Source organism: Apteryx mantelli, chromosome 7 (genome assembly GCF_036417845.1).
Source record: "Apteryx mantelli isolate bAptMan1 chromosome 7, bAptMan1.hap1, whole genome shotgun sequence".
Taxonomy (NCBI): Eukaryota; Metazoa; Chordata; class Aves; order Apterygiformes; family Apterygidae; genus Apteryx; species Apteryx mantelli.
Window position 1 is genome coordinate 2,239,698 of NC_089984.1, and position 71,833 is coordinate 2,311,530.

Sequence of the window (71,833 nt, forward strand, 5' to 3'; positions counted from 1 at the left end):
GCTCCTGAGAGAGCTTCAATTAATTACGATGCATACAGGATGATAATTATGATGCATACAAGTTCTGGCCTGAACCTTTTTATAGGTTTTTATTCCCCTTGTTCAAGTCTTGCACAGGTTGCAGAACGTGGGCGAGGTACTGCCTTCACGAGGTATTGCATAATTACCCCTCTTCCTCAAGGCATGATCAGCTCAACTACTGCAACATCCTCTCCTGTCCTGAAGTACAGCCTTGCCCCACTCAAATCCATTCAGAAAGCTGCTCTAAAGGTCATCTTCTGAACTTATTCCCTTCATCACAAAGCGCATCCTCCTGAAACCCTTCAAGTTTCTTCTCTCTCAGCAAACAGAGTTGCTAAGGCCTTTCATGAATTACCCTCCTTCCTACATTAGTTCCCACTGAGTGCCCAGAAAACAGCTCCGAATTCTGAGCTGGCCCTGACAGCACCTCTCACTGACTAACCCCTCAATACAAAAATGCAGAAGCATGTTCTCTTCTCAGCTGCCACCTTCACGCTTGGGAGAAGGTTTTCATATGCACCTGGCAGTCTTCCTTACCTCCTGAAAATTCTTGCTGGGCTGCTCAAAACTCATGAAAACTGTCAGGCTACTGCTGCAGTGAGAGCAGTGCTCATCATTCAGAGTAGGACTGTGCATTTCCTTGTATTCCCACCTCTTGACAGCCATCTCTTGCCTTTTCTCTTGTGCTTGGTTATAAGCATTTGGGAAAAGGACTGGTTTTGTTTGCTGACTCTCTGTCTGGAGCTTACCGGCAGGGCCCTGGAGTCCCTGACTATGGCTTGTAAGCACTAAGGCTTCTAGTAGTTCAACTCATTTCAGCTGTTTCAGAGGAGGCTTTTGGCCAGAACACAGTAAAGAAAATTGAAAGCCAGAACTAACCTGCACTGCCAACTTGAGTGTCAGCGATTTCATCATCAGTTCTCCTCGGGAGGACATATCCAAGTTTTCCTAATGACAAGAAACAAGAAGGGTCAGTCACAAACATGCAGAAAATCTGACATATGCACACTTGGTGCCTACACAGTAACTTTATCAAGGCTCTGCATGGACACAAAAGATTAGCATGCAGTTCTACAATGTAGAAAGCAAGAAAGCATTGCTGGAATCCAACCAGCTAGTTTTACCTATTTTCACAAGAGGCACATTCTCTTTTAGGCCTATATCTGTCAGTCTAATAGAGATGAGAAAATGGATGCATATTTTAAGACAAGAAGAAAACCTGTACTTTTAAATTCAGTTCATGGCCTACTTTGTCTCTCTGTTAACATGTTGATTCATGGCCCAGGACAAGTTTAAAAACAACAACAACAACAACAACAAAAAAACACCCAAGACATCCACAAAGATTCCTGAAGTAAATGAATTTATCTTTGCTTTTTATCCTAGAGTTCACAGAATCACTGAATGGTTGAGGTTGGAAGGGACCTCTGGAGATCATCTAGTCCGACCCTCCTGCTCAGGAAGGGTCACTTAGCACATGTTGCCCAGGGTAGTGTCCAGATGGCTTGAATATCTCCAAGGAAGGAGCCAACCACAGCAGGCATTGCCCACACCAAGGCACCTAGGACAGGAGCCTGGAAGGTCTTGAAGGTGGTGAGCTTCAAAGGGAGCTGAGCTGACAACACAAGGGGAAACAGATGACAAAACAGATGACAACACGAATCAGGCAATCGGAACACCATGGTGTGCGTTCGACTGGCTGCAATGTGGCTGTTGGCATCCAAGTGTGCTTAAGTAAGGCAAAGTGTTAAGAGAAAAAGCACGAGTCAACTTTCAAGGACAATTAGATGTACGGGGCTGCCAGTTTATGGGGGACAGTGCAGACAGCTTCCTAACACTCACTGCTGAGCAGGAAGCCCGAACTCTGACAAAGAGGCCTTTCAAATATCATGTGAAAGTTCATGAGCACAGAAGCAAGGCAGCTGCTAGGGGTTTCATGTCGAGACTCCACACTGGACCAAATTAGGCCCCTAATTCCAGCACCTACTCAAAAATAATTACAAAACCCATATATCTGCATAATAACATCAGACACGTAAAAAGAAGTACTTGTGAACTATTATTTAAATAACAAACAGGATTAAAAAAAAAAAACCTCTTTGGGGCAATAGTAAATGCGTACACATGACATTCTTACAAACTGCAGGCTACAGAAGAAAATTGTTTGTCAGCAAACCAATTTAACCTGACCTCTCTGCAGGCCACCGTTCAGGACACCTTCACAAGTTACATACCTCCAATTTTCTAGAGAAGGTCCAGAAAAGAAACTACCTTGATATAAACAATGGAACGGGGCTTGTCCAGAAAAGATGTGATTTGCTTACTTGGTTTGGAAGCTCTGCCAGCATAAAACAAACAAACAAGAAAACAAACAATAAACCATACACACACACCAAAGAGTTACAAAGGGATTATTTAAGAGTCTTAAGTAAAGGGCTCCAAAGGGTGCACAAGGAATTTATCTTCCACCGTTACTGCAAACAGCAGGACACTACAAAGGTCACCCCTAGGAGAAGGGTGTTCAGACTACACCTAAAACAGCCACTGGCACACTGAAGGCTCTCATTCACTTTCTACATGCGTTTTCCCTTTCACAAAAACCTTACAAAGCCACTTCAGCCAGTAACTAGCCAGGAGGGTTGTTCCCCCCCCAACCCCCTTTTCTTTCTTTCTTTCTTCCCAGAGAGAACTTGCTGTATCCTACAGCTTCCAACAGAAGCTATATTAGCATAAATGCTCCAGCTGATTTAGACTTCCTCGACCAAAAGATCTTAGACTTTCAGCTGAAATGCTCTCGCTGCTGCCCATGGGGAGAGGCACAGAGCCAGAAAACAATGCCTGGAGTCCAGGGCACTCTGCTGACGTGGGCATCTCTCCTGCTGGCGCTAGAAATAGTGTATCCCGTCACATTCACTCCGCACAGATTATATCCTACCTAGGGCTAGCCCCCACGACACCTCCTCGGGCCCCTGGCTGCACAGCTGGTCACCAAGAGAAAAGAATGGGGGAAAAGCCTCACCATTTCAGCAACAATGGGTTAGTAGAAGAAGCAGAGTTTTCCAAGGCACCTGACACCTAAGAACAAGAACGCCCATTAATTACTTGAATAAGGTGTAACTCCTGATTTTCTCTTCCCTGCTCGAGTCTGGCCAGGGTCCTCCACACATGGCTCAATGCTGAGGAAAGAACAGGCACAACAGGGTTGGGCAGCCACAGGCAAGTCTCTCGAAGACCGAGTGCCCTGCACAGGGCCCTGACTCCCAACATTACCTTTTAGCTCCCAAAGTTCTCCCCTCCAAGCATCTTGCAGATCATCTCCAACAGAAACACAGGAAGGTCTCTTGAGGGGCAGCTACTGCCACTGCTGCAGCATCTCAGCAACCCCACACACCTCGCCCAGGCAACAGTGCGCTCACACACAGCTACTTCTCCCACCACAGCATCTTCGGCCTCTTTCTCACAGGCCTTCCAGTAACACCCCCTTCGAGCACCCAAGGTTTCTGGTGTTACTAGCAACAGCATACTACCCCGGCCTAGATGTAAAGCTTGCTGCCTTCCTCAAGGAAAGCAACACACTAAAGGTTACAAAGCCATCTCAGATCATAAGCAAACATGTAAATCACTACCTCTGTTAGCTCCAGAAAAAGAACAGAACACCTACGACAGGAAAGAAAAGATGGAAAAGCAACTCAGACACTCACTGAAATAACATCCTGCTAAAGCAGGGCTCAGGATCTAGGTCTTTCAGTAAGTCTCAGCTCCACACTTCCTCACCAGGCACAAGGCAATAGTCAGGTGAAAGATTTTGTCAGCTGATACAAAGATGGAGTCTTGCAAGTAGTTCTGCTTCATGAACAGAGACCGAAAGCGGTTTCTAAGTTTTCTTCTAGTTGCTTTCAAAAAGACGAGGCAACACTGTAAGGATTCTTCAATCTGGGTTCAACAAAAAATCACTTCTTTTCCTTTCTTTTGCTCCCAAACCCAGCTGCTACCATCACTACTGGACCATCTCCCTTTTGTGTCAGGTGCACAAAACTTCCTACAACAGAACTGAGAGCCTTAAGCACACCTTTCACTGAACACATGGAATAGTTGCTGTCAATTTACTACTAACGTCAAGCAGAAAATATTGGCGGCTGGATGGTAAATGCAGATCTGTTCCTACTAAAATAGATTCTCATTCAGCATACTTTGGTATTTCAGAAGGCAAAACTCAAGGTGGCAGAAGACTTCTGTGTCCTCCAGTTCAACTTTTAGCACGTGAGTTTCAGTCGAGTTGTCTTCAGTCACAGCTTGCACACATCAGCTCTCCTGCAGAGAGAAAGAACAAGTCAACATTCTCAAGGTGACATTCAGAGAGAACTACAGTTTAAATACCTGGCTGCAGTAACAATACCTGCTCTTAAACAGAAGCACATCCTGCTCCAGGTTTTGGAGAGCACTCACCATCCATGAGACTCTTGTTCTGTCCGTCTTTATCAAACACTTGGGGGCTCAGAAGTAGTTTAATCACACAGGAAGATCCATTTTCTCTTCACAGTTCAGAAATGAATGGGGAAAGCTTGGATTTGCTAAAGCACCCACAGCCAGGGCACACAAACGGACAAGAAGCAGAAGCAAGGAAAAATCAATCTATGCTCATCTACCTCTGTCCTCCACAGCAATGCACACCTCCATGAGAGGGTTACGCTCTGGCTTTACCATTTAGGTTTAACCAAGGGCCTGGGAGAAAGCAATAAGGACGCTTGTGTCGAGGAATATTGGAAACAAAATGACAAAATGGGCCCTAACCTGTAAATCCTTTGAAAATGCTCTCCATGCAGGGGTGTGTCCAGGTCTTTCTCCTTGGTCTAGTAAGGACACTGCCCACTTGTGGCATCCTTGTACTTTCCACCTTAGCAACTACAGGAAGAAAGGAAGCTATAAAAAGCACAAGAACTCTGCAAAGACATCTTAAGCTCAGGACCTGCTCTTCTCACAGTCCTTGTTGCTGCTCAGAACTGGCCTATTAGGCAGTGACGCACAAGTGACATCACAACCACAAACTGCACCCACAGGACCAGCGCTGGCCTATCAGGCACTGAGCCACAACTGACCTCACAACCACAAACTGCAGCCACATCACCACCACTGGCCTATCAGGAACTGAGCCACAAGTAACATCACAACCACAAACTGCACACACGTGACCAGCACTGGCCTATCAGGCACTGAGCCACAAGTGACATCACAACCACAAACTGCACCCATATCACCAGCACTGGCCTATCAGGCACTGAGCCACAAGTGACATCACAATCACAAACTGCAGCCACACGACCAGCACCAGCCTATCAGGCACTGAGCCACAACTGACCTCACAACCACAAACTGCAGCCACATCACCAGCACTGGCCTATCAGGCACTGAGCCACAAGTGACCTCGGAAGCACAGACAGCAATAATGTGTCTCATTGTTGCCTGTTATTTACAGATGCCCAAGTGCCCGAATTGTGTGGCAAAGGCAATTGCTTCCTTCTTGCCTATCTGGTTCTCAGGAAGCAGTGACTTCACAGGCTTCATCAAAGCCACGTGCCCTCTGACGGCCTATGTGTTCGTAAGGAAATAGCGACCTCACAAGCAAAAACAGCAGGCATGTGCCTACCCCTGGCCTCTCAATACTGAAACAAAATTAGCCTCACACTCTGCACTCAAACCATGTGTGTGCTGCTGGCCTAGCATGGACTGAGGCACACCATCCCCAGAAGCACAAACAGCACTAACCTCCATACTGCTGGTCTACCAGGTGCTCATGCAGAAGTGGGCTCAGAACCAGAAACAGCAGCAATGGCCCTGCTCCCCCTTTAGGAGGCATTGAGACACAAGGCACCTCACCATCATCACCAAAGCTACGTGCATGCTGTTGGCCTACCAGATTCAGACGCACGACTCACTTCACAAGCACAAATGGCATCGACGTGCCTGCTGCTGCCCTATCTGGGAGCGAGTCACAAGGGATCTCAAAACTGCAAACCTTCACAGAGGAGAAGCTCACCTGGGCCAATCGCACGTCCCTTGATTACGCTGTGATCACTCCATACAGAACAGTCTTCTGCAAACGGCTTTCATCTCCTGGCAAGACTCTCTCCAGATCATGCGACAGCTCCACTCTGGCACCCTGGCAACAAATCACAAAAGGGAACGATTGGTCTTGCTTTTCCTTTAGTACTATCAAGTCCGAGCTGGGAGCCTTTGCACTGCAGCACCTACACAATGACAGCAGGATGCCACTTCCATTTCTAGTGCATTTCTAGGGACAGAGATCAGCTGAGGGAGCAGCTGCACTGCAAAGGCTTTCTGACACTCTCAGATCAACTCGGCACTGCACCAGCCATCAGCCTGACGCCAGACCTCTGTTCTGCCACCTACTCTACAAACACACTGTCTCTGCCCCACACAGCTGCCTCTTCTGCTCGATACAACCAAGTGCCAGCAAGAACAGATGCCTGCAGGACACTCGCCACTTGCACACTCCACAGCCACTGCTCTGCTCGCTGCCTTCCCTTGGCTTCTCAATCCAGACACACAGGGAAGCTCTTGTGGTAACATCACAAGGTGGCCAAGGCACTCTAGGCTCACAAGGCCTCTGCAAATGAGCAGCACAAGATCAGGCACAGAGCTGCCTCCTTGGGCGATGCTGCTGTTTTCAGGGGGAAGGATCCTGCTTTCTTTGGGCACAGCAGGCTGTGGCTTTCCACCCCCATCCCCTCAGCAATCTCCAGCTAGGGATGGGGGAATGGGGATTTTCTTTAGTAATACAAAAGATACAGATAGAACGCAGAAACAGTTGAGAGTCCTGAAGGCCTCCGGAGCCCAAAGGAACCTCCGTTCCTTTCCTTTAGTTACTTGCACAAGGAGCCCCAGTGCAGGGAAAAAGGGTGCAGAGGCTTTGACATGAGGCCCAAGCAATGAGACAGACCCACACTGGACGGTTGCTGAAATGACAGCTGTCCTGGATGCGCAGCCTCTGCAGCAGCAGTCCAGGCTCCACAGCTGGCTTCACAGAGCACGGAGGGCTGACTGCCACAGGCAACCTGGCCCTGGGCACATCTTCACCCCTCGCAGAGCCAGCAGCCCAAGAGCTCTGAGACTTCCACAGGTCAAGCTATGGAGGCTTTGGGGCACTCGCACAAAGGCACTCAGGACATGCGGGCATTTAGTATAAGGGTCTTGGACTCATCCTGTATGGCACTGCAACCTTCGAGGAAAAAGGAGGGGGACAAGAGCATTTCCTGAGCGGGCTGGCAGGAACAGCACTTGTGGGACGTGGAACTGGCAGCACAGCAGAGGTACCAGGAGCTGAACCCACAACCCAAGTCACCCAGGGAAGAGAGGCGCATTTATGGAAGCCTTCGCATCCATACGTAGCCTCTTCTCAGTCACTTGCAGCTGCTTTCACAGAGGGCTCACGACGCTGGCCAAGATGTTGACAGGTACAGGGACACAGCCTGGCATCCTGCCTCCATCCTCAGTGGCTCTAGGACTGCACTGGGAACCTCATGAGTGGAGCAACCTAGAAAGAAAGAAAGAATCGGAGTGTAACTGTCAGTTCTGCTGGCCTTACAGATTCGCAACAGACAGGGGCAAATGTCTCCCCTCTGTGCTGAGCTCTATTGGTGAGAACACAGCCAGCAGGGCCACCAAGATGTTCTACCCCTCTTTTTGGCAAACGTGAGACCATGTCTGTATACCAGGTCCCATTTGGGCTCTCCAATTCTGCAAAGGCACTAACACACAGCAGGGAGTCCAGCACAGGGACACCAAGATGGTCAGGGGCTGCAGCGTGGGGCCTATAAGGAGAGGCTGCGAGAGCTGGGTTTGTTCAGCCTAGACAAGAGAAGGCCAAGGGAGATCTTCATGCTGTGCACGGCTACCTTATGGAGGGCACAGAAAAGATGGAGCTGGATTTTCTTGGAGGTGCACACTAGTAGCATGAGAGGCAACAGGGACAAATCGGACAATGGGAAATGCTTCTCAGATGTTAAGAACAAACCTTTTTCTCCATGAGGGTGGTCGAGCTGCGGCACAGGGATCCAGAGAGGATCCCAGGTCTCCATCCTTGGAGGTAATCAAAACTTCACTGGAAAAGGCCCCAAGATACCTCCTCTACTGGCACCTGCCTGGAGCAGGGCGTTGGAGACCTACCTCCAGATGTCTCCCCCATTGTGGCCTCAAGGAATCTGCTATTCTGAGATTCTTGCCAAAGGCACCAGCGGCTTTGCAGATGCTGCCTCCACCGCTCACCAAGGACAGGTGTCTCAGAGTCACCCATCGCCCTCAGACGCCTGACTTCTTGTGAGGGGGCATCTCCCCTCTCTGCAAGGCTCTGCGTAGGCACAACGTGCAGAAATGCCTCTGACTGCTTTCATTAACTACCCATCTCTCTGAGGGATCGGAATGGATTAGAGTCTGAGATGGGAAGATGCAATGACGGTCCAGATTCAACAGAAAGCCTTTAAGGAGGGAGAAGAGAACTCTCTCCAGCAGTCAGTAAAATCCCAAAGACTCACGGAAGCATCAAACCCTTCCGAAACTGCAAGCCTGAACCTCAGCTGACACAAACCACCAAACTGTGAGCAGCCCTGCCTCGCACCACAATGCTCCAAGGAGGCAACATGGTCACCAACAGTCCTCACCCACGTCTCCCAGAAGGACACCGTGATGGTGGGCTGGGCTCTGGGAGCAGGGCACTGCTCTCTCCAGACACCTCCTCCCACGCTGAGCACCAAAACACTGGGGCCACCACCCAGCTCCACCACAGGGCACGCCGCACTGTGACACGCCGCTACCCCCACACTTCACAGAGCGTTGCCAGCCAACATGCGCCTCTGCATCAGCAACACACAGGCCACAGCACCACACATGGCAGCACACAGGCCACCCCCAAGCACCCCACAACACACAAAGCCCAACTCTCCAGACCTTCCATTCACTTCTAGGCCTCCAAAGGCCTTGCAACAGGCACTGCCTCTGAACAGCCACTCACAGCCTGGGGCCTGCTCACTTCCCACCTCCAGGAAGCAGAGATCAAGCGCTCTCACAGGGGCTGATCAGGCCAGCTCTTGCCTCTCACTTGTGCCTCAGCTTCTCTGAAAAAGAAATCTCTTTCAAAATGTGGCCCAAAGCTTTTCTGGGGGGGGGTGACATTCCTTCTGTCTCCTCCAACAGCCTTTGCACCCGTTCTCCAGTGACTGCATATGTGGACAAAAAATCAGAGACCCCTAAAGTGTTACAGTTCCAAAGGTGTCACCACAGCAGCTGGACACCTCAAAGAGACAGCATTCAGACCTTGCAATAAAATCTCACAAGCTCCCTGCTCGTTTGACAGGGGCAACTTCTAAAGCACACACACACACCCTGGCAAGAAGCGATTATTCACACCACTGCTCACACCAGCACTACATTCACTTAGCAGCCTCAAAAGTCTAGCTGAACTCCCTAGCTGACCGGGAGGAGGCTGCAAGCTTCTACTTAGCAACAAGTGGAAGGGCAAACTCCATGTCCATGCTCACCACAGAACATCATCTGCATTTGAAATGTAGCAGTATTAACTCATGATGACGGAGTGGAATAAAATTTGTGTCAGATAATGTGGAACATCCACTTCTGCTTGATTAATGAGTTGCACTTCTGTATTGCTGTAGAACTCTGCAGGGGTCAGTCCCTCCTCTGAGCACACGCAACAAACCCAGAAGTGACCTCACCACCACCATCCAAGCCATATGTCTTCTCCTGACCTGTCTGCTGCTCACATAGAGGTGACCTCACAAGTGCATACCCCCACCACATGACTGCTGCTGGCCTATGCCCTTCAGAGACAGAAGTTCCCTCCAAATAACTTCCCCAGCCATCAACTACTGCTGGCCTAGCAGGTACTCTGACAAAAGAGACCTCACAAGCAACTCCCATGCCTAACTGCCTGCTGCCAGCCTAGCAGGGACTCAGAAAGACAGGACCTCACACTCACCTTCACAGCCATGTCTCTGTCACTGGCCTAGAAGCCTCTAAGACAGAAATTACCTCACTATAACTTCCTCAGCCATGAGACAAATCCTGCCTTATCAGCTGCTCAGGCAGAAATGACCTCAAAAACACAGATCGCAGCCGTGGACCTGTTGCTGCCCTATCAACCGCTCAGGTAGAAATGACCTCAGAAACACCTTTCCAGCCACATCTCTACTGCTATCCCATCAGTTCATCACTCAGAAGTGACCTCACAAGCAACAGACAAGCCTTCTTCCTCCAGATGACCTATCAGGTACTCAGGCAGAAATGTCCTCATCATCAACAGCCAAGCCTTGGGCCTCCTGCTGCCCTATCAGCTACTTACAAAGACTTGACTTGGCACTGGTGATTTTCTGGCATAGCTCTCATCGACACTGGTGACCTCTCTACCCACACCCTGACCATGTGGCCGTTGCCACCTACAGCTCCCCCTGCCTTCCCCCAAGGCTGAGCCAGCTCCTCAACGGCCTCCCTGATTCACCTCGTGGCTCCACAATGCTCATAGTGCAGCAAAACACCCAGTACATACCAGGTACTACCCCCAAGAAAAGATTCGCTTTTGCCTAGGTAGTCTCTACACATAGCCCATAAAAATTAGGAATTGGAAAAAGGCCTGCAAGTAATTCTTGGCAATATTTTCTAACAGGAGGATTGTGTGGGAACTGAAGACAGCAGGGCCTCATGTCCCAGGCACAGGGAGAAGCCTTCCCGCTACTCAGAAGTCTGGTTCCTTCCCCAATGCTGAACAAAACCAGCAAATCCTCCACACATCCAGGACAACAAGCATTCTCCGATTTTATACCCTGACAACTGGAGACACGCGGAAGGACTCAGGCCAGGGCATTTCAATTGGTGAAACCAGCAGAGACACAATTCGGCAACTCTTCACCCTGACCTAGGAGCATGGAAAGAACAACGGCAACTGCAAGCACTGGCCACTCATCAACTTTCAGGGCCCCTGACAAGCAAAACAGCTCCCACTTACAGAGCTGCTCTGGAAACACCCTTCACCCTGCTAACAGGGTCACAGGTCTCGGCGCAAAGCAAGAGGCAGGGAGCAAAAACAACGGCTAAGGCACGGCGTGACACTCAGGGACAGCCTCTCTCGGAGCCACTTGGAAATGCAGTTTTCAGAACAAAAGAGACCACTGGGAAGGGCCCCTCACGAGGACACCAGCAGCCTGCTCACACTTTGCCCAGCACCTCCCAAACGCAGCTCCGAGCAGCACCTGGGGGCTGCGCTGGCAGCAGCAGCTCAGGGAAACGCTTCCAAATGGGTCTCCGACCCCCGGCAGGGGCAAAGCTTCCTGCCCCCAAACCCCAGCAGCCGCCCTGGCCCAGGTGCTCGGGGCAGGCCGCCACGTCTGCCTGCAGGGCAGCTCCCGCCTCTGGCCCACATCGCTCTGTCCCCTGCTCACGGCCCCACCAGCCCCTGCTGCAGCTCCTGCAGCAAAGCAGCCCCGGCGCCAGCACCGCTGCCCCCGCCCCGGCGGGAGGGCACCCGCCGCCATTTGAACGCGCCCGCTCTCCCTCCCCCTCACTTCTCGCCTGCTTTGCTCCCGCTCCTCTTCCACTTCTCTCACGTCTTTTTCCTTCCACATGTTGGACTGCAATTGGCTGGCAGAGCCATCAGTGAAATCGATGCCCGCCCTCCTCCTCCTGCCAGCCAATAGTAGGGCTGCACTGGGCGATGCAATGGCAATGTTGGGCCCTCCTGCCCTGGCGGCCAGCTCCACCCTCTCCTCCCGCGGTGGGCGCCATGTTGTGGGTGGCAGCGCGGGGCGCGCTGGGGCTCTGCGCCCTGGGGGCCGTGTGGGGCGCAGGGGGCAGCACTGGGGCTTGTGCTGGTGGCAGCCCTGGTGCCGGCGTGGGGGCCCTGGGGCTGGCCGGGGCACCGGAGCCCAAGGGCAGTGTCCTGTTGCCCCCAGGGCAGGGCAGGGCAGTGTCCTCTCGCCCCTCCTGCCCCATCAGGACCCTCAGGCAGGGCTCTCATGGCAGCCCCCAGCCCTGTCCAGCCACCCCCACAGCCCAGCATCCACAGCAGTTTTTGCAGTTAACAGTCTCTGTGTGACACCTCGGGAAGGGTCTCCAGAAGCCCTTACCATCGGTGGAGAGCCTCAGGAGCGTTGGGAACATGGAACAGCAGTGCGGGCTGATAGTATCGGTCCAGCAGTCGTCCATCTTGCTTGCCTCCTTGCCCTCGTTTCACCTCTCCAGCCGGGGAGGAAGGACACTCTTCCCATCTCATCACCCAAAACACCTCTCCAATGTGCCCCTACTCCTCTGCCTGTCGGTGAAGGTCCCAAGGTGGCTCCCGTCCCTCCTCCTTACCATGGCGTGGCTCCAAAGGGCAGCAGTGAGGAGCGCATCAGCAGTGCCCAGCAGCAACCGGGCCTCACAGGGATGTGAGGGCACCGCTGCGGCACCAGGGAGACCTCCCTGTGATGCAGCACATCCCACTGTGACCTCGGCTTGTGTCATCTGAGGGCTCAGTAGGTCACTGCCATTGAGATGGCCCAGCCAGGGAGAGAGCAGAGAGATTTCTCCTGACATCCTGGAAGCAGTCACCTCCCTTCACCGCAGTTATTTTCCAAAACTTGCTGATAAATCCTTCAGGAACGTCTGCAGACACTGTCAAAGACTGTGAAATATCTCAAATGGGGCACTGGAGAAGTCACTTCTGTGCCCCTGCACTGACAGGTCTCTGCTCTGGGCGGACCTGTGCGGGCAGCCAGGGCTTTGGGATTAGTCTGGGGTTTGGCATTTTTCAAAGCTGAGATCAAAGTCATGTGGGATGAAACAGCACAAAGCGTGGCCACGGGCTGAGATGCTTTGGTGAGCCTCAAAACTAGTTTCTCCTACCGTTTTTGTAGAAGTAGGATGTAGGACAGTGTGGGACAGGATGTAGCCTTCCTCTTTTAGGCACTAAAGCAGGCTCTTTGCTTTTAAAAGTCCTCAACAAAGTTTCTCGGTCTGCAGTGCTTCAGATAGAGATGATATGCCAGAAAAAAGCAAACATGCCCTTAAGATACATCATCCAGAGGGCTTTATCCAGGACCCTGGTCGCTGCCAGGCTCCAAAGCCATGGGTCAGGCCAGGGAGGAAATCTGGGGAAGTTTTCTCATTTCCCATGAATTTTTCCCAGCTTTCCTTCTGGCTGAGTTTGCGGAAAGACAATTCTCATCTCTGAGCTAGAGTTGGTGTCGCGGGACGACCGACTAGCTTACAATCCCGGCCCGTGTGGGTTTCGTGTGGCGCGAGGGAGGGGAGGAGGGGGAGAGGAGATTTACTGCATGACTCCACAACTTGTTTCAAAGACCAAAATTTACTACAGAAGCTGCAATGGTACAAAGCAAGAATTCGTGTTAACAGAAACTCAGCTCAACTAGAATAGTTATTTCTAATTACACTAAAAGTTATGCTAACAGTAACTACTTAGTGAACAGAAAAGGATAGCTAATTTATACTAACTGTGAATACCCAAATGAATGAACTAGGCAAACCAATTCTGATCGATCTTACCCATGTCTCGCCTCAGCGGCCAACGTACACTCAGTCCCAGGGAAGTAACTGTGGGAGGGCGTCCCCGTCCCGAGGGGTTCCGCAAGTTGGCAGACCCGCTGTCACCCGCGAAGAGCCAAAGACGGCCTCCGGGGCCAACTTATTTATACCCTTCAAGGGAAGGTGGAGGTGGAGTCTCTAGACCAGTTGCAGTTCTCTTGACGCAGCCACAGTCCGTAGCTCTTGGCTGCTGCAGGGTTTAACTCTCCTCCATCCTTGTTATGAGGATCGCACCCACAGTCATGGGTTGGGGGGGGTGGCTGAACACCCCAATGGTAGGCTATCTGCCTTGTGCACTCTTCAGCACTGAAGAAAGGAGTTTGAGTGACTGTGAATGACCGCTTGACTCTTGCAGTGGTGGTGCCAAGGAGAGATGCCATAGCTGGGGTAAGAAGGAGTTAATTCCAGTCCGCAATGGGGTCCCAGCCATGAAAGCAGGTGTTATGTCTCAGGGTCCTAATGAGGAGGAGACAGTCCTGACCACAGCAATTAACACTGCCCCAGCAGTGAGAGGAGGCTTTTGTTTCTCAAGGTCCAGGTGCCAAAGCAGGCCTTATCTCAAAGTCTTGACATCCCCCCTTTTGGAGAGTAAAAAACAGGAATTCAGGCTACTTGTAACTGGCACCAAATGTGTATGGGTGGGGGGGAGGGGGGAGCTGGGAGTATCCCCCCACAAAGGCTCTGTGTTCTGGTCTTTCTTTCCTACTTTTCTCTTTTACATCATTGTTAAAAGAACAATTGTTTTGGTTCATGCCACCTCTCCTCAGGAAACTCTCATCTGAATCTGACGCAGAGACCGTGTTGAAGCAGGAAGCCAGGCTTCCCCCTTCATCAGCAGAGATGGGGGAACCTCGGAGCCCGCTAGTCTGAGCTCCCTCAGATGCCCCCAGTGCAATGAGGGGAGTTTCCCTTTGCAGTGTTGCTTTTGGCACTGACACCAAGGGAGTTCAGGGGAACAGAGTCAGGCTCGGATGAGCACAGGTGGGCTGAGACCATGGGTCCCGTGTCCATTAGGAGAGCAACACTCAAAGCAGAGCAGGAGCGGAGAGGAGGGGAGGGGAGGAGAGTCCGGACACAGCTTGTGGGGACAGAGCCTGTGCTCCTCAGGACCATCCCCCCACTGCCACAGCAGGAATTTCTGGGTTGCAGCCTTTGCATGGGGCCTGCATCTGTCCTGGAGACACATCCAGCAAAGCCAGCAGGACTTTCTCCTTTCAGGGCTATTCTCCCTATTTCCACCTGATCCTGCTGTGCTCTAGTGTGGCTATATGGGCTAAGCGCTCTCCTAACATGGTGGTGGTAGTGTTGTGCTTCCCTGTACATTCCTGTGAAGACAGGCAGGAGCAGGCTTTGGGCACCTTTATGCCAGACCTGGCCTCCAGAACAACATTTCTATAATAAAAGGGGATCTCCTTTGTGATGTGCCTGAAGTCTGGCCTTTCTTCAGAAGCGGGAGTCAAGAATACTCCCAAGGGACTGCACGACAAAAGGGCTTGCTGTTCTGCTTGTGAACTCCATGGGCTCTGGAGGACAAGCTCAGAGTTTCCAAGTGATCTGTTAGGGACCACGGATGGGATTTGGGGCTCATTCCTCAGTGACCAGTGCCAGTGGAGATGGAGAATGGTCTCTGAGTTGCCTACCCAGGGCTATCGCACAGGTGACAGTGCTGACGGCAGATGGCCATTCTTCTGGAGGGGAATCTGAGCCCCCAGGAGAGCTCAGGGGATCTCCAGGGACAATGTGTGCCTGGAGGTGGGCAGTGAGTGGAGCCTCACAAAGTGAGAGACAGTCCATGGTGGAATAACCAGAATGTACAGCACTAAATCCAGGTATGCACAGGGAAAGGAAGGCTCTGCAACCTGCGGAGAGGCAGTGGGGAGCCAGGAGGCAGCGGGAAGGGGGCCTGGAGAGGGATTCGTGCACCCTCCGTGAAACACCACAGGCTGGAGTTAGTGCCCACCCAAACACATCTCCTACCATTGCAAACACCTTGGGGTCACTCTGAGCACTGTCCATGAGCACAGGCACGTGCCAGCAGTGTCAGTGGTGGTGATGCCTGTGTGGCTGGGCCTGCTTGCCACCTGACCAGCATGGCCAGTGCCAAGTCAGGAGTCCCCCCAGTTCGCTCACGCTGCAGAGCAGCAGTGTCAGCGTGGGGCCCTGTGGGGAGCACCAGGGAAGGGTGCAGGCATGGCTGGACAGGCCAGCGTGGACATTCGCACGTGGGGAAAGGCTCTGTGGGGAGCAGGGATGTCCCAGGAGAAAAGCAGGGCAGCATTCAGCGATGGAAAATGAGAACGAGAAACAGGTTTCTCTGTGGCGCAGCTCGGGGCAGGCTGCTCTGTCCCTGCGGCAGCAGGAGCTGCTGGAGGGGCTGCAGGGCCGGGGCTCTCATGCTGTGCTGGTCAGCAGGGTGGGCATGGAGGATCTGCAGGCAGACAGGGAGGGGGATCTGCTGGACACAAGAGCAGGGGAGACAGAGTGACGGGTGTCATTGCAGGGCCTCCTCCCCCTTGCCGGGGAGCTGCTGCCCTTGTCCTTGGGCCTGGCCTGAGTTACGCTGTGGACATGCCTGTGCCTGGCCCTGCACCTCTCAGGCCCTCACCTGACCCAGTCCCCGTCCTGCTGGCCTGACTCCCCATCTCTGCCTCGCACATACCTGTGCACTACAGTCAAAAAAGCATTGGCAAAGAAAGCTGGATCCAAGCAGATCCCAGAGGAGGTTGTGGACACAAAAGGTGCCCATACAGCCCCACAGCAACTCTTGCCTGACAGCCAGATTAAATATGGAAGGAGTGATTTGGAGTTGGACCCGCTACGCAGCAACCACTGCACAGAGTGTTATCTGGATGAAAAAGTGAAGGCAGCCCCTTGGGTCTGATTTTACGATGGGCAGTTAGGAGAGCAGGGCTTTCTGTATCACAGCTCAAGTGTTTATGCACCATTTGTGACTGGGTTGCTGCTACAAAGAGTATGCTGTCAGGAGCAGCAAGAGCGGAGCTGCTGTGTATGGAAAGGGGATCTGGGAGCCGAGTGTGGCGGCAAGGCAGGCAGGGCAGTGACCCACTGGCGAGAGCTGCTGTCCTGCAGTGCCCGGCCAAGAGGAACAGAGCAGGTTTGGGGATGGCAACCGGCATCAGGCACAGCCCAGTGATCACCAGACAAGACTGCAGGGCTCCAGCCAGCCCTGCTTGGCATGAGAGGTTGGACTAGAGATCTCCAGAGGTCCCTTCCCACCAAAACTCCTCTGCCACTACATGAATGGAAAGACTGCGGGCACAGAGACAGTCTCTGCCTGTCCTGCAGGCTGCTCTGCTGGTGGGCGAGAGGCAGAGCCCTTGGTCATCCCCACACTCCCTCGTCCTCCTCTGCCTCTGAGCAGGACATGGCCTGGGTCCAGATAGGGCCCCGCTCATGGCTCTAGCACAGGCTGCTCCCTGCAAAGGGTGAAACCCCGACGTTCCCAGCATGGAGCTGACGCCAAAGCAGCATCCAGAGCCCAGCCAGCCCCAGCGCCATCAGCCCTCCCTGGCCCAGCCCCGGGGCCCTGAGCAGGGCTGCTCACCCTGCCTCACTGCCCCCTGTGCTCCCCTTTCCCCCCATGCCTTTCCCACCACCAGCCTTTGCAGATGCATGTGCCTGGTCTGCCCACTTGCCTTCAGCACAGTCACAGCTGCACTGGAAGCCCATGAAAATCGCAGCGCTCCTGCCCTCAAGCTGGCATCCACCCCACACCTGGAGCCTGGCCAGACAAAAAGACATCACCTGTCCAGTGCCCCGGCCATGCAGCCGAGGGCAGGGGTCTTCACCCCAATTTCCCTGCTCCTCCCCCTGCTCCCGGCACATCTGCTGTTGTACCCATGTCAAACCCTCCTGCTGCCAGACTGTGCGGGGGCCCGAGGCAGCTCCAGCTCCCCTGAGGGCTGCGCTGAAGCCTTTCAGGAGTGGGCTGAGGTAGGGCTGGCACCACCAGGGTGGGTTGGGAGAGGGCAGCTCCCCTCTGGCACGCTGGGGCTGGGGATGAGGCTGGGGCTGGGCACAGCTTTTCCCTGGGGAGCTCCATGGGGAGCCGCTCCGGGGGATCCTCCACCTCTGCCCTGGCAGCAGCACCAGCACTCAGGGTGCTGGGGGGAAGTGCAGAGAGAGTGGAAGGGGGCTGGGCTGGCCTGGGGGAGCATCGAGACCTTGTCCGTGCACGCAGGGATGGAGTGAGGAAAGGCAGAGCTCAGCTGGAGCTGGAAGCAGCGAGGGAAGGGGAGGGCAAGGAGAAGGCCTCCTGCCAGTGCAGCCACAGCAAAGGGCAGGCAGCTAAGGAAAATGTGGGCCTGCTGCTGAGTGGGGCAGGTGCCCTAGTGACCTTGGGCATGGAAAGGGCTGGGGTATTAAATGACCTTCTTGTCTCAGCTTTCCCGGGGAAGCTCTGCCTGAGGCCTCCCAGTTCCCCAGGCCTCCCAGCAGAGTCTGGGGGGTCCAAGCACCCGGCCCCCATCAAGTGCAGGCTGTGCCCCACATGGGGGTCAGCAGAAAGCCATTCTCTGGGATCTGCTGGGGTCTGGTGCAGAAGAGAGGCCACGCAAGAGTGGCCTTTTCCCCTCGGTTGGGATACGGAGACCTGCAGGAGGACAGAGCTGGCCATGCACCACCCCACAGCTGGGGTGAGCAGCCAGCACTGGAAAGGGGTGATGTGAGGGTCTGGTGTGGGACGATGGCCCTGGGGCAGCTTCCCCAGGGTGTCCATGCAACCGGGCTGGGCTCTTCTCTTCTTCACCCTCTGTGTCCTCATGCCTTTCCCAGGAGACCTGCATTTGCCCTGCCAGCACACTGCTGTGTGCTCCCGCACTGCCTGTTCACACACAGGAGCTGAATGGCAGCATTTTTCCTCCCCCACGGCTGTGTGTGCCTGTGCCAGGCTGAGGTATTTGGGGTGCGCGTCTCAGGGGAAGGTAGCAGGTGGGGGAGGCTGCAAGAGATGCTGAGGATCCAACGCAGTGAGTTCTGGGGTTGGGGGCATTGTCTGCAGCTGAGGAGCACATCAGTGAGGCCATGACTTATAAATACCATTCAAAGTCACCGCCTCCACCAGCTTAGACATGTAGCTGGGTGAGAGGTGAAGCCACTCTAGGTTTCTATGTGAGATTGCTCTTTTGCAAAGATTGTGATGTTTCCAAGAGGAAAACCATTGCTGCACCAAACTGCGCTCCCACGGAATGTGTCCCAGGAGGCCTGTGAGGAGAATTTCCTCCTCCAAGCATGCTGCAAATAGGAAAATGCCCTCCAGGCTCAAACACCTGCAGGTATCTGCTACATGGAGACTTCCCCTTTGCAACCATCTGTGCTATTTACAGCTACTTTCATGGCGGCTGATGTCTCCAGATGACGGGGGCTTGTTTTCTTTGGATTTCTTTCCATACCACAGGCTGGATCACGCAGTCTCCTTCAGTCTCAGGTCAAATGGGGTTTTCCCCAAATCCACCTTGCAGGTGGGGAAGCCCCAAAGGGCTGGGGATGCCTGGCTGGAGAGCAGCTCTGCAGCAAAGGCCCTGGGAGCCCTGGCGGACAAGGTGAGCAGGAGTCCCCAATGTGCCTGGGTAGCAAGGGCCACCACTGCTGCCTGGGTTGCATTAGCAAGAGTGCAGCTGGCAGGGTGAGGGAAGGGGTTGCTCCCCTCTGCTGTGCACTGGGCTCTGGGCCCATTCTGGAGATTCCCCACTACCAGACAGGCACACTGATAGGCACCACACCAGCAAGCGTGGGACTCAAGATGGTGCAGGCCATAGAAGAGGGGTTTGCTCTGGGGTGCTCCCCAAGAGTTTAGGAGCCCTGGGAGCACCATGGCCAGAGCCACCACACTGTGGGATTGCTGTAGCCTCCAATGGCCACATAAGAGCTGAGTGAACCTAGTCAGCAAAGGAGAAGTGACACCGCAGACTCACACCATAAGCATCTAGGTACTGTGCAATTTTGCACTGGGTTATCTGTTGAACATCCATACTGATGGGACACCCCTCATGCCAACTGCCAGGGAGACCCTGAACCATCTCGGGGCAGCTTGAGCGTGGTGAGAACAGTCCGGGGAAACCTATACCGGAGGGGTGGCCCATAAGGACAAGGAAAGGGCGAGAACCGTCATTGTACTGTGCATTTGAGAACGGTCATCGTATCGTGCATCCATGGCTTAACCATAGAGCTCTGATATTCTATTCTGTTTTTAGGTCTTTACTATACTTTTTAGCTTTGTTATACTTGCAGATTGACTGGTGTTAATTGTTTAGAGTTGTCCAGTGTCTGTCATATGTCTAGAACTGCTCAGCTGCCTAAAGAGAGGGTGTTGAGAGGATGGAGCCAGAGACTTTCCAGAGGTGCCCAGGGACAAAACAAGAGGCAGCAGCACCAGCTGCAGTAAGCAAAATTCCCATCTGAGAGAAGACAAAATTTCCCAGGCATTATTAGTGTGGCCAAGTGCTGGAACGAACACCCTGTTGCATGGGGGAATCCCTCCCTGGACATAGTCAATCCTTGGCATCGCAAGGAGACCCAGAGACACCTGAGCTAGTCAGCTCCACTCTGAGCAGGAGGTTTGACCAGAGAGCTCCAGAAATCCCTTCCCACCCAAGCTACCCTGTGAGCCTGTGACACATCAGACTGGTTTTCTATCCTGCTCCGTCTGCCTTCATTGCCATTCTCTGCACACGAGGATTTCTGTCACCATTCGCCTGAGGATCACCAAGGATTGCTGAGGAAAAAAGCTTCAGCAACTTTTATTCAAAGCAGGAGGCAGGATGGACTCTGCTCCAAGCTGAAGGCCTTCAGCATGATGCCTTGCAGCTCTCTTGCTCTCCCTCTTTGTGCTGTGCACCTAGAGGTGCAGCCCCAGCCTCAGGGTCCCTGTCTGGCACCTGCATCCTTGTACGGTCCCTCTCCCTGCTGTGCAACACAGCCGCAAGGGAAAGCTCTGCACAGAGCCCGCAGCGCTCTCCTGAGGAGTGACAGCCGTCGCCTGGGAGCTGGGCTGTCCGGGAGGGCAGCGATGCCTGTGGGGAGAAGGAGAGCTGTGAGCGAGAGCCCGTGCGGGCTTGATCCCTGCCCCTGCTGAGGCCGGGCTGACTGTGGCTGGGGCACAGCGACTCTCTCCAGCGCCTCTGAGGGACGGAGGGAGGCAGGGCTGCGCACCCCTGGCCTCGCTGTGGTTCACAACATCCCCAGGAAACTCTTAGCTCAGCCGTGCTGGAGACATACCTGTGTTGACCTCTGCCGACTCGGTGGAGGACAGGCATGGACTTCGAGCACCTCTGTGCTCAGAGGCAACCTGCATGGAGAAAGAAATCCAACCTGTCTGTATGTAATCAGCTTGCAACGACTGGAGTAATGCTGCCAAAAGCTCCAACATCCCAGGGGAGGGGACCTGCAGCTGGCACGCCAATGGGACAGTGCTCATCATATGGACATCACGGTGGTGCCGGGCTGGAGGCCATGACAGTCAGGTGGAGATGGCTGGGCGCATGGCAGAAGGGGGCTTGCTGGCTGGTTGTGTGATGTGTCTGGTGCTGGGCTGCCCCTTCCCTCTGCTCTCTGCACCTGTGCCCAGGGCAGACACCAGGGCAGGAGGTGGAGGGGACATGAGGCCTTGTGCACAGGGTATGGTCACCTCAGGCAGGCTGAAAGGCAGAGGCCTGGCCATCTCACCCATGGGACACCACAAGTCCACACCAGAGGTATGTGGCTTATTTGCTTTTATCCTTCCCGGGCTTAATTCATTATCCAATTGAACTGTGCCAGACCACACTTGCACAATAGAACAGATGGTCTCAGACAGTAACAGGATGCTCAACAGATAACAGTATGCACATTCAACAGATATCAGTACAGATGTTCAACAGATAACCCAGTGCAAAGTTCCACAGTACCTAGATGCCCAGAGCTGGGGGCACCAGGCCCCTGGGCCCATGTGCCACCAAGTCCTATTCGGTGAATTCAGTGCCACAGAGCAGTCACTTCACTATAAACCAGCCATACGACCTGCTCAGGGACACGGAGCAGGGCCAGCAGTTCAGTCCAGGTTCCCCAGCAGCAGTCCCACCACAGCACCCCAAAGCAGGCTGCAGACAGGAGCAGTGACCACTCAAAGCCCAAGGGATCAGTGCCGCAGGCTCAGTTAAAGCAAACTGGAGCTCTCCCACCCCTTTGCGTTCATGGCCCTGCACAGCTCAATCCCGGCTCCACCGGGCTGAGCCCACTGCCCTTTGAGCAGGCAGAGGCCAGCACTCGCAGGGGCGAGCCCTCAAGATGACCCGCATGTCATCTCTTCCACTCCGAGTGATAGCCACCACACAGGCAAGTGGGACTCAGGATGGGGCAGCCAGAGTCACCACACTGTGGGGTTGCTGGAGCCCTCCAATGACCCCATGAGCGCTGAGGAAACCTGCTCAGCAAAGGAGAAGTTACACTGCAGACTCACACCAGATGAAAGAGGGCAATAGCTTGTAATCAGATCTTTAACCTGTTTTTCATATCTGTACTGAGGGTATTTAGAGAAATGTTGTTTACCATAACGTCAAGTCACCGTGGTTTGGCTTAGCTGTGCTCAGTATCGGAAGCTGCTTAATTAAGACAAAATTGACTATGGCAGAGTGAACCGAAAAAGCAATTGAAAATGTATTTTTTTTAAATGGGATTCGTTTTCTTAAATTTATCAGTTCTATTCTGATTAGTCCTCGGGGAGCTATGTGTCTACATTGCAGGCTGAGCAGATTGTGAAAGAGAGGCTGTCGCAAAAAGTAGATTTTTAGCAGTCGGGGATCTTGGGTTCTGTTCCCGTCACTGACTCACTGTGCAAGCCACCCCGGCGGCGTGACTCACCTCGTGTCTCTGCCTCGCTTGCACTTCCTATAAAAGCAGAGTATTGCTTAGATCATGCCCAGCATTTGAATGTTTCCTTTACTTCTCCTCCTTCTGTGTTTAAGCTCCTGAGGTAACTTCCAGTAACCTACACGATTCCATCTAATTTTGCCTAGCCCCTATATCCGCTTGGGGTCTGCAGAGGGGGCTGTCCAATAAGAAGCAGAGTTTAGTGAGAAAATTGTTTCCTTCCTTACTATTTGTAATGCTTATATGCCAGCAAACTTTTTAAAGGACCTTTTAAATTCAATCACTGAGATGCACTGAGTGATGCAGCTTCATTGCTGTTCCTTATTTCTGTATTATTGCTTGTTACCCAACAGCCACATCACATTTAATAGCCAGAGGTTCTTAAAGACTGAAGTTATGTTTTGTGGGTTTATTTTATTTTTAGCATTTCTATAACCTACAGAAATTACAGATGGACAACACAGTGATGTATTGCATTTTGGTTCACCCGGTTGTACTATTTTTCCAAGTGATTTTAAGAACTTCCCAGGAGGAATTTTTCAGTGTAACAAGGTGTAGTCCTAAGAAATAAAACCTTTAATTTTATTTTTTGCTAAATTTCATTCTGTTGTTGCAATAACTCAAAATACTTCGAACAATTGTTTTTTCATTAAGTTTCTTCAACATCTTTAAAGAGTTTACTGGGGTTTTTGTATCCCAAATACAAAGGGGGAGTTTAGAATGGAACATGAAATTATTCAAGAACAAATTTTTGGAGAGCTTATAGACAGATGAATTGCATTTAAGTAGAAGCCAAGATTTGTGTAGCGTGGCTAATCTTAAAAACTGACAGATGAGTAACACCGTTTTTTCCTGACTGGATCTGTCTTAGTAGGACACTCAAGACTGCATAAATATAACTTAGTTTAACTAGGAAGGCTGTGCGTGTGTGTGCATGCATTTTTGTCTTCTAAAAATAGTTTTCTTTGAACAGGATTCAATTTTGACTTTGCTTGCCTGCTTCATTTTTAACATGAAGCAGGACTCCATGTGGAAAAACTAATGTCCTTGTATTGGCCAGCTGGAATTCCTCTTGCTGGGCACTGCTTCTTTTCAACTCTTCAGTACGATGTACTTCCATTTAGTTGGCACAATACATGCAAATTAGTTCTGGGCATTAAGGAATAGAGAAGGTGCTTTTAAAATCCATGAGTTTTTTCTTTAAAAGTTGTTTTGAATTCTGTCTGTTGTTTCCCAACTTATTTTGCTAACTATTTCTACTTACCCTTCTTTTATTCCAAGTGTAACAGAAAAATTGTGGAGTTAATATTTTTTTTTCAACGTGTTATTTAATATGCAAGTCTTTGCTCCAAATGGAATACTTTTATCTTTCTAACAGGAAGTTTGAGAGAAGAATATGGCATTGAATAAGATTACAAAAACATGTTCTAATACTACAAAAGTAATGCTTCCATCAAATAATACAACAAAGTAGCCTGTACAAATCAAGAATGGCTATACACAATGATACAGTGACTTTTCAATGTGAACAGGTCGGATCAACGACGAATTTTTGTGAAACCAAGCATATGTTATTATCTTGTCTGTCTCTTATGCTTGCTTTAAATCAGTCACCAAGAGGTATATTAACAGGACAAGCAAGGCAAAAGTGTCGATTTACATACGTGCATCTTTACAGAATGTATTCAGTGTTTGATAAGTACCAAATTGCTGTCTCTAGAAACCAAAATTCTCTCTCCCCAGAGCTGGAACAACAAAAGTAAAGCTCATGCAAGCTTTCTTCCGCTTGGTAAGCGTGGAGATCTGCTGGTGTTTCCGAAAGGCGATGCCAGGCTCCGGGAACCCTTGAGAACACAGCTTCTGTGCAATGTGCCACTGTACTCCACACCGTCCCCTGGTTTCGCCGACATCGCCAGGACAGCCAGTCCATGATTTATTCACTGCCTACAGAGCTAAAGGCTTACTGAGTCAATACAGTCTTAAATAAGGACAGTGGCTGAATTCTGAGGGGTTGCGTTTCTAAAGAGGTGTGTGTCTCCTGCTAACCAAGCCTTAAAACATGCAAAAAGGAAAACAGTTCATCTGGGAATAGGTGATACCAAGCTTGTCAGCTCTTAAGTTTTCAGAAGATGTCTGAGCATTTGTTTCAGAGTTTCAACCATGCTCATAATAAAAGGATGACCCATAAGGAGTCTGATACTCTGTAACTGTAATATACAGCACTTAAGGTAAACGTGTCCTAGCTTTAAAGGAGTATATGATGCACCTAGATCAGACTGCTTAGAGCAGGGTTGTTAAGCTTAAGCTAGGTCTCTTAAATCTGACACCTGATATAATTGCTTGACTATACTAGTTTCATAAATGTTGTATTAGCAGACAGAATAGTTTATATATTCTGTATATTCTGTGTAATTCTGTACAAATTAATGCGTTCTTGTTGGCTTCTCCCTTCAGTACTTTGTGTTCTAATTGTTGATTCTTTGTCCACACAAATGTCTCCAGATCAATTTTAGTTTTAATTATATAACGATGAAGACAAAGCTGTTTTAAAAGAAAACAAATTGTAATCTGGGATCTGGAGGCAGGGAAAAGAGGGATACAATAGTAGCAGTACTCTATACCAGTGAGTAATATACCAGGCACAGTGGTTTCCCAGGCTTTTAGTCAAATCTCTGACCAGCTTGTTCTGCCAGCTAGTTCACTTTTCTTTGGCAGCAGCAGTGTTAGCCCAGGGTGTGTGCACGGGCCCGTGTAGCGATGGAGGTGCTGAGGAGCAGCTTTCTGGCAGGCCCTGCAGATAAAATAAAACCTGGCAATTGAGAAGGAACTGCTCCAGGTACAACTGAAATGGCTCTACAGTTTGATAAGCAGTGTGGCAGATATGGTGAGGTAGCTGCCTGAAAGCAAGATTTTTGTGCTAGTTTATATTACTGAATAACGCAGTTAGCCAGTTCAGCTTGTTGGTAACGTAGGTGAACTTCTAGTGCATTGCTCTGCTTTCACTAAAATTGAAATATTTTGTTCATCGTATATGCTTGAGGCTTCTTATTTTTTTTACCTTCATATGTGCCTCTCTGCTTCCGCTGTGTTCTCTTGAAGGTTTCATTGCAGATTTTTATCAATATTCAAATGTGTCATGATTCACCCATCTTGTTTCAGAAGATTATCAGCAAGTTTGAGCAGGCTAGCTGAGACATGGCTTACTTGTATGATATATGATATTTATTTCTCTGCTACTTTAGAGGTGTGTTAGATTAAGGATGGTTTCTCATCTTAGTAATGTCAGTGCAGCAGCTATTCCTCTTTAGTAATTGGGAATTTACCTGAGACTTAATGTTACTGGGAGCAGTATGGGCTTTCGCCCATAATTAACCTTTGCCTCAACAAGCTTAAATTCACGAGAGCATTTTAGCAGCTTTAGGAAGGGGAAGTGAAAGTTGCATAAATTCCTAAATTTATTAAGTATTTTTACACAAACTGATGTTTTTTGAAGGTTGTAAATTCATATAGTATGGGAAACATTTTGCATGAAGACTGTTGCATAAATTATGAAAAATAGGTTTAAACAAGTGTTGGCAGTATCTGTTGATTGTACGAGTTGATCTCTGGTGTTGCCCCGAGACACCGGGCAAGGGAGGAAGGCAGCTCTGGTTCCCAGCGGTTGCAAAGGTGGCTTTGCAAACTGCAGTATGTAGTTTGTTAATGAAATATTGCCTGTCTCTGAGTGCTTTTCAGTAGTGTATCCAAATAGATTGGTTAGGTGATAGAGGTACAGTATACCTCAGGGAAATTAGAAATTTGAATATAAGCAAACTTTCAGTAGTGGTGGATTTTGTTTGGATAGCATTTTTCTTAACCAAAACATCAAACTAAAAAAGGTTTGGGCTTTCTGAACATAACTTTTTAGTTTTTATTAAAAGGTGTGACAAAATTTCAGAAGCATATACCCACGCACTTATTAAATAAACCCATGGAGAGCTTTTAAATGCAGAGATACCATCTCTGGCTCAAAATCCCGAAACTGTAAACAGCTGGATTCCAGGAGAGCACTCCAGGAAAGCATCCCTGGATATTTAGTGTTTTATTTACTCTTATATTCATTCCTTCTGGTATCTACTGTTGGTTATTACTTAATACTGGGCTAGATGGACTACTGGTTTGACTTGGTACAGCTGTCCTTTTGCTCAGCGTGTCCTTTCCACATGTATTTTTCCCATGTGGAGGGGTATGAAAGCTGTATGGTTGTTCAGATTTTTGCCTTTTGCTATTCTTCTGCTGTGGCTATATGAGTTGATCTCTGGTGTTTCCCCGAGATACCGGGCAAGGGAGGAAGGTAACTCTGGTTCCCAGCAGTTGCAAAGGTAGCTTTGCAAATCCTGGCAAGGGTGTCTTGGAGAATATCATCTTTTGATACATCATCAGTTAAATATCACTGCTGTTATGCTTTAAATCTCCCTAGTGTCCCATCCAAAGTTCCCAATTCTTCTGCATGTCTGCGTAGCCCTATGTATCCTACACAAGTAAGCTTAGTCAAAGGATTTGCCTTGACTAGTTGGTTACAGTCCCAACATCTTTCCTGTCTGTGGCAGCTTTAACTGACATTGCCTGGAATTACTCCTAAATACTGGGTAGAGGAGACCCACTGGCCATTACATAATTATACAATGAATTTTTCTCCAAAATGAAATTCTTAGTTTCCTGCTCTTTTATAATGTGAAAATACCAAAGCTTGGAGAAGGGCCCCTAGTAATTCCAATATTTTCCTTTTTTGTAATCATAGCATGTCGAAAGAAAGCCTGACTTTTTCCTCCAGGAAGAAAAAAGGTTCTGTTTAAATTATGCAGCATATGGCATGAGTTCATGATGGCATGCTAATTCTGGATATACATATGACAATTTCCTCTAGCTTAGACTTAAACATTTTTTTCTGTATGCGTTATTATTTGGTCAGCCCTAATAAAGTTATACTGCTCCTCATGTCAAATGGCTGTATCTGATCCAGGGACTTCAGCTGTATTCTGAGCACCATGGTCCCAGCTGTAATCGCAGCAGCTAATGGCAATGCCTGGCTGTATGCTGGGGCAAAGGAATAGGATTGATCTGTTAGATGAAACAATGAGACACTGGAAGCTTGCTAGTACTTTACAAGTCTCTTGATGTTAAATTCTTCTCATTCACCAAAAGGGTCAGTTAGCAGATCGCTGTTTGCATTTGTTGGACATGAGCGTGATCGTATTCATGTATGACATATCCCAGATCTTAAGAGAATAAGCAATGATGTGATACCAGACTCATTTTAATCTTCCCCTTTCCAGTTTAATGGGTTCTTGAACCAAACTTATGCAAATAGATTCTTACAAATTTTGTTGTTCCTGATATTGCTAACTGTGCCTCTGTTAAGTGTTTGCTTTGTCAAGGGGCTTTGGCGTGTATGTGGATAGTTTCTCTCTGGATTGAATTTTATCCCATTAGGTATGTTTTTGTCTATATAATGGTACCGTAGCTTGCGGCTTAGCTGTTTGCAAGCTTCTGTGTTACTAATCATTACCTCTGCTTTGCAGAACAGCTTCAAGTCCTGTAGGCTAACAGATCTGTAGTACCCTTGAATATTTTTACCTTTTTATATTCAACTTTGCCAATAAACATGAATATTCCTCTTGTTTGGAGAATTTTGTGCTTGAATTTTTTTTTCACCGATTCATTAAACAAGTGCTACAGTTTGATTGCTGCATTATTGGTTTGATTATTGCAGGCTATAGAATTTCCCCCATTGTTTAGTGTTGTATAGTTTAACCTTCTTGAAAGGGATTTACTAAACTTTGGGAGGAAGAGCTGTTCTTTTGTTTTTTTGACTTTACCCAAAAACTTTCTGTTGCTTCATTAATAAGATTGTCACAGTAGCAAAATCAGCTCAGGAGGGAATGACAACTTAGAGCACCTATTGACTGGCCAGCCAAGAAACCCGAAACAGATGTCTAAGGAAAGAGTTTGGAGTGTTTTTGAGTGTATTATTGCATTGACAGCTGAATTATCAGAGTGGTCATCATTTCATCAGGTTTTTAGATTTGTTTTGTGGGGGCTTTTTTGTCCCTTATACCTTTCATTTGATTCATTAGATCCTTCAACTTAAACAAAAACAAAAACAAACAAACAAACAAAAAAAAGCCCTTTGAAATTCTGTTTTGTCTTCAACAGTGCCCTTAAAGATAGTCGTTTCCCCCCAATGACGAGGGATGAGCTGCCACGGCTTTTCTGCTCAGTGTCTCTACTCACTAACTTTGAAGATGTATGTGACTACATGGATTGGGAGGTAAGGATTTCGGATGTCCTTTAAGAAAATTACTTTGATACCGTAAGCCTCTACAGCAAAAGGCACAACATTTAAATTATCTGCATATATTTAGTGTGGTTGTCATTGTCTTGCACTCTGTGTATAGATGCAAGAGATCATTTTGGTAGAATTGCCATCATCTTGGAAGTCTGAGTTATGAAAATGGAATAAAGTTGTTTTCATGCCCACTTACGTGGTCAAAACAAAGCGAGTGGCCTGCACAGCTGGCCTTTACCTCTTTTTCCTAAGACTGCATAATGCAAGGTATCGTCTGAGTGACGATGCACTTAGACCTTTCTTGCAACATAGCTAACTACAGAAACCTGCCAGGTCAGTCCCTTGAGTCTGGAAAGAGGATATACCGGTATGAAAGCTGATAGCCTGATGTACGCTTCTGGAAACGTGCACTGCAAAAAAAGAAATCCCTAACCAAGCTATCTCATCTCGCTTGTAGGAGTGAGCTATTTATCTTTCCCAAAGCCTGTGCTTTCAGAGTGACTGGCCTGCACAGACCCCCACAAACCCCTTACAGAGTGAGGCCAATAAATCATTGCTCTAATTTTTGTTTGCTAATTACACATGGAGCAGAATCTATTTTACTTGCTTGGTTCTAGGAAACCTGCATGCGTTCTCTTGGGACAGCAGCATAAAAGCCACAGATTAAGAAGCAAATGCTGCTTTTAGACTTACTTCTGGGAAAGTGTACTGAAGTGTTATTCTCTATTCTTATGCTCTTTCCCTATTATTTGTTTTTAGATGCTTGCAAAAAAAAAAAGTTACTGGGCTTTGGATGAACCTTTTATCTCAGCCAGTATAACTGTTGTGTTACTCTTAGTCTATATTAGAGTAGATGTAAAAAAATTTTTTGAAATTGTCATATATGACAGCAGGGGCATGTTATAATACCAGAGACACCACACAAGTTCCAATATTCCCCTTTAATAATGACTTAGTCCTACTAAATATTTAGGGTGTTGAGCATACACAACAACAAAAGCATATTGAATAGAAATTTTGTTCACTGTTAAAATGGTAAGGGGCCCTACTGTGGTGGTCTCCAGCCATAACCTCAGCAGTATAAATTCTACAGTAGTTGAAAAATCTAATAAAAATGCATTTCCTGTTCAACTCACGACAGAGGCTTCCTATCTTCTGATGCCTCCTGCAGAATACGATGAATATATGTTTCCTTTGCGATTAATCAGCATTTTCACCATAAACAAATTTACTCTTTACTTAATGTCAGACAAAAGCACAAGTCTTAGCTGAAACTTTGTGTGTGTTCTAAACAAGAAGTAGCTTTTCTTCAGGGGAGTAATTTATCTTGTCTCTGGGTCCTAAAAGTATCTTTATGTTTTATTGCAGTTTTGAATACTTCAAAACACAGTTTGACTTTAATATTAAACTTAAAGACTAGAAGTCAAAATTTTAACTGGTAGAATTTTTCCTGGTTTACTAGGTTAACTTTTGGTACTTATCATAGTGATGTTTTGGATGTAACCATTTAATTAAATTTATTAAAAATTAGGCTATGCATACACTCAGAAAATGTCTCTGTAGAAGTGTGATGTGCCAAGTAATATCTAGCTATTTCCATGCTATGGACTAAAGTTATTATTAGATGCTATTTTATTCTCTCAATAATAAACTTTTAAGATGACCAAAATATTCATCCTTAAAAATCTGAAACCAAAATCTGAGCTCAGAAAATCCTCTCTCACTTGAAAAGACTGGACCTTAGCTTTGCTCCTTGGAGACCTTCTCCTAGTTCATAACTTTAATGTTTGTAGGAAACAGAGGATTTTACCTTCTATATCTTATGGCAGAATTCTTCAGAATTCAACAACAGAGGAAACAAGTTTTTATAAAAATTGAAACATTAGTCTATGGAGCTTAATACAGAAGGGTAGTTTTGCTCAGTTAACTTCTGCAAAAGTCACCTTCTGGTATCTCATGATTGTTCTTACTGGAGAGGCCAAACTTACTGGGGGAGAATGGAGGGATCAAAAATAGTCGGTGTTAGCCATTTGCTTGGTCACTCTCTCCTATTTCATTTAAAGCTTTTTATTACTAGGCTTTTAAAGCCTTTAGCAAATTGCTAGGAATTTTAAGAAGTGATTACAATATACGTCCCATGTTGGGGGCAGAGGTTGCTTTTTCATGGTTATTTTTCTTTCTTTCTTTCTTTTTTCTTCCTACAGATTAAAGATGCTTCTGAAGTGATTGTATCATATATAGATTGTATCATATATAGATAATGCGCAGGGTTTCCATGCAAAAGGGGGAGGTGGGGGAATAAGTAAATATGAGAGAGAGAATTTGTCATTGTTAGTCCTTAAAAGAATGATTCACCACTGGATGTGCCCCTCTCAGTGAGAGAGCTTATGTCACCCATGTTTCTTTTGAGGGAGCTGCAGTTATGCAATGTTAATGGCAAAAAGACATTTCAGGATGGCTAGAATATGGCGTAAAGAGAGATTCTTCATCTGCCGTCTGGTATAATGCTAATTTCCAGATCATCCTGAAAAACATCAGCCTGGTTAGGGGACCTTACTTCTGTAGGTATGCTGCTGATGATCTTGTGGGAGCTAATTCAGCAATTTGCTGACGGAGGTCAGAATAATTCAAAATTACGGATTCAGACAACAGGTAGCGCTCTGGCGGCTTAGAGACAAGATCATTTGAAGGCATGGCTCAGGAGTGGCTCCTGTGTCCTGCGGCACTGAGATCTTCCTTTCTCTGATTAACTGTTTGCCCAAACCGAAGAAATGGGTATTTCAGCTGTAACCAGCAGTGAGGGATCCTTTGCAGCAGACACAGCAGCCAGGTAGAAGGGGGCATGAGTGAATTGACTGCCATTAGCTCCCATATGATTTTTCAAATTGCTGCTGTTTTCACCTTTTATAAAGGTTTGTATTTTCTCCTAGTTGCTTTTAAAAGACCGTTTCAGTGCAGTGGTTCAGGAAGACGCTTCCTAAAACGTAACCGAGGATCCGGATTTGCCTGTGCCTGTGTATGGCTTGCTCCGTGCTGCAGCCGCTGCCCCGTGGGAGACGGCCCGGGGGCGAATGAGCCGTTTGCTCGTCGCTGCCAAACACAACCGCGACATCGTTTTGCCGCGCTCTGGCTGTGGCTGGTGCGGGGCGTCACAGCCTTCCCGCCACATGGAGATGGGCTGGCGTGCGGCTTTGACAGGACTGCTCTGTTACGAGCCGCCAGGTGTCTGGGTCGGGGCCGAGGCTCCGCGTGTCCCGCCGCGGCGATCCTGCCTCAGCCGCCCTCGCAGGCTCCTTAAGCTCCTCGCTCGGTCTCCGTCCTTCCACCAAGCCTTCCCTTTCCTGCACAAATTAGGATCCCTTCCTCCAGGGCCCTCCGGCTTCGCCGTCAGTTCCCTGCGCGGGTACGCTTGCAGCCCGTGTCGCGGTGGTTGCCGCGCGGGTGGTTAGCGGCACCTGGAGAAGGAAGGCATGTGGAAACGTTCGCGTAGGCTGCTGCGAAGTTTGATGGCTCCGGGTCCTTTAGGCCAACTTGCGCCTGGTTAGCGAAGCTTGGGTCCGCAGTGCAGGCGGCCGAGGTGGTAAGCAGGAGCGCCGGGCTGTGCGTGTGGGTGCCAGAAGCGGCCAGGCCTCCCAGAAGGGCGCAGGCGCTGTGCTGATGCGCCGCCTTGGGGCTCCAGGCCCGGCGAGCGAGAGGGCAGGCTGCAGGAGGCTCCTACCCTAGCGGGGCAAATTCGTGCCATTGTACCTCTGCAGGTCGCTTTTCTAGAAATACTGAAGCAAAGCAAAGTGCTGCTTTGATTTCTCTGTCTAGCTTGAGCTCATATTATCGTAAATGAGCGCTTGTTACTATTTTATCGCTTTTCTCCCTCATTTCACTAAGAACCTATGCTTTTTCGCTGCCAGGTAAAGCCTGCCTTGCTGATTCAGACCCCCCCCCCCCCCCCCCAGTTTTCTTATTACAGTGTCATAAAACATTACGATTGTATGGCAGTGTAAGAGGAAACATTTCAGAAGACATGATTGTAATTCCAGTGGGGTAATAAATAACTAGAATTGATCAGCTGCTGCTTCTTAAAATACCTCGAAAGAGCTGTTTGCCCTGAAGTTGCTTTTCTTCAGTAAAATAAATCTACCAAATTGTACATGCTTACTCTGGTGGTACGAAAGGCCCTTATCCTGTATGCACTGGTTTAAATATTAGCTTAGATAGTTGTAGCCAATAACATTGACTGAAAGGTGGCTTTTTGTTTTTGTTGCAGACAACGGTTGACATTTAAGAGTTGTGGGACTTTGTTTCCTTCTTCCACTCCCAAAAATGCGTGCAATGGCAGCAGCAACTTTTACTGCTTCTTCTCTTTTATAGAGAAGAAATAGTCTTGATCTCAGTATTTTATACTCTTTGGGCAGTATTCTGTGGTTCCATATATGTAAATAAATGATTCATTTAAGAAAAAAAAACAGGTGTCATGAATTGGAGAGCATCTTTCTTGAGCAGCCATTTGCATCCATTATTAAATCAAGTATTTAAGCTCTCTTAAAGATGATCAGAATGAAGCCAGCATCTTTGTTACAAATTCGATGCTAAAAAGCTGCAGACTTCAGCTAATAAAAAGTGGGATCAGCTTCTAATGTGTAGTAACATTCATGTAATCTGAAATGTTCCATTTCCAGATAAGTTTCTGTACCACTATTTCCATAGTACTAGTGGAAGTAAATAAAAGGGAAGGATAATATTTCATGTGTTATCATGAGGAATCCTGTACATGTTACAGACTAATTTATTTGCTTGAAAATCTTTACAGCTTGCTGCTGTTCAAAAACTGAGCTTATAAATGGTAAGTCAGCAAAAGGATTAGCTTTAACCCAGAGCACGCGGGGCTGGTTCACGGTGTGTCTACCCCCCCGCCTGCGCGGGCGAAGCCGCATGAGCAGCGTGCCGGCACCGTGAGTTGGGCCGTGTTGCTGGGCTCGAGCGAAGGCAAATCCCCAGTGAACTTAGAGCAGGAAGACACGTATTTGGAAGTGCAGGGAGCGCTGGGCTGGTATTCCACATCGGGGCCTTTGTAATGGACCCGTTGTTGTCTGCCTTCGGGTATTTCTGAAAGAGTGTTTACAATTAATTTGTCCTACAAGCTCATTAGTGATAATTATATGCCAGTGTCTTAAAAGATCTCAGTGCAGTAGATAAAACTGAACAGAATGTTTATTTGATAGTAATTTACTTCGCAGTGGATTGGAAGCTTAAATTTCAGCAAGGCTTGATGTTTTAGATGCTTATTCAAATTCCTAGGTGACAGTCCAGTGAGACCGGTGTGATTTCTTCCTCCGGGTCCAGCTGGGGAGCCGGTTTGTAAACTCTTCTTGGAGCTTTGAGTCAGAACCAGGCACTCGACAGCTGGAGCGTTTCTGAACTTTGGTCCCAGCGTGGATTTTGGAATAATTTGCTATTGGCCCACCTGATACGTATTATCAGCAATAATCCATCAGCTGTTGGCAAAACAGTAAATATGTGGCGTGTTTCTTTTCCCCATCCTCAGGCAAAATAGTACACACTAGATTTTTAGGTCCTGTCCTCATGCTGTGCCAATAGCTAACTTTGTATTTGATATCAAATTGTCTGTGTTAATGTTTTTGTAAACAGTTTTAAGAAATGGCTAAGTAAAAATGCTAAATACTTGATCAGTATGGAAATTTTCAGTCCTGTATTATCCTGCACTTTATCTGTTTTAATACAAAGCAAAATCTGAAGTTCTGTTGAGGTCACTTCAGAAGTAAAATAAAAAACATAGTTTCATACAATCCTCAGATTTAGTGAAAGGTCTGTGTGTTCGAATTCACTGTAGTCTCTGGACCTAGGTTTAAGTAGACTCTGGCTACTTATGCACCAGGACAAGAAGTTTATATCCAACAGTATTACTCCATACTATAAAACCGTGCAGAGATATTTCTGTCAGAACAGGCTGGCTGATGCCTTTTCAGGTCACTCCCCTTGTTTGTCTTCCCTCTCCTGATAGCCAACTCCTGGAAACAGATGCCCTGTTCGTTTGGGAGGCGGATACCAGAAAACGTATACGGCTCTTACAGCTGTACTGTACCCTGCAGTGCAGCAGGGTCTCCGAGTGGTCGTTTCCCTGATAGATGGTAATGGACAAGGTAGAACTGAAACTCCGTCTGCAGAGGAATATTGTCTGGCTTGTTTTGCTGCCCTGCACAGACGTTGTTATTCCACACAGACTTGTCTGACGTGCAGTACATACTAAATCAATAATTTTATTTAATTTGAGAAGCACGCCACAGGCTTTGCGTAGGTTAAGTTCTGGGCGAAGCCTGGCAGGCAGGCCAGTTCCAGTCCAGGTGATGCCTTTTGAACATGTCACCACCCTGCACTTCCTGCCGGAGAGGGGAATATTGTCGGGAATTTCACAGGAGTCTATGCAGGAAAGCGGGGCTCTTGAGGAAGTCCAAATAAGTACATTTAAATTGCTGTAACTGAGCCCATGCCAATCCTAGTGTGGACCATTCTTATTTTGCTTATCTGTGGCTCCCTTTAGTTTAATTTAGGCCTGTTTTTGTTTAACTGGAGCTAAACAAGGAAAAGCCATTTGAACTGGACTAAGAGTCGTGCTTAGCTAAGCCACTGGAATTCGTGCTCCGCAGAATGCTGTGAAACTTCCCCAACGCAGAGAAATTGTGGGCGCGATTGTGCTGCCTTACTTGTTCTGCTCTAAATCTTTTTCTTGCATGGACAAGGCTGTTAAAATGGTGAATGGGAAACATCTAGTGCAATGCAATTACCTACAGCCCGAAAGCTGCATCATGTTTAATACATGAGTGGTGCCCCTGCTTACTTTCTCATGAATACTATGTGGGCGCTATTATGCAAAAAATCTTGTGCAGGAAGTTAGAATCTTTAATACTTCACAGGACTTGAAGATGTGCAAGGACTAAGTATTTAGTTTTAGTGCTTAGGTAGTTGAATGTACATAGTTACAAAATTAGCAAATACATAACAACTCAATGTGATGTTGCTGTCACAAGAATAACAAATTCAGTTTTTCATTTTTCCAAGTAAATACAATTTTCCAACCGTTACCTACAGTAATATTTTTTTCAGTGCAGCATAACCTACTTTATCTACAAAATTTATATATAAACTTAGTGATTTGTGCATTAGTTGATAGGTTTCAATTACACCCTGTCAGATCTCCCCCCCCTCCCCCCGGTGCATGGTAATAGAAAAATGAGTTTCAGTGTTGATGGAAAGTGTTTTGGTCCACCACCAAATTGCTGGACTTAGTGATGAATCTTTTTCTTCTACATCTTCTTTTGTTCAGGGAAGGGGGTAAAATCAATGAAGTGTTGTCATTCTGACAGTTTGCAAACCAAAAAGCTCTGGATTGCAGGGTGCCCCACTGAATAAATAGCTCATCGCTCCTGGCTTTTGAGGTCTTACAAGGGAAAATATAAGCAAGTAGCCATGGGGAACAGGGATAGCAGAGAAAAGAAATCATTCTTCAAACCCTCCTCTGAAAGGTGTAAACCTCTAGGTAAATAAGATATCACTGTTTTGGAGGACCCCATTCAAGCATTGTCCTTCTATTTGACTTTTAAAATAAGGTTGCTTGGAGAGCTTCATTTGCAAAGGGGTTGGAGTCCCCAGCACCGGGCAGTGCTCTGGGCTCCATTGTGCTGGCGCCTGTGCATACAGATCCTGCAGTGTTTGGGCACAGCAGGGAGGGCACCTTCTGCCTGAGGGCCTTTGCGAGCACGGCAGCTGATTTCATTGCTGGAGCCAGAGTGTCCTGGCTCCAGGCAAGCCCTGTGCCCTTCCTTGTGCAGGGCTGGCAGAAGAGGGGCTTTATTTCCAAGGCAAATCTGTCAAGACCTCCTTTCTCCTCAACAGCATTGAGACTGAGGCCAGATGGTGAAATCTCTTGTGTCCCATGGGGTAATGGGACATTTGAAAGAGGGTCCAGCCTCACTGCAGGACCTTCCCCCTGTTCCCCTCAGGCTCAGTGCAGAGCGCTCCAGACAAAACGTGCAGCTCCAGGATTGGCGCGGGGTAGGCAGTGGTGATAGAAATAGAGCTGCACGGCATACCCCACCCCTGCCCTTCCACAGGAGATGCAAGCCCTGAGGACAGCGGGTGCCTGCTCTTGCCCTGGGGTGTCTCTGGAGAGGGCAGGGGCAGCTAAAGCTTTTCTGCCTCTTTCCCTTGTGTTTTCTAGTCCAGCAGAACAACTGGCGCTTTGCAGCAAAACCAAAATGTGTCAGTCTGCTCTGCACTGTCTTGGGATGCTGGAAAGAGAGGACACCCTGTCATGCCCAGGATAATCCTGATTCATGCAGGGAATAAGATTTTCCCCTCGCCTTTGCCTCCCTAAAACAAATAACACTCACACGGGATGAAGAAACAGGGCTTTATCTTTGGGGAAAGCACAACGAAGGGATGAACTGGTAGAACAATAATGGGACAGGATGCGCTTGAGCTGCCGAGCTGTCCTGTGGCTGCAGGAGGTGCCAGCAATGACCCAGCCCCTCCAGCACACTTGCATGTCTGCGGTGTGCAGCACCATGGCATTGGCCCAGCTGCGCCAGCTCTGCTCAAATAGAGTCACCTCCTGGCGGGAGGGTGACACCTCTCCCATGCTCTCTGGAGCCAGTGACCCAGTGCTCCAAAGCTGAACCTTGATGGAGACCTTTTCCTTGGAGCTGTCAGGTTCAGGATGGTCTGTGTCACCAGGCAACGCACTGAGGGTTCAGCGTCATTTTCCAGGGGTTGGAGGGCTGCGATAGAAGGAACAGAGCAGATAAAAAACTCCCCTATTTGCAGAGATCCCAGCAATTCCCCCCACCCCAGGCAGGGCCAGTCCCACCCAGCTCTTCCCAGCGTGGGGAGGAAGCATGTGGGAGAAACGGATCAGCTGCAGGTTGCTGGTCAGGAATGCCCCAGATGACCCCCAAATACTCCCTCCTCTCCCCCACACAGGGAGACAGGGCCTTCCTCGTTTGGGGCAGGGCAGGGAACTGGGACTCACTTCCCGGGCTCCTTCTTCCCCCCTGCCAGGGTCACCCAACCCAGCGCTGCTCTCACTCACCGTTGCAGATCTCCTGCACCTTCCCCTTCCTCTGCTTCATTTGCTGCCCGATGAGCCCTAGGCAAACACCTCCTGTCACCCCTCGTACTGCCCACCAAGCCCCCAGCAGCACAGCTCCCATCTGGCCTTGCCAGACTGGCCATGCATCCTCCTCCCCTTGGGCAAGGCTGGCCCAAGCGCGGTCCCCAGGGCGCAGGATCCAGGCATGCTGTGAGGGACTGAAGAACCTCCTCTCAGCCCATCTGCATGGTCAGGGATGGCACTGGGGTTGGCGCTCACCAATGAACCTCACAGCTGCCTCCCGCAAGGATGCCTCAGGGTTCTCCAAGTATGGCAGGCTCTGCTGCCGGTATTGCTCCACTCTGCTCCTGTCCCTCAGCAGCTGGAGACAGCACAAGGCAAGGGGGTTGGCACCGAGACTCCCTGGGGAGCCAGGCCTGCCCCTCCGCCCAGGACCGGCCTCCTCTTCCTTCCTCCTCATGACTCCCAGTGGCCTATGGCTGCTGAGATCCCCCCCAATTCTTCTGCCAAGGACCAGCCAGGCCAGAGGCCCCTTCAGCATCCCGGGGGGCAGCAAGAGCAGAGGGGCCTGGAGCAGAGCCTGTCGTGGCTGGGGCTCTGTCTGGAGCAAGTGGGTGAGGGGCACAGCTGTGTGCCTGCACACTGGGCAGGGGGCCAGCCCTCATCCGGCCTCGGCCCCAGGCACTTTGCTGTTGTCCTTACCAGGTACTCCCCGATCTTCCACGTCTCCCCTCTTCTGGCCAGTTGCCTGAGCTCCTCCCACTTCAAGAGCTGTGCAGCACTGACGAGGGCTTCCTGAGAGGCCTGCACAGCAGCAGAGACCAGGAGATGCTACCACAGCCAGGGAAGGACATCCTGGGTCCCCCTCATCTTGGTAAGGCTTGGAGTCTTTCCCAGCCCGGAATGGGAAGATGCAGCTTGGGACCAGGTCTGCCCCTCGCTGAAGGCAGATGCAGCTCTGCCTTATCCTTGGCGACACAGGAAGTTGGACCTCATGCTGACATGCATCCAAAGGGACACCTGTCAGCAGCCCTTGCCATGGTGCTCAGGCCCACCCAAGGGACGTCAGCATTGCTTCCCAAAATCACTGCTCCGTACCTGGGCCACGCTCTGGATCTCCTCACTCATGTGGAGGTAGAGTGGGACCAGGCTCCTCCGCACATGCTGCTTCATCCACCATTTGTTCTTCCCCACCACAATCTCCATCAGGTCTTTGAAGAGGAGGATGGAGAGCTCTCGCACTGTGCTGTCTTCCTGTGGGGAGGGAGGAGAGGAGGGGAGGCCTCAGCAACGACTCCAGGAAGCGGGCACGAGAAGAGGGTTTGCCATTGCAAGGCCTCGTCCTCCCCAGGTACAACCGTCCCTCACCCCGGCCGGATACTGGAGCTGGGGACAAGCCTCTGCGGAGGCAGCCTGGAGAATGAGGGTTGTCGGCAGCAGCAGCAGGACAAGCTTCCCCGGGCTCTGTCTCCCTCTGCCTCTGGAGGGAACTTTCTGGGGCTCCATCAGGGCCCCCGCACAGAAGAGAATGACAGAAAGGGACAGCCCTGGGGCATGGCCCCTCCCTTGCTCTCTAGCCTGCTCCTGCCTCTTTGCTCCTCTCTGCCCCAGGCCATGACAGGCGCCACAGGGAGTCAAGCATGAGATGGAGCAGCTCAGGGCAGAGAGGGCGCTGGTTTGGTCTAGTCCCACAGCCCAAGACACCAAGGCCAGCACAGGGAATGGGCTGACAACCACAGGGCAAAAGGCCTCCTGACAGGCAGCAGGGCCTGTGGCGGGAGGTGCAAATACACATGCCAATGGGCACACGTGCAGAGGGACACACAGCACCCATAGCCATGCATACAGACCCCCGGACACATCAGGAGAGCCCCTGGCTTTCCCACCAGCCTTACATTATCAAAGCGTGGCAATAGCTTCTCTGCCAGCTGCAGAGCGATGGGGTTGGAGCCCTTCTGGTCCAGGTAGCTGAGGATGTTTCTCAGCAACATCAGGCTTCCCACACACATGTCCTTGCGAGCGTCCTGCAGCCACTCCAGGATGTCTGGGAGCAGAGTCTGCATTTTCTTTGCCTGTGTGAAAGACACAACTTCCTTTTTGTGAAGTAAGGCCAGAACCCCCTGGCCAGAAGTGCTCTGGGTGCTGATTTCCCATCAGGACTCAGGGCCAGGGCCAGGGCTCTACACACACCCATGGCTTGGGCACAGAGGCTGCAGTGCAGGGCAGAGATCTCCAAGGGGGCCCTGAGCATGTTACGGCCTCTGTATGGAGGAAGGCTGCTGCCGCAAGGCCCAGCAGCAGCTGGCTGCATTAGCCTGGCCCTGTGCTCTGCCTCATCGTCCCCCTCCCAGCGGGTCCTCCTGATTGCCAGCAAAGTCCAAGCCACTGTGTGACCCAGCACCTCCTGTCAAGCCCCAGGCTGCCAGCATAGCTTCACCCAGCTGCCCCCCTGCTCACCATCCCGGGGCTCTTCAACAGGCTCAGGAGGCTTCTGAACACCAGTCTGCGCATCTCCAGACCCTGAGTCTGCACATAACTCCGGAGGAGTGGCAGGACGTCATCATCCATCTCGGCAAGTTCAGGGCATTCCAGCAACTGAAATGCACACAGCAATGAAAGACTGGCAGAGCCGACAGCGTGCAGCTCTGGATCCCACCCACCACTCAGGGCAAGGGCACCAGGCCCTGACAAAGCTCAGCCCACAGGCAGCAGGGATTCTGGAGAGACCCCCCCCCTCCCCATGCCCTGCTCCCAGCCCTGGGCCTCACGGCACACCGCACACACCGCTCGCCTCCTCCTCACAGCCTCTGAGCCCTTGGCAGCCTCTTGTTCTCATCCTTTGGAGGAGCACTTGAACACAGAGAGCTGCCACAAAGGAGGCATGAAATACAAGTGCTTGCGAGTGGTCGCCCAGCAGAAATGAGCCAAGGCCAGGGCTACTAAGAGGAGCGCGTGCATTGCCCCAGCTCCACTGACCAACATCACCCCACAGGCATGTGCACAATGCAAGCAGAGAGCATTTAGAGGCACCTCCAGAGAGGCACTGCTTGCCATGAGGCCCACCTCGACGAAGAAAGCCATGGCGGGCATCTGATGAAACTGGTCCTCCTGCCTCAGCAGCCTTGCCAGCCGGCGGAAGATCCAGCAACACAGGTGCCCGGGAGCGCTCCTCATCTCTCTGGCAGAGGCAAGAAAGCACCATTGGTACTCAGCCAAGCAGGCACACCTCCCCTGGGATTGCTCGGCCCACTCTAGCCATTTCCCCCTGCGCAGGGCAAGGCAGGCCAAGGCAGTGCTTGGCACGCACCTACTGCAGCCGGCGGCATTTGCTCATGGAGGGCTGGTCTTTCCCTACCACACCTTGCCATTAGAAAGCCAGCGTCAGTCATCATTATGTTCCTTTTGGTGGGACACCAGAGAAACACCCTTCCTACCCGGAAGGCATGGCCTTCCACGCATCCCTTTTCCTGACCCCTTTGCATTCTTGTCCCCCTGGGGCCTTCCCATGTTCTTCTCTGCATCTTGCACATTTCCTGGGGCTCTGCCCTCACTGGCACTGCAGCCAGACCATCCCCAATGCTCTCTGTGATGGCAGCTCAGGCCCCACGGCAGGGCACTCCAGGCCTTTGGGAGGGGACCACTCCCACAACTCCTACCACCACCTGCTCCCCCAGCAACTCTCCAGGCTGGGGCAGGGAGCTCCCACGGCCATTTTGCTGGGTGACCCCTTGCCACACGTGCTGAGGCTGCAGCCCTTTTCTTGGAGAACTGGGGTCCTCCTTCACTCTCATGGAGGACATTGTGTAGGGCACCTCAAATCCAGAGAAGAGGTGCTGGGGGAGAGCAGGGCGTAAAGGGCTGTACCTGGCTAGCACAGCCACTCCCTTCTGAGATGTCTCAGCACGCAGAAACAGGTCCCAGCCACCGTTTCTCTCAACAGCCAGGGCTACATGCTGATAGCCAGCGCAGTGGAGGAGACCTTTCATGGCCTCCACGGCGCACCTGCATGCAGAGCAAAGCCCAGGTCACACTGGCAGCCTGGCCCTGCCTTCAGGTCCAAGGCAGAGACAGGGGGACTGGGATCGAGCACCTGACATGGCTGCTGGCATGGGACTCATCCCGCTGGCATTCCCTCAGGAAGATATTTGCTTCCTGGTGCGTTAACTCTGCTGTGAAGACCATCTGAAAGAGCAGCGCCAGGAAGAGCTGGGGGAAAAACGCCTTCACCGCCTGCGGGCAGACGGGCTCCTGGACAACCGCATGCAGTGCTCTTGTTGCCTGCAGAAAACACCCAGAGACACCTCTCACTCCTGAACAGTCTCTGTCCTGCTTCCTGAACCCTCGAGGTGGGAGCCTCAGGCACAGCCTTGGACCACAGAAAATGCAGATGGAGGGCACAGACATGCTGCCTGACCAGGGCCAAGGCCCGCAGGCTCTTTGGCCCCTGCTCCTGTCTGTACACAATGAGCCTTCCTGCGTCAGCATGACCATCGCCTGGGCAGGCTTCATGCATCGTGCAGGCTCTGCCAGGATCCCTGTCCCAGGCTTTGCCATCTGCTCAGGTTTTGCAGGAGCCCTACTCCTGCTCCTAACCTTGTCCCGAACCCTACCCTGCATTTCCAGCCTGCTGAGCGAGGTCGGGGGATGCAGGGACAGGGGAGGATGGAGATTTCCTGAGCATGGCCAGCCTAGGTGTTTGCGTGCAGAGAGGCCCAAGCAGCACTCGGCAGCCCTGTGTGCTGGCCCAGGTGGAGGCCTGGCACTGGGCATGTTGTATCCATGGGCTCAGGGGAGGTCCCTGCTTGGGGGCACACAGGGAGGGGGGAGGGGGCCTGGAGAGGCAGGTGCCAGCCTGCGGGCAAGTGAGGTCTCGTCCCGTAACTCACGGCCAGGGGAAGGATGCAGCTGTTGTCCCTGTCGGAGCTGGACTGCTTGCGCAGTGGCCGCTCCTCCAGCAAGCTCAGCAGCTCCCGCAGCACGTCTGTCGCAACCGGGGGCTTAGCCATCAGCACCTTCCACATGGTCACAGCAGTGCTGCAGGCCCAGAGTGCTCTGTCAGTTGCCTCCTTGGCCACAGCACCACAGCCTGGGAAGCCCTGGAAGTCCCTAGCTGTCCAGCAGCCCTACCCCTACCCACCCCCTCCTCGCTGGCAGCCCCAAGGGCATCCTGCCCATGCAGGCAGGACATGACCAAGCTGAAGGCCCTTGTGGGGCAGGGAGTGAGCATAGCTGCTGGGTGCTGGGCATGAAGGCAGGGACACTTGCTCAGCTCTGCCGTCTGAACGGCTGCTTGATGCACCAGCGCTGGGCAGTGGTGGGAGAGACAGAGGGCCCTGCCCCTCAGGGGTGTCCTGGGAATCTCCTTGGCTCTGGCCCTCTTTGGGCCTTTCTCCCCATCTGGATGAGCTCTCGAGGCTGACGGGCCCCATACCTGTTGCAGAGTGGGGAGCAGTACAGCAGGCTCATGGTCACCTCACCAGGGTTCGAGCAGGCCAGCTGGCAAAGGGTCTTGTATAGGGTGACCTTGGCCGGCCACTTCCTGACATACTTCAGGTTCCGGTAGAGGCACCTTATGAGCCGTGGCACCTGGAAGACACATGGGTGAGACACATTACCCCAGCTCCCACTGAGATCTCCTTCCCTCTACACCACTCCCAATGCTCCTTGCTGCCTTCAAAGGGTGTCGGGAGCCCAAGAACCCTGGGTTTGGTGGGGGGAAACCATGTCCCAGAGGGCTCGAGTCCCAAGCACACCAGCCCCAGGCTGCTTACATCTTCCAGCGGACGGACAGCGTCCAGCAGGAACACCTTCAGCATGCGCATAGCCACCACCGTGCTGTAGGTGCTGCAGTTCCTCATGCCCTCCATGGCTGTGACAATGACATCTGTCCCCTCAGAAGGATGAAGGTTTTTCACAAACAGCTATGGGAGAAAGGAGGTGAGGGAAGAAATGTCACGCTGTGGGCCATGTCAGTGGTGCTTAGCTGAGCAGTGGACACTGCTCTGGAGAGGGGTGCAGAGCAATGCTGGCACCGTGGCCCCAGCAGAGACAAGAGTGGGCGCTGTGCTGAGCAGCGGCACCGTGGGGCATGTGGCCAGAGGGCCATCAGGGCAAGGCAGGATGGCTGGGATCAGGGTCACAGTGCACTGGCTCTGCAGGCAACCACAGCTTGCTGGTGGCCAGCAAGGCTGGAGCTGCTGCTGGCACTCTTGGAGTGAAGCCTCTGGCTAGTGCCCGCTCAGGCACAGCGGAAGAGACACCAGTGAGAGCGGTGGCTGCTACCAGCGTGCAGCCATTATGCAAGGTGCCACTGAGAGCTGCTTCTCTCTCCACCACTCCCTCTGCCCGTTCTGCATGAACCGCAAGGCCCTCTCAGCTCCACTCATTAGGGATCCCTTTGCTCATCCAAGTCTCCTGATGACTCCATGGCCAAGAGTCCCAGCAAGGGAGGTGCTCCTCACCCTCATGATCACACTGATGTTGCTGGTCCGTGAAAGGCAGAGTTCATCGTCAGCTTCCGACTCCTTTTGGGACGCTACATGCTCTGGATTATCCTGCAAGAGCTCCCTGCCTGAACAGGAGTGGAAAGACAGAGCGGTCAGGAGGAGTGATGGAGACTTGGAGGTGGCAGACTGATGGCGTCAGGGAGAAACCAGCCTGGCAGAGAAAAAGAGCGTGCCAGGAGCGTATGGGGAGCAGGATTCCCAGGGAAGGTCAGGGCCTATTCCAGGGCAGAGAAGGGGCAACTGCTTCAAAGGGTACCAAAAGCCTGCTGGATTCGACTGGACTTTCTGGTGTGAAGCACCACAGAAGCCACAGGGTGAGCAGGGGCTGCTGAGCATTTTCCAGGCCAGGGGTATCCAGGACAGGTACTAACATACTGCTCCCCTACTCCTACATCAGCCATGTTTCCTGCTTCTTTGTCTCACGGACCAGAGTGGCCGAGGCAGTGTGATGCCTTCCCTGGCCTTGCCACAATGTCTCTGTCCAGAAGGACGCAGCCCACCACAGCTTCTCTTACGTTTTCGTTGCATGACGAAACTGAACAGGCAACGAAGAGCATCCAAAGCCCCACGGTTGGTATCCGCGTCCTCATAAGCACAGCAAAGGATGAGACGCCCCACCAGCTGTCCCAGGATTGGGACAGAGATCTTTCCACAGCAGGCGGGGCTCTCATCAACTCCTCCAAAGGGGCGCCAGACCTGCGCAAGGGGGTGGTACAGGTATGAATGGCTGATGGCAGGCAGTCGCCACCAAAGCCCTGAAGCCAGGAGTCTGCCCAGGCATGCATCCCAAGTGAGTCCAAGCTTTGGAAGGCCCTGCAGGCCTTGGCTCTCAAAGCAGCTGGGCAGCAGCCCAGGCAAGGCAGCGCTGCCACACCTGGCCTCACGTCATGCTCCCCGCACACTCCTGCCCTGCACAGGGCTAGGGGCAGAGCTGGCTCCTCAGAAAAAAAGCACTGGAGAGAGAAGCTCATGGCAAGAGGGACAAAGACCTTTTGCTTCAGGGCAGAGCCTGGCTGAGCACTTTGACCTCTGCCCAGGCTTCCCTCAGAGGGACCCCTGAGCTGAAAGGTGCTCTGGTCTGCAGGGAAGGGACAAAGGCCTGGCTCCTTACCTTCAGCGAGGAATAGTTGGCCAGCAACTTGCTCAGCCTCCCAATCCTCCCCACAGCCCTCTCACGCACAGCTGCTCTCTCCGAGTTGGTGAAGGGCAACAGGAGCTGGGAGGAGAAAGGCTACTGGTCTGCCCGGGGAGCTGACGCCCACTCCAGCAGAAGCAGCTCTGCTAAGCCCCTGGCTGCATTGCTACAGTCCATCAAGGCTTCCTCAGGGCTAGAGCAAAGCCTGGAATGGGGTTCCTGCCCCTACAGGCCAATCCAGACCCCCACCTCCTGCTCCTTTCCATGCCTCCCCTCCAGAACATCGCTGAGTGTGCCCTCCTCAGCAAGGAAGGGCTTTAGGGCAGGACCTTCCCTGGGAGTCTGCATGGGGGAGGCTGGGCCATGGGGGCTATGGGGGCATGGGATGGCAGAAGAACCGAGCTTCTCAGCTGGGCTCCCCTTGCAGGATGGGCAGGTCCCAGGAGGTCTCTGCCTCATTCAGATCTGGGGACGAAAGTACAAGGGAAAGGGAGGCAGGGGGATGCAGCACCAGCTGCCACCTGTGTGGTGCCAAGAGAAGAAGGGTCCAACTCCTCCCAGGCCTTTAGTGCAAGAAAAGCTTTGGGGGCAGAGCTGGCCCAGGAGTGCAGGGGGCAAGGCTCTCCTGTGACCCAGGAGGAGTCTGGGGAAGGGGAAGGGACTTGGGCTGCAGCCAGGGGACACTGGGCTCACCCAAGAGCACAGGGGGGAACACCTGGTCACCAAAGGGAGGTGGCTCCCCTCCCTGCAGTGTGCTGCCTGCACATGGCACTGAGGTGGGGAATGTCCACCTGAGGGTGTCACTTCCCTCTGAGCTGAAGAACAGTCCCTGGGAAGCCCACTCTTTGCAAATGCCACACCTGCAAGATATTCTGCAGCTCCAGGAGGCTGGAAGTGGCAGAGTTGAGCACCAGCACCTCCAACATGCTGTCCATGGCGTCCAGGGTCTGCAAGGAGGACACAGGGTTGTGGCACTCTTTCACCGCCCCCTCTGACCCACAGCAGAATGAGTTGAACTCCTGCTGCCAGGGGACGACACCCACTGCCCTGCAGTGGCCAGGGAGAGGCCTCAGGGTAGGGGAGAGCTGCTGTGCATGGACCAGCCTGGGGGCTCTGCCGTGGCCCAGCCCAGAGGAAGAGAACGAAGGGAGTTGCCTCACAGCACAGGAGAGCCAGGGGCAAGCCCAGAGGGGCTGACAGGCTCCCTGTAGCTCACCCAGCACATACCTTGGAATAGAGGGATGTGTCCACGTTCTCCATGTCTTCTTTGGGAGGAAGCAAGAAGACACTCCGGAAGCAGGCATGGAGGAGGCTGCTCTTTTTGCCCTCCAGAACCGGCTCCACTGCACTGCAAAGAGAGAGAGAGAGAGAGGTGCCTGCTCGACCTCTGGTGCTGGGAGTGCTGCCTTGATGCCCTGGGCAGGTGGATGTGGACCTCTCGGCCAGGAGTCCCCGCGCTGGTACGGAGAGCAGCTAGGGGAGCCCTATAGGGAGGCACCCCCTCCTTCCATGACACTGCTCCAGGGACAGAGGACAGTCCTGGCGGGTAGGCCTCACGCCTTCTCAACCATCTGCCTCCCCTTCTGGGGTCAAAGCCAAGGTGTCCTGGGGACCTGCAGGCACCTCTCTGCCCTCCCATCTGCCCTACTGACCAGCCCGGGGCAGGGGAGAGCAGAGGCCCAGCAGACAGCACCGCCAGCCTCCTCCCAGGACGGGGGACACCTCCCAGACAGGGACACCTCCATCAGGGCCGTGCTGTGGAGAGCTCTTGGGCCAAACCAGGGGCTGCGGTAGGTACCTCATTGCCGTGATAGCAAGCATGGCTTGCTGACGCACTGCTGTGCCCAGGTGGTCCATGGACTCCTCTTGCAGCAGCACCTGCACAGCACAACCAGGATTCAGGCATGGCAACTGCCACCACCCAGCACCAGCAGATCCAGCAACAGTCTGCGAGGCTGGCAGAGCCCTCATGTCCCCATCCCTGCACTGCAGCCCAGAATGACCCCCACCCTGCCAAGGTCTCAGCTTGCAGGGCTTCTCAGGAGCACCTGGCGTCCTGTCGGCAGGAGCTCTGCCAATGCATACATGCCCCAACCCTCCCAATGCCCAAGCTGTGCCTGTGCCCAGCTGGCCTTGACCCCTTCCTCACACCTGCTGCATCTCCCCTCACCTTGATATTCTCTGCCAGCTCGTATCTGCAGCAGAAAACATCCAGGCCCCACTGCAAGGCCTTGGAGCTGCTGTCTCTGCAGAGGGTGCAGATGGACGCTAGAAACTTCAGCTTCTGCACCTCTTCCTGACACACAGAGAAGAGAGACGGAGTGTGAGAGGGGAGAGGAAAGGCCAGCAGGACCAGAGCAGTGAGGGGGCTGCAGTACTGTGCAGGACCCCTGCACAGGAGCAGCTCTGCACAGCCAGCAGCCCCCCAGCAGCCTGGCAGCAGGCAGCAGACCCGACAGGACCCAGAGGGAGACACACGCACCGCCCCGACGGACACGGCTGCAGCTACCTTTTGTCTGCTGCTCACAAAGGCCTGGATGAACTCCAGGGCTTCCTCATCCTCTCTGGACAGCTCTGACCAGCTGCAGATGGAAAACCTCGCACCTGAGAAAGGAAGGGAGCCAGGAGGACTGCAGACACTGACCACAGGCAGCAGAGAGTAGCACACTGAGCTCTGCCCTCTCTCCAGCCATGGCCTGCTCCCGTGGACGCAGTCTCCCCCAGGCTTCTCAGGGCTGCAGGGTGCCCAGCACACGGGCTGCGATGCTGGAGCCAGCGAGGCAGGGGAGCGCCTCAGCTGCACCACGGTTGGGAACTTGCTCGCAGGCGGGCAGGAAAGGTCCCTGTCCCGCAGCATCACTCCTCCTGCTGCAGAGCTGCTGCTCGCTGCCCATCCCAGGGAGCAGGAGCTGGGTCCATCTGCGCTCTCCTTCCACAGCACATACTGTGCTGGGGCCGGCTCCCAAGCCCCGAGAGGGCCTAGGCAGCTGGGCACCACTGTGTCACCACCCCTGGGGACCCCGACACCAGCCTGCCGGGGAGATGGGAGCCCAGCGTGGAGCAGGATGCGCTCCCCGGCCCTGGCCCAGCCCAGCCCCACGGGTCCGCTCACTCACCGCTCTGCGGAAAGCTGCTCCCCTTGGGAGCCCTGTCCTGCTCCCGGGCCGCCTGGGGGCTGCGGGGGCGGCCGTCCTCCTTCTCCCAGGCTGTCCGGGGGCGGCTGGGGGGTCTCTCCTCCATCCTGCAGGGCAGAGCAGAGGCGTGAGGGGGAGAGTTTTTAACGCAGAGCTGGGGAGGGTCCCCACGGGGGTGTGGCGGCACTGCACTGTCCCCCCACCCCGGCCCTGGCCCTGGCGCCAGCTCTCCTGTGCCTCAGCCCCTTCCGCAAGGCTCTGCCCCCACCGCAGCCAAGGGCCCCCACGGCCCCGTGGCGCTGCCCAGCCCCAGCCCCGTCGCTCTCATCCGGGCCGGGAGGTGGGAAGGCCTCGGGAAACGCCTCGGCTCTGCAGGGCTGCCAGGGCGGCAGGGAAAGATGCAGCTGCGCTCGGTGGCTTCTCCATGAGCCTCACGTGCTCCTGACCTCTCCCGTTGCCGTCCTCCCGGACACTGTGGGGCCGTGGCCTCACCAGCGCCTGGCAGCGCTGCGGGTGTCACAAGGGGGGTCACAATGGCCCCGCCGGGTGGCGGCTGTGAAGTCGCCTCTGCTGCCGGGAGCTGGGCCAGGAGCAGCAGCCGGTGCCACGAGGGGCTCCCGGACCTGAACACAGCTGCCCCGGGCAGGAGACAGCTGGGAGAGGGCAGGGGGGGCAGCTCGAGGGGCAGCGTGGGGCTGCGCACGGCCACATCCCTCGTGTTTCATCCCTGACTGCCCGGGGGCTGGAGGAACTAACCTCCTCATCACTAACCACTAACCTTAAGCCCTACTCCTAAACCTAACCCCAGCCCTACCTCTTACCCCAACCCCCTACTCTAATCCCTCACCCCAAACCTGAACCGCTAAGCCAAAACACAGGCCTGTAACCCCTTTCCCTAACTCTTACCTGAGCCCTCACCCTAATCACTAACCCTCAGCCCTAGCACTAAAATGCTAGCCTTCACCCTAGCCCTCACCTCCGGTCATAACCCAATCCCCCACAAAGCTAGCCAGCACTCAGAACAAGGACCAGAAACCCTCAGCAGAACAACAAAACCTCACCCTAATCCTCACCCAATCCCTAACCCGATACAGCGAGCTCTCGTCCCTAGCCCTACCCTGAACACGACCCCGAAGCAGAAACCCGAAGGAGATGCCTGAACCCTAACTGCTAACCTGGACCCCTTCCCCGTTAGCTCTACCCCTCGCGCTCACCACCTAACCTGCAACCCCTCTGCTAACGCTCACTCCGGGCTCCCTCTGACCCCGGGAGGCAAAGGAAGGGCAGGGACTGGGAGGTGCTGGAGCAGCTGAGCTTGGCGGGGACCTCTGGAGATCCCCTGGTCCAACCCCCCTGATCAAGCAGGGGCAAATAGGGCAGGTTGCCCAGGACCGGGTCAGGCGGGTTTGGAGTATCGCACAGAGTCGAGACTCCACAACCGCTCAGGAAACCTCTTCCCGTGTTTAACCACCTTCACAGTGAAAAAGTGTTTTCTTACATTCAAGTGGAATTTCCTGGTTTGCCATTTTGTGCCCACTGCCTCTCCTCTTCTCACTGGGTACCACTGAGAACCACTCAGAGCCACGGTCTCCGTCTTCCTTACGCCCTCCCATCACATATTTACACACCTGGAAAACATCCCCACCAGCAGCCTGTTTTCCAGGCAAAACAGTCCCAGCTCTCGAAGCGTCTCCTCCTGCGGGAGATGCTCCAACCCTTTAGGCATCTTTGTGACCCAAAACAGCAACATCTCTGACACCTGCAACAACCACAGCCATGACCCAGGGACGTGCCGAGTGGACACAGGGATGGGTTTGGAGCCAGAAATTCAGGACAAACTGCTCCACAGCTGCCGAAACAGGACTTTGTCCATGGCAGCACCAAACTGCTGGGCCGGGGCCAAGGCCGGGGGGGCGGGGGCAGATGGGCTGTGCCATGGCCAGGCACGGGGTGACAGCCGGGCCGCGCCACGGCGGGACGGGGAGCACAGCAGGCCGTTCCCGGCGTGGCCGTGGGGCAGACACCCACGCCGCACCCCACTCGCCCACGGGCCCAGCCCAGGCGAGCCCGGGCCCAGGCGCAGGAGGCGGCGGGTGGCGGGCGCTGCACCACGCTGGCCCCAGGGCCGGTCAGCAGGGACAGCCCTGCTTGGACACGCCATTGGGCGGCCTGCATGTCGCTCAAGGCACACCCCGCCCCTCCCAGGCACTCATTGGCTCGCTGCCTCCCCTCGCTAGCTGATTGGCCAGCCGGGGCGGCACCCCTGAGGGCGGGCAGGCTCGGTGCCGCCCTGACTCCAGCGCAGCCCCGGCCTAGCCCGGCCCCTCTGCGACACCCGGCCTCAAACGGCGCCGCCAGGGCTGGAGGCAGCGGGGGCGCGAAGGGCGCCGGGGCGGGGAGGGCCGGGCCGTGGCGGTGTGGCTGGGACCGCGCGGGGAGACTGCTGCTGTCAGGCCTGGCCTGGCCTCGCACTGCTGCCCTGGAACCGGAACCGGAGCCGGAGCCGGAGCTGGAGCTGGAGCCTGCCCCGGCCACGGCCCTGCCCTGCTCCCCCCCCCCCGCCCCACCCCTGCCCCACCCCAGCCACGGAGCCCCCACAGCTGTGACCCCTTCCCAGCTCGCCCTCAGCCCCAGCCCTGACCTGAACCCAGCCCGTGCCCGCACTGCTCCCCAGAACCCCTGAGCAGAGCCTGAACCCTCCCCTGAGCCTCCCCTAACCCCTGCCTTAAAAGCCGAGCTCCGACCCATAGCCCGAGCTGCATCAGCCCTGGGATTTGCATTCAAGAAGTAATTTTCCCCAGAGCCTACTGACCAAGTTCAGAGATATTTTCCCTTTTTTCTGTGTTTCATAGCCAAGCTATGAAATGCAGTATTAATTAAATGCAGAGTAGGTGGGACTGATCCTTTCTGCAGCCCAGACTTCAGGGTGGGAGTTAGGCTCAGTACCATCTAAACCCTTTGAATACATGCTCGATTGCATGAGGATCTCCATGATCAAGCCCCTATGGAACAACTAAATCCAACGTGGAAACATGCCCCATAGAAAAATGGGTCTGCCGTGCCCTAACTACGAACATTTGCAGGAGCTGCTCAATCAAAACAGAAGCTGCAGCTATGTTCTTTGAAGAAAAGGAGGTTACAGATGGCCGCTCACTCTGCACAGAGCTCCACTCAATTCAGGCAGTATTATTGCACCGGTAATCTGGTCCCATCTCCGTATGGAGAGATTATTGCCCTTGGCAGTTCTGCTGGCAAACAAGGGAATAGGAGGGCTCCCAAATGGGCTGAAGGCAAAATTAACCAGCTTAGTTCAAAGGGCCGATGAGCAGACTGGACTGATTCAGGCTGAAGCACATTATACAACATATAAATTATGCCCTCCACTAGTATAAGTAGGAGGATGCTGGCCTATTCATATGGCAGAGTTAGAGTTGAAAGAAGATGCCTGTTCATTGTCTAAAAAAATTGTTGTAAAACTTAAGATGTTTTACCTATGCTTTACAAAAGCAAAACAGCTAACCTCATGTGAACTCAAAATGCAATTGCTCTGGGATGACTGTATTAAAATTGAGAATTTTTTTTAGGATAAAAGCAATCCTTCTTTTTCAAACCCTTGAGTTGGTGTTCTTTGAATTTCATACTTTCCTTTGTCTAAGCCGAGAAGCCTCTTGTCATAGCTATAGGTGTTTATTTTGACAAAGGCATCTATGTGCTTTCTGATCTGGTCTCCTAGAACATCTTCCAGGAACTTGAACTCCACTTGCTTCTTGTACTGTGACCAACCAATAAATCCCCCCAATGGAAGCAGGGTCAGGGAAGAACGCAGGTGTGACTGACCCCAGCTGTCGCAAAGAAAGCTGAATTAATCTCAGCACAAAGGGAACCAGAGCCTAAAAGAAAGGCCACCCTCCAGACTCATGCGAACACCTGAAGGCTGGAAAGACATCCTTAGAGGAGGAGAAATAATTGGCGGTAGAGAGAATGTGCTCCCCAGCTGAGCTGCAACTGGTCTAGCAAGCATTGCTGGTTTGAACCAGTGGCTTGCTGCTTTCCCCTTTCCCAGGGAAATACAAGCTGATAATGGATCACATCTGAAGAATAAAGAAGTGCAAACTTGGTGTGCTTCAGATGGAGTTCAGTGCACTTTCCACCTACTGTATTGTACCTCAAAGTAATGTGGTAGCAGAAAGATGGAATGGACGACAGAAACAGCAGCTACACAAGAGTGACTCTTCTCTCGTAGAATACTTCTAAGTGGGGATCCCGTTTGTGGGAAGCCATAAGTCGGCTAAATAAGTGACAAATGCCGATGGGAAGTCCCATAGCTAAGGGGTTTGTGTCAGTAGCTGCATGAATCCCTCTTAAAACAGAAATAAAACCCTCTCGATGTCCTGGAGATGAGGTTGTGGTTAAACACCCAACTCAGGGATCAGTCTGGGTGGCTCCGCTGTTTTCCAAAGGAAAAGGAGTATGGGATGCTGTAGACCCTGAAAGGAGTAAGTTCACCATAAGTGAGGCTTGGATGGTGTCCAAGACCTGGGTGTCTTCTCTTGCAGGGAAATGGGTTGTTATCTTCTCACCGTGGGAACGCTGATAACTGGAACAGACACCCGAAACCTGTTTCTACCAGGTTCTGCCTTTTCATGTTGCCCATGGGACAACTCGGGTATTGAAGATCAGTTGCAACCCCTCCTTAAAACTACAGTTGCAGGAGGAATACCATCTGCAACAGCATGAGGTCAAGGACTGATAGGAAGCACTAATGTTACCTTCACCCTAAGATCTAACTTTAGTCTAAATGTAACTGTTTGTAATAACACTGGATGGGAAGCTGCCCATGGTTTGACATAGAGTGAAATGGGTACTACATACATGAAAGGCAACATTTGCTGTTGTAATGTAACGTATATTTTTGACCAAATCACCAAGCAGACTTACTGGTTAACTTCTCATAGGACTGAGGAAACGATGCCTTTTTTTGCACCATTTAATGTATCAGTAACACTTGAAGTAACCTTCCACTAGCTTGAAAACTTTCTCAAACAGAACGCCAAGGTTACTCATGTAACTGTCTAAAACTGGAGAATGCTTAGAGGAGAGAGAAGGAACGATGATATATGATAATAGCAAATGGATTTGGTTAGTAAAAGTGGTAACAAGCCTTACTGAAGCTCATGGATATGATATCCTTCAAGGCTGGTTTCCCCCAAAGCTAGCAATGTATTGCGGTTGATGTTACATCCTCTACTCCTGCTGTTAATGATCCCTCTATTGTTCCTCAGCTTTCCCCATGCCACGGATGCAGCCCCAGGCAGGCAGAGGGATGGCGGCCTCCTCCATGCCAGCCCGCTCCTCCCATGCCTCTTGGCCCTTGCAGGGGCCTGGAGCTGCCCCGTCCCAGGGCAGCCAGGCAGCGCCAGGGCTGGGATGGGGCATGAGGGGACAGGGAGTGCGGGGGCAGTGGAGCAGGGTGAGCAGCCCTGCTCGGGGCCCTGTGGCTGGGCCAGGGAGAGCTGAGGCTGCTGGGGCTGGCCGGGCTCCGGATGCTGCTTCGACATCAGCTCCATGCTAGAAACATTGAGTTTCCTCCCTCTGCAGAGGAGCAGCCTGCAGTGGAGGCCCCTCCGTCTGGCGCTTGTGAGCCACATGTGGAGTGCTGTGTGCAGTCGTGGATTGCCCAGGAAAGAGAGAGAGTGACAGACAGGAGTGAGAACAGCAGAGGCCAGAACGATGGTTTGGGCCTGGAGCCCATCAGGCATAAGGAGCTGCTGAGAGACATGGGTCTGTTCAGCCTGGAGAAGGGAAGGCTCAGGGGAGATCTTATTGCTCTTTACGGTGACCAGCTGGGAGGGTGTAGAGAAATCAGAGCCACGCTCTGGTAAAAAATGGACAGTGGAAGGACAGGAGGCAACAGGCACAAGCAGAAATATGGGACATCCCACATGAAAGAAGGAAAAACATTTCCTTCTTAAGGGATCAAACAATAGACCAGCTTCCCAGAGAGGTCGTGAGGATCTCCATCTTGGGAGTTTTTTTCAAAATTTGTCTGGACAAGGTCATGAGAAACCTCATCTACTTGGAGATGTTTTGAGAAGGAGCTAGGACTAGTGACTTATGGCCTAGGAGGTAGGACTAGAGACAGTAGAAACTAGTGCTCTCTCCCAGCCAAAATTACTCTGCAATGCCATGGTTCTACATGGTACTGAGGAGAATCACATCATAAGGGCGCCCCCCCCCCCCGAGCTCATGTGTGGCCCCAGCAAAGCGTGAGGCACCCTTCTTCAGGGGTTCATTCCCTGGCCTGCATTCACCATCCACTTTGGCCTGAGGAGAACAATTTTTGCTTGCCCTACAAACATGGTCTTGCTGGGATCTCCTGGAGCTGTGCAGGGAGCCCGTGGTGGCCATCTCCAAGCAGAGATGTATGCGCTGTGGGTCGCTGTGTGGGCTCAGAGGGCCCTTCACATCTTGGTTCCTTTCCCCAGAGCCCTGACTCTGATCCAGCAACACAGCGGTGTATGCCCCACACTGCCTAGTCTTAGCCCTGATGTGCTCTTCTCCCTTTGCAGCCCAGTGCAGCTCCTCCACAGCTCTCCCCACCCCACCGCCCTCTCTCCAGCCCAGCAGAGCAGCCCAGGCTGGGGATGGCCCCGCAGCAGTGCCCGCTGCAGGGTGCTGCAGAGTTCTCAGCACTCACACCACAGCTCGAGCCCCTTGGAAGGGCACAGCAGCTCCTGGGGGGCGGACAGAGGTGTCAGCCTCCCCATCAGCCCCAGGGCTAGGGGCCAGCAATGACACGAGGCAATTGAGACCAGTCGGTCCCTGTCTCCATTGCCTCGTGTCTAGGAGATCCTTAACCTGGACTACCTGCAGTCACTCGGTGCCAGGCCCTCTCCTCAGGACGGCACAAGACTCCTGGCCCCAGGGTGTCAAGCAACTCCACTTTCTCGAGTGACGGAGCAGCCCGTCCTGAGTTGACATGCATAGAAACAAGCATTCATTTATTCCTCCCTGCAAACACACAATTTTCCTTTGTTCTTCTCCAGAGATGACCCTGCTTGCTAGAGAGCCTTTCCCCGGGTGAGTGTGTCCATGCCGGCCTGACCGGTCGTTCTTGCGCCCCTCCTCTGTGCTGCCCACAGGGCCCCGGGCTGGTAGTGCTACTCTGCAGCGCAAGCGGGCTGTGGGGCCCCGGGGTGACTCTGCCCTGGTCGTGCTGGTCAGGGCAGACCCAGCTGGACCAGCATCATTGCACCTGACAACCCCCTCCCCAGGGTCTGTGGCTGTGGAAGATGTTTGGAGCAATCACAGAGCATTTCCAATGGTTCAGGATGGGTTCAGATGTGTCATTAGACCAAGGCCATAGTTTTTCATTGTGGGTGACATGAACCACTCCTGGGGCTCTCTTCCCTGTGTCTGCTGAGTCACCACTGCCCCTTCCGAGATTGCCAAGCCCTCGTTTTTTTAGCCCTTTACTTTGGGTGACTCCACTTGTTTTTGTGAGTCTCCACTCACTGCCCATCCCAGGCACCCGCTGTCCTGGGAGATCCCCTGTGCTCACTGTGTGGCTCCATATTCCCTTCCAGAAGGAAGGGCATCTGTCACCAGCCCCCTAATAAGTGAGACAGTCTTCAGCAGATACCTCTTTAACACTCACCATCTCCAGCGGTCCTGGGCACCCACAAGTGAGGGCTGAATCCAGCCCTCATTCTCTAACACATCACCCTGCGAGCGCATCCCCCTTACCCCATGGAAAACCCAAGCAGAGCAACAGGACTTTTTAGGGTGCAATTCCCTGAGTGCATTCCTGGCTCCCGCTTTGGAAGAAGAGCCCAACCTTCAGGTGCTGCACTGAGGAAATCCCCTTTTATTACAGAGATGCTACCTGGGAGGCCAGCTCTGACACAGCGATAGGCAGATTTACAGAAGGCCTCTGGGTCAGGCAGATGGGGTTTGTGCCGCAGGAGAAGTGGGATGAATTCCACCATTTCTGTACAAACATGAATGTCACAGATAGAACTCGCAAACCACAGCAGTTGCCTGAGATAAGTTGGAAATCGCTTATGAATAGAGATGGGCAGCTTATTGCTGCTGAAATAGTACTAACTGAATTAGTTTCTTCAGTGCCTCCTTGAGCTCCTTGTTCCTCATGCTGTAGATGAGGGGGTTCACTGTTGGAGACATCACTGCATACAGGGCAGCCACCACGAGGTCCAGAGTGGAGGAGGCGATGGAGGGGAGGTTCAGGTAGGCAAACATGGCAGTGCTGATAAATGGAGACCACGGCCAGGTGAGGGAGGCACGTGGAAAAGACTTTGTGCCATCCCTGCTCAGAGGGGATCCTCAGCACGACTGTGAAGACCTGCACATAGGACAGCAAAATAAAAACAAAACACCCAAAGCCTAAACAGGCGGTAATCACAAGAGCCCCACTGTCCCTGAGGTGGGAGTCTGAGCAGGAGAGCGTGAGGATCTGGGGGACTTCACAGAAGAACTGCTCCACAGCATTGCCTTGGCAGAATGTAACTGAAAATGTGTTAGCAGTGTGCAGGAGAGCATTAAGAAAAACCAGTGGCCCAGACAGCTGCTGCCATTTTGGCACAAGTGCTGCTGCCCATGAGGGTCCCGTAGTGAAGGGGTCTGCAGATGGCAATATAGTGGTCATATGCCATGATGGTGAGGAGATAAAACTCTGCTGAGCATAAGAAAAAGGAGAAAAAGATCTGGGCAGCACATCCTGAGTAGGAAATGGCCCTGGTTTTGCTCAGGGAATTGGCCATGGATTTGGGGACAGTGGCAGAGATGGTGCCAAGGTCGAGGAGGGAGAGGTTGAGGAGGAAGAAGTACATGGGGGTGTGGAGGCGGTGGTCGCAGGCTATGGCTGTGATGATGAGGCCGTTGCCCAGGAGGGCAGCCAGGTAGATGCCCAGGAAGAGCAAGAAGTGCAAGAGCTGCAGCTCCTGCGTGTCTGCAAACGCCCGGAGGAGGAACTCAGTGAGGGAGCTTCTGTTGGACATTTGCTCACCCCGGGCATGAGGGACTGTCCAAGGAGAAAGAGACAGTGACAAGTTAGAGCAGGCTTCTTGGAGCCCAACCCCTTCCATTTCTCATAGAAACCCCCACATTTCCTCTCTCCTCTCTCTTCGTGCAGCTCCCTTTCTGGGGCTCTGGTTTGCACTGGCTGAGTGTGCCATGCGCAGCAGGGGCCTCTGCCCATGGTCTCCAGAGGAGTCAGTTCTGCTCTGCCAGAGGTGTAAATGGAGGCGTCAAACAGCCCCAGGGATTTGGTGGGATTCCTGGGGATGGGCGCCATGAGCTGGGTGGAGGGGACTTGGTCCAGTGACCCAGTGGGAATAATCTCTCTTCCCCATAATGAGAGCTGAGTACAGCCCTCATGCCAGCTGTTCCTGAAAGAGAAGATCCGTGTGAGGCATTCATCTCCCCCAGCCTTACCCTCTTGAACAGAGGTACCTGTACCTGAATCACTCACACCAGCTCCCACTCCAGCAAGGCAGAGAAACACTCAAGTGAAGGCAAGGGGTGACCTGATCCTTTCTAGACAACTCCATTCCAGGGAGATAGACCCTCTCCTCATGCCAATTTACCATCTGCACCCTTCCTCCGGGCACTGCACAGGGAATGGGAAGTGACTAGCTCTGATGTACACATCCTGCAGCAGATTACATCCACCCCTTATGTGGAAGGGTAGTTCAACATTTTGAAACCCATTTTTTCCAGAAAATGATCTTCAGTGGAGGAGTCTGACTATATATTTATTTAGTTTTTCGATACCTCCATCTCACTGTGGGAGCACAGTGTGTGACGGGGTAGAAAATTTTGCCATTTCAGTTGCTCTCAGCATGAGCACTTGTGCATCCCAAGAGGAAAAAAGGGCTTACTGTGACTTTGTACAGGGTCATGGGACCTGGTCTGTCAGTGAGTTTTTCCCCTCACTGCCCTGTGCTTGCACCTCACCAGCTAAAGGAGAAGCACACTCACAAGATCCTCTAAGAAAGAAAGTGGACTGAGCTGGGAGTGGAGGAGTTCAGTTCCACAGTGGAGATTTGCAGATTCTGCTCTTTCAGCCCAGAGGTGGAGAGAGTGATGAAGAGTGTGACAAAGTTTCTCTCTCCCAGGATCAGACCAAGGACTCTCAGATATCACAGAAATGCTACTGGGAAGTCGTGCTCTTCTGGAAGGCAGCTTGCAGCTTGACAGGATACCCAAGAGAAACAGTCACAGGTCCTATAAAGGGACTCTCCTTAAGAGGGAGTCAGCTCATTCCCCAATCTGATGAGATGCATTGCCAGGAGCCTCACAGGTTGGAAGGGGATTAAGGCTTCTCACTGCCATGAAGAAAGCACCGTGGAGGACCCACAGGGCTGGCGCCTTAACTGCAGCTGAAATGGAAATGGAGCTGTGAGCTCTGGACGAGGGACTGAGACTCATTAATGGTTTCAATGAGCAGTCAAGGGGTCTGCTAGGACCTTCTGAAAGTGCCTTCACCCATCACTTAGTCTATAGACAACACCAGCTCCCCCTTTGCTGGCCTCATCAGGGTTTGTCTGACCTGCTCCTTAGCACCTGCAAATGTGGGGATGTCCCTGGACAGTGCCCTGCTGCTGGGAGGTTTCTGCAGGGCCAAACTGAGAAAACTGAAGAAGGCATCAGTGTTGCAGGGACTGACCATGACTTGCTCAAATCCATCCTCCTATGATGTTTCTGTTAGCAGTTCCCTCTTCTTCCCTGCCCATCTCTGCTGCCTAGAGCTGTCCCTGCTGGGAGCTGTTTCTCTGTCCCAATGTCTTTTCCCGGTTGCTGCTCACAGACCCCATTCCAACCTCTGTGTACCCACTTCTGCCCTACAGAGACCTCCCACAGGCAGGGCAAAGCTCACAGCTCCCTTTCCATTATCCCCTTGCCGGGTGGTAGGAAACTAAAAGCACCATCTCAGGAAATTAGCTTCTCTTTCAGGAAAACCCTGCATTTGCCTTCCTCTTGAAAAGTCCCCTCTGAAAATCCTGTGCAAGAGCAGCTGGAGCTGTGAGCAGTCCTGACCCACACAGCACTCTCTCAACAGGAGAATGAACCTGCCCTGCTGGGGGTCCATCCTCCTACCCAGAGCTGCTCCCTGCAGCACTTGGGGAGTTGTCCAGGCAGGCTGAGTGCTGACCCTTGCAAGTGGCAGAGTCACTGCCCCAGATACCCAGCACCCTGGGACGCAGGGACACTGCTCTGAATTACAGCCCTGGGCAGACCTGTGTGCACACCCTGGCTTCACCCCCCTGCAGCGTCCCTGGGAGAAGGCAGCTGGATGCCCTGTCCCAGTGATGGTGTGGGAGGGAATCCCTGCTCTGAATGATCTCCTCCTCCTCCTCCACCCTGGAGAAGCCAGGATAGTGACCCCACCAGGAACCTCAGGAGTGTTGTCCTTCAGCCAGAGACTTACTGTGTAAAGGGCTGTGAAGATTTCTCCCACAAATGAGCTCTCTTCTGTCTTCCCGCTCCAGACTGCCTTTCACATCTCTCTGTCTTGTCTCATCTTATGTCAGAAAGAGCAGGCAGTTCCCAGAGCCCTGCTGCTCTTTGCAGAGGAGCTGCTCCGGGACGCAGCTATCTCTTGGCAGTGCTGCCCCGTTGCCATGAACTCCCTGCATCCAGGAACCCGGCCATGTTCAGGAGCTGAGGCCCAGCAGAAGGTGTGATTTTCTCTGTCCCTTGTGCTCCCTGCTCCTGGGAAATGTTCACTGAGGCAGACCAAAATAATCATCCATGATCCCTCTCTAAACAATGGAGAGAGACCAGTTAGAGTATTGCAGTTTGCCTCATCAGAGGATGGTTATCTAGGAGAGTTGGAAATGTCCCACTCCAGATGCCCCTATTCCCATCTCTTAGCTAGGCAGGACACCTCGGCAGGGACAAGACGTGAGTTCATTTTCCCACACTGCAGGTATTGATTCAATCTAGGCATCTCCTGCTGGTTTAAAGCCCCTAGGATGGAGCAGGATTCAGATCCCTCCCATGAGCTCTGCAAAAACACTGGAGGTGGGATCCTCCTTGCCAAAGCTGAAGTGAGCACAACAGAGATGTCTGTATATGAGCTCCTTGGCTACACTCCCATTATAATCAGTGGAGATGAAGGGTGGGAGTCAGCTGGTCACCCACTAACACTTGGTGAAATTTTAAGAGACAGAGGTGGTCCAAGGCGTGTTCCAGTGTCTGCTTGCTCTGATGGAGCAACTATGAGACCTCTATCCTTCTAGAGCATCAGGTGGGGGCCAGGTGGGGAATTTCCTTGGTCATCTGAACAGTAGAAGCCTCACAGTGCTAGATGTCCCCTCACTCTGAAGCTGAGAAACATGCAGATCCCTCCATTATAAACAGTTGATGTATTTCAGTGCAGACACTCGATTCAGTGACATAATATTAGGCCTGCAGTGCCCTGTCCGATGCCTGGGCTGTCCAGCACAACCCCCTGTTTCTAGCAGATCCAGCATGGGACCTAGAGGAAAACCATGCCCTTTTGGAGTGTTTGCTCAGGAGGTGTCCCAGGGCACCTCGGGTTTCCTGCCTGTGCCTGAATAACTGAATCCCACCACAGCATTTGGGCAAAGTCTGAACCATCTACATCCAAGCATGCTGCATAGATGGGAGGCACATCACACCAAGGTCTCCACTCATTTTGCTGCAGGCTGTCCCAGCTCAGGGACTTCTTCATTGGCACCTTGTCCTTTTGGAGATCAGTTCACCTCTGTCAGAGGCCCCAAGGTGCTGCAGATTCAGCTTGGGGAGCAACCCCCTCTTCTGCCATTCCTGCATGGCCCAGCCCTGTTTCTCCCTGGCCTTGGGTACTAGACAGTTTGCCATCTCAGTGGGAACCTCCTTTCACCATTACATTGCCACCTGCTATCTATGCCAGCATGTCTCTGCTCTGAAGTGGGGCCATTGCACACACAGTGTCCTTGGCCCTTGGTCACAGGTTTCCACATGACCAGTCTGTGCTTTGTGCCACAGCTGAGGCTCTGCAGCCCAAATAGACACAAGTGCATGCAGCCTGGGGCACAGCAGGAGGCACTGGAGACACACAAGCTGTCACAGGGCTGCCACATGGATGGAATAACTGAGATGTGGTGGGTTCACTCGCACAACTGGAAGGCTGTGATAGTAGGGTACAAGTTCTTCAGGGGAGACCAAGGCAGAGGATGAGGAGGGGGATGCCCTTTGTGTGAAGGCACAGCTCAGATGTATGGAGCTCTTCCATGGGACAGACAAGGGGAGGCAACTCTGAAGAGCAGAGTAGCTCAGGAGAGCCAGCAGGTCTTTAAGGACAGCATCCACCAAGCACAAGAATGGTCCATCCTGATACTCAGTTAAACTAGTAGACATCTCAGGAGACCAGCTTGGCTAAAGAGGGAACTCATGCCTGAGCTCCAGTGCAGTAAGGCAGCATATGGGAATGGGAAGGAGGGAGAAACTGCAAAGGAGGAATTCAGAAGTCTTGTCCAGTGAAGTAGGGATGGTGTTAGGGAAGCCAAAGCTCCCATGGGATTGACACTGCAGAGATGTCAAGGGCATGAAGAAGAGCTGCTACTGCTTCAGCTGCAGTAAAAGAATGCAAAGGAAAACATGGGCTCACTGCTGAATGTGGCAGGGAATCTAGTAGTAGCAGATGTAGATAGGTCTGAGGAACTCAATGCATTCTTGGCTTCAGTCTTCACCAACAAGGTCTCCTGGGCCGTAGCACCTAGAATCAGAACTCCAGAGGGGAAAAGTGACCAGCAGTGGATGAGGTCTGAGTGAGGGATTACTTGCAAGAACTCAGCCCATACAAGTCTAAGGGACTGGATGGGTGGCATCTGAGGGCATTGAGAAAGCTGGCTGCTGTTGTAGCAAGGCTGCTCTCTATTATTTTTGAAAGGTTGTGGAGATGAGGGGAGGTCCCAATGAGCTGAAAAAGGGCTGTTGTGCCCATCCTCAGAAAAGGCCACAAGGACAAACCAGGGAGCTACAGGCTGTTCAGCCACACTTTGGTGAGCAATGTGTCATGGAGCAAATGCTCTCGGACCATAGTTCTTGGCTCATGCAGGGTGTCCCTGCTCCAGCGCAGGTTGCCTTCAGACCACAGTATCTCAGAGGTGTACCCTCTGGGAATGGAGCACCTCCTTCCAAGGGCCTCTAGTCCTGCCACGGGGCACCACAGAGAAGATTCTGGCTCCACCTTCTTTACTTCCTCCTGTCAGATGCTTATAAACCTTGATAAGAGTCTTTTCTGAGCCTTTTCTTCTCCAGGCTAAACAATTCCAGCTCTCGCAGACTCTCCACATGAGAGACATGCTCCAGTCCCTTAATCATCTTTGTGGCCCTTTGCTGGACTTGCTCCAATATGTCCATGTGTCTCCTGTACTGGGGAGCCCTGAATGAGACACGCCAGTCCAGATGTGGTCTCACCAGTGCTGAGTAGAGGGGGAGGATCACCTCCCTCAACCTGCTGCCAATGCTCTTCCTAAGGTAGCCCAGGATACCATTGGCTTTTGCTGCAAGGGCACATTGCTGGCTCACAGTCAACTTGGTGTTCACCAGGACCCCCAGGTCCTTCTCTGCAGACGGCACCCAGGCTGTACTGGTGCATGGGGTCATTCTTCCCTAGGTGAAGGACTTGGCATTTTCCTTTCCTGAACTCCCTGAGGTTCCTCTTTGCCCTTTTCTCCAGCCTGTCAAGATCACTCTGAATGGCAGGGCAACCATCTGGTGTATCAGCCACTCCTCCCAGTGCTGTATCATCAGCAAACTTGCTGAGGGTGCACTCCTGAAGCCAAAGGCATGGGACAGAGCTTTGTAAGCTCCTGATATGGTTATCCTCCTCCAGGAAATGGTCTTCTGGTTGGGCAGCAAAGTCCTCTTGGCAGGCCAGTGTCTCTGTAGTTTCCTTCTCACAAGGGGGACCAGGGAGATGCCATGACTTTCTCTGGGTCAAGCCCCAGCCCCTGCTGCAGAGACACATGGCCTGGAAGACCTTAGAGCCAGCCTCCGGGTACACAGAGCAGCAGGAAGTCAAGCTTCCAGCTTCTGGTTGAAAGACAGTTCATGCTCAAAGCTAACAGGCGTGTTTCCAGGAACCATTTGAAGCACAAGGACAGCAGTTGCCTCAGTGATGAAAGCTTCACACTTGCTCTACAGGCAGTGAACAAAATGAAGAATACCCTAGCTGATTAGTTCAGTACTGAGCTCCACCTCTTGGTCACTTCTTTGGGTGTCACGGGCCCTCCTCCTGCTCCTCACCCACTTCTGTCTAGTAACAGCTCTCCCAAGCCTCCTCCACTCTTTCTGTCTCCCCATCATGTTCCCCAGAGCCCTTTGGACCCCTTGTCCCCCTGGTTTGGCCCCATGGGGGAGGAGGGATCCCAGCACCACTGTGCACCCAGAGCTGTGAGCTGCGGTGGGTGGTGCTTCCCACCACCCAGCAGTACCAGCCCTGACCCCAGGGGATGGCTGTGGTGGTGCCAAATGCTCCCACAACTGGGGTCACATCTGGAGCATTGCTCCAGGTGTGGTTGGAGACTGGTCCAGCAGAGACCCCCACCAGGAACAGCTGCTCTCTGTTCAACTTACAGTTACAGAAGGATGCTGAGTGTGGATAAAATGCCACCCTGACTGGTGTACATGACCACACTCACTAGAGGCAGGTGGATATACTTCATAAGGACAATCACTCATAGCACACATTCTTCAGAATTCCTTCATGCAAACCCTTTGCAAGCAAGTGCTGTGGTCAAAATGGATCCCAAGATGCAGGAAGACTGGCCAAATGTCTCTGTGCATCAGCTCTACACGAGGTGATACATCAGCTGGAAGCACAACGACATGGGTACATGCTTCCTGAAAGACTGATGAGGAAACTGAGGGGACACTGGGCTACGCCAGCCACTCCTCTGCACCCCCTGGATGTATTGGAAAATGAAGAAATGGGCTGAAATGAGAAGAGATCTAGAGCCCTGCTTAGACAGAGATAGGGTCCAATAGTCCCCTGGGAACACTGGAGTTCAGTAACAAGCCTATGGACAGAGGCTTATGCTCTGCTGGGGCTGTCCACACTGAGTACAAAGGAGGTGGACTAAGAGCCTGCCTGTACTCAGGGAAAGGGAAAGCCTTGCTCACTGACACCAAGGATGAGATTGCTCTCGCTGAACTTCAGGTGAACAATTCAGAGGTCAAAACAGAGGTGCCTAGTCCTAACCTAGATGCATTAAGATGGTAAGAGAGGTCTGCATTATGTTGGCAGTTATAACTCTGAACCCTCAGGTTCATACTTCCTTTTGGAGGGGTAGAAGATAGTCAGGTGGCCCTTAGGAACCAATGTCTCACCCCTGAAGAGCTCCCAGAGGTCTGCAATGAAGATGCCTACATGTCAGTCTGTCACTCAGGCCTCCCTCTGCCCTTAGAGAAGATGAATCTCTTCCTCTCATCTCCTTTAGAAATCCATTTTGTGAAAAGTTGAATCATGTCCTAAACTCTACTGACTAACCTAAGGTGACTACCTCTTGAACATTTAAAATCTATCCTTTAGATGTCCAACATTAGAAAGATAAGGCAGGGAGCGTGACAGTAGCTCCACAGAAGCTGCTTTCACAGATTACATTTCTTGATAGCACCTTTAAAGATTTGGTGCTTCTCTCTCTTAGACTGCTTCACAAAATGGATCTACATTTCTGCAGGGATTAGGTCACCTGGGTACCAGCTATCATTTTAATTAATGTCTTGTCACCCTCTCAGACCAACTCTGCTGAGGAGCATCTCAGGAAAGCACAGAGGACCATGATTCTTCAGGGAATGCCAAAGGGCTTTGGGTGGTTTTACTTGAAAGGAAAAAAAAATCAGAGCTTACTTCTGTCTGGCAGCACAGTGCACCAGAACAAACGGCATTAGCAGCTGACTCAAATAGGCTCTGCAAGAATCTTGACATGAGACATGCCAGATTGTTCTCTCAAGGTTGTGGGAGGAGAGGGAAGGAGATGATGGTCTGCAGAAATTCTGCTGGCCTTCTATTTCCCCTTGACAGTGTTTCCTGCACATAGATTAATGTAAGTAACTACTTTGCTGCATTTCACCTCATCTTTCTTTGATTCTTATTGTTCTTGTTGTTGAGTTCCTAGACTGCCTGCCTGCCTGCCTGTGACTGTCCTCCTTTGCCTGTGATATTTCTCAGGCAATGAGACCTTGCTGATCAGTCTGTGTCTATGTGTCTAGGTCCCTGCCCCTTTCTCTGCTTTAGCTTGTTGGCCAGGTCCAGCTAAGCTGCACAGAGTAGTCCTGTTCTCTCTTTTGGGCTTATACAAGTTCTGTGAGCAAAAGCGGCAGGATGGAAAGAAGATGGTCTACATAGGGGTAGACTGTCCTGAGAGGACTGCATAGAGAATTCAACATCTTCAAGAGCTCGGGTAATGAATTCAGGACCGACTCCACATCAAATCAAGCTTCGTTTTTTCCAGTGTTCACAGAAAAAAAAAAAAAAAGTCTTTTGGGTTTCTGTTTGTTTGTTTGTTTATTTGTTTTACAAGATAGGGCGCTTATTTTTTTTATCCCCAACTGATGAAGTTCCCTACTTATCTTTTTATCTCCTAGGATTTTCTTTTTTTTCCTTCTCTCTCCTTTGTATTACTTGTATTACTTTTTTATTCTTCCTTCTGATGGCCAGCATGTTTTATCAAAACCATTTCTCAGCAAGAAAGATTGCTGCAACTGAAGAAAAATCTGGTTACAAAGATTTCTGCTCTATATGGAATAGTTCAAGCTTGGAGGGAAGGACCACAGTTTTAATCATAGAATATATGTTTTCCTCTTTTTGCCTTTGTCCCTCCTATTACCTTTATTTCCCAGTGGCCTCCTCCTTTATCACCATCCTCTTTCTGCTTTCTCTCCATTCCTTACCTAAACAAAAAGTTAATGTCGCTTTAAAGAGATGCTTTTATCTTTCTCCAGGATGCATTTTATCTCATCCTAAAATACAGATTTAAGATAGACTAGAGAAAGAATGACTGAGAAATGTCTATCTTTTTCTCCATTGGCTATAAAAGGACACTTGAGTAAGGAGCTCAAATGCAAAAACTTACATGTTGTTAATAGTGAATTCCTACTCTAACCTAGAAACTAAGTTTGTTGTTACTGTTTGAAATGGTGTCTCCTTACTCTATGTTGTTTCTCCGTGCCTCTCCTCTCTTCTCTGTTTTCCTTAGACTTTTTGTGAGTAACCGCATGCATCTCTTTCATTACACTACATTTCTCTACCTGTCTCCGCTCCCTCTAACCTTCTGCGGAATTGTTTCCTCCACTGACCATCTTCTATTACTCACTGCAGCTCAGTTGTTGCAGATATGTTGAACCATACGACTGTCACAGAGTTCCTTCTCTTGGGCTTCCCCTCCCTCCACCATCAGGAGTACCTAATAGCAATCATTCTCCTGGCTTCCTACCTGGTGATCTTAGTTGGAAACCTGCTGATCATTGCCTTCTTTCTTTCTGACCGAGACCTCCACAGACCCATGTACTTTTTCCTCTGCAACCTCTCCTCTTTGGAGATCTTCATCACTACATGCATCATACCCAAAACAGTAGCAAGCTTGTTGATGGGCAACAAAACCATCTCCTACCCAGCTTGCATAATTCAGTCCTACTTCTACTTCCTCTTGGGCAGCACTGAGTTTGTCCTTTTCGCTGTTATGTCCTACGACCATTATGTGGCCATATGCTACCCTCTTCAGTACCCCATGCTCATGAACAGTCAGCTTTGTGTTCAGCTCCTGTTGGGGTCATGGACTGCAGGCTTCCTGGTCACCGTTGTCGCCACTGTCCTAGTTGTCAGGTTGCCCTTCTGCAATGCCAATCGTATTGACCACTTCTTCTGTGAAGGTATGCTTTTGATCAAGTTGTCCTGTGCAGAAACACAGACTGTAGAGCTGATAAATTTCATGACCTTTTCCATCATCCTCCTTGGCTCACTGGTCATGACAGCAATGTCCTACTTATACATCATTAACACCATCCTTAGGTTGCCCTCAGCTTCATCGGAAGGAACAAGGCATTCTCCACCTGCTCCTCTCACTTCACCATTGTCATCTTGGGCTACGGTAGCTGCATCTTCCAGTATGTGCTGCCTTCAAGTCACCACACTTCCTATTACAAAATGGTGGCCCTGCTCAACACAATGGTAACTCCTCTGATGAGCCCCTTTATTTTCAGCCAGAGGAACGAGCAGATGAAGAAGGCTCTCAAGGTGGGCTTGAAGAGAAGTGTGATAATCTCCAGAAAATGTTTTTCCTTCTGAGGAGGGATTTTGTAAGTGGAGGGAAAAGGGAGGGGGACAGAACAAATGATTAGGATTCATTTGCTGAAATTACACCTTTCTTTCTTGGCAGTGTGAAGTTTCATGAAATCACACCAGTTTCTCTCCTGAACCATATCACCATGATACGAGCTAAACCTTATATAAGGATGCCTTTCAAATGGTCTAAAAGCACTTTACAAACCCTGGTGAATACCCTGGTGATGGTGTTTTCTAAGAGTGGAAACTGAGACAGAAAGCAACAAGCTGAGGAGTTCCTCCTTCCTTGGCACACCAAATTCTCAAGATGGTTCACCTTCCTCCGGTTTGGATGCAGCTTCTCCTTGTCACACAATCTGGTTTGCCTGTTTATTTTGGTGGCAGAGCTTTGTTGAACCTTCTTGCCTTTAGAAAGAGACAGAAAACAGGTGGAACAAATGAAAAGGAGAGCAACAATAGCTTTATTTCTCTGCTAAGTGGCACTTACTTCTCCCCATTAACTTCCTGGTAAGGACAAGAACAGAGACAAAATAAAGTCTATATTACCCATCTAACATCAGCTCTCTTTTAAGCTGCAATAACATCCAGAATATTGGTCAGTAATTTAATTGTTGAGTAACAATGCAATTGTCCACAGGTCAAGCTTAATGAAATAAATGCCCAGTCCTTATGACACAATGCTGTCAGAGTCAATACTTCAACTAATAGAACAGCCTCACGCAGTGGAATTAGTTTGTCCACATTTGTAACTCAAATGCCCTAAGCTGAGTGCATTGCCCGCCCTCCTGTGATAGTCTAGAGGATTATATCATCTCCTCTTACGCTAGTTGTCCATAGTACTTCAGAGGAAGTATACTAAGCATAGGAGGCTCATCTGTTTAATAGAAAATGCCAGATGCACTGAACCACATGCTGGGTAATGTGTTATAATTTGTGCAAGTGAGGGACTTTTGATCAGTGAAGTCTGTCCTCTGCAGCCCCACGGATTAGACCTTAAGTTCTCTCCAACCCCTTCACCAAACAAAAGCAAAAAAAAAAAATTCCTTTTCTCTAATCCTTGTCATGGTATTGTCATTTTGTAATTTTCATGGATTCATTTTCATTCACGATTTGCAAGACAAATATATTGTTTTGGAATGAGAATCAAAAGCAGTATTTGTTTATTCATTTTAAATAAAAATAAGAGATTTTCATTCTGAGAGACTTTTTTTATTGTTTAAATCACTCACTCCCAATAGTACAGAAACACAAGATGGATGAGTTTAGTCTTAAATGCCTAGCATGGAAGGTTTGAAGTTATTTAGTTGGATGACTCCTATCCCCTTTAAGTTGGCAAAGAATCCCACCAAGGCGTCTTCAGTGAAGAGACTTTGGAATCACAAGCAGTGCTTTAACTTAGCTATCTTAGACATCTTATTGTGAGAAATCCTCCCCAATCTCACTGAGGCACTAATGGCTCTGATATTTCTGGATAGATAGCTACAGTTTGACTGTGTGAGAGCCACACCTCTGGTTACAGCACAGAAATAACAGAACTTCACTGTTTGTCCACTGCTACCTCTACACCAATATCTTAGGCGTTTGCTTTGCTCTGATGGCATGGCCTCCAGACTGTTCACCTTATTCACACCAGGGAAAAGTCCAGGTGCAGTGGTGGGACAGTTCATTCAGGAATTTGCTTCTTCCATTGAAGGAACAGGTCACTCGAAGAGTTCCCCCTTGCAAGGGGTACAAACAAGACTGTGCTGGTTGTTGCTTCCTCTGCTCTGTGCAGACATCAAACTGTATTTTATGCCCTAAGGCATGCAGCACATATCCTCACTGCCACACTACAAAACAAAACAAAGCACACGTTTTGTCAGCCGTGATCAACAGCCCTCACTTGATTTCATGTACCTTGAATGGAGGAAACGCACACAAAACGACATGCCTGTGTCTCTGGGCTGCAGGGGCACTACGTGGGCCAGCAGACACCCAGGAGGCCCAGAAGTTAAGCAGTATGAGCAGCATTTCCTGACAACAGGGTCTGCTTCCTGTAATAAATGTGCACAGTAAATAACAGACTTTCTTCTGTGGATAAAGGTCCCCTAAATAGCTACCCACCTCCTTGATACCTGAGCTGCATGAATAATGGATTTTTTTTTAATAGGTGAATTGAAAATGAAATAAGTAAATAAATAAAAGAGGTGGACTTTGAGGACTTTGCTAAATGAACACAGAAATATTCTTGTCCACTGCAAACCCTTTCTTAGATCTAAAATGTTACGTTCCTTCTGAAAGTACTGACAACAGAAGTTGCATTCACCCCAGCCAGCGAGAGGGTGGCCCTGAAGCTCTTGTGTTGCCTACTCCTGTAAAGGCATCAGTAACATGCTCCATGAATGTGACAGGAGAAAGCAAGTGCCCAAAGTAAGTTTCTAAGATCTGCATGAGAGAACGTAGGCCAGAAATCATTTGCATTCCATTACTTTCTTTCCGGAAGACTCTGCCCATGCTGCCATCCAACAGAGTAGGTCTTCTTTCTGTGTAAAACTTTCAAACATTTTTGCTTCCTTCTAACAGAAATATGATGATATTCCTCTTTAGTTTCATCCTAAATTATAAACCAGCTCAAGTGAGATAAATAATTTTCTACAGCTGCCTATTCCTGTTCCCAAGTATAAAGGGAGGCCAAATGATTAACACAAACTAAGACAGCTCAACTCCACAAGTGCACACATTATTATATAGGCTGTTAACCAAAATCTTAATAGTGTTCTGCATGATTCAAACATAAATGGACATGATTACATGCGAAATATAGTCCATTTGCCTGTTTTTCTGAATAGCCGTGGGCTTAGTAATGCAAAAAAGCTGATGGTAGCTTCAACAACCAATGGAGATGTTCCTTATACAGATAATGCAGGTGAGGTTATACAGGAGAATTATATGTAAGTTATAAAAACAATGATGGTAAAATCTATTTTTTAGAACAAACTATTTAAATAATTGGCAGATCATTAATGATACTTTATAGCTCAAAGAAATACATATGAATGGAGAAAATACTTAATTTTTTTTTTTTAATAAGATTACACAAAGAAGTTGACAGGAGAGTTTCTCAGAACATTAACACAAACTAAGACAGCTCAACTCCACAAGTGCAAAGGCCACCCTACCAGACTTCTGCTAAGTCACTGTTTTAACAGAGGGACTCCATATGATCTTTTGATAATGCACCCTACAAGCTTGGGAAGCGAGTTTCCCCTGTGTCAGTATGATTCCAGCCCCCCAGTTTGTTGTGTGATAAGCACAAAAGAACAATCTACGGATAAACAGCTTGTAGCAGCATGGGTGCCCTCTTCGCTTTCTGCTCCCTGCAAGGCATGGACCTGGCTGCATATTTCAAGCACTACGCAAGTCTAAGAGTGAAGCGTCTTCTGGAAAAGGAACTAAGGGATGGAAAGAGAATGGTCATGAAGGGATGTGGCGGATGAATGGCACGGACTCAGGAGGATTTGCATCCTGAGACATTTATTGTTTATTTCTGAGCATATTTAAAAGTTAGCTGCTTCAGTGGTTTCACAGACACACTTTGCTAAGCCAATCATCATGCAGATTATGTCACAGGTAGCCAATCATTACACCGATCACGCACGCAGCGATCATGCCTTGTACCTTGCTACTTGTTTAGAAAAGCTGTCTTGCCCTTAACCTTGGTTCCCACTGGCTTCTGCTAGTTTGTCTGTACTTTCTCAGGATGTATCATTCCCAGCTGCACCAGTGTCCTCGGGTACGTTTGTCTGAGGCTCCTGTTGCTTGCT